Source organism: Gordionus sp. m RMFG-2023, chromosome 2 (assembly GCF_954871325.1).
Source record: "Gordionus sp. m RMFG-2023 chromosome 2, tfGorSpeb1-WG-v2, whole genome shotgun sequence".
In the NCBI taxonomy this organism is placed as follows: Eukaryota; Metazoa; Nematomorpha; class Gordioida; order Chordodea; family Parachordodidae; genus Gordionus; species Gordionus sp. m RMFG-2023.
Window position 1 is genome coordinate 24200514 of NC_088776.1, and position 72089 is coordinate 24272602.

The following is a 72089-nucleotide window of genomic DNA, read 5'->3' on the forward strand; positions in this document are numbered from 1 at the left end:
CCACAGCATTTATTTGAGATCTGTCCTGGACTGTGAGGTATCCGAATCCATTAATTATCATTTTGGACATTTATTTACTTTTTCATTTGGGTTATTGTGATTTTTGGTTATTTCCTTGCTTAGATAAGGCTTTTCAATTATGAATTTTATTGTAGTACCAATTTCGATTTTGACTTTTTATTAAACTGATAAATTTTGCCAATCCCTATTTGAGCTTCCCCAAAATTACTCGATTTAATCGGAGCTCTTCTAAAATTCAGTGCAAGGTTAATCATTTTATTAAACTTCATTGGTGTATTCTAAATATTTTCATCCGTACAATAAGTTCTCACATTATCTAAAGCAGGTGAATTAATTCCTTAGCCTAACATTTATGATAGCTTCCTCAAAATATAGACACCAACTCAACGTTTTAATTCATTCTCCAATTGGAATACTCCTGCTTTCGGCTGCATCTGGTAAAATTTATCAAATAAAAAAATTTGGAAATCTAAGATTTATAAGGAAAATTTTCGGGAGCAATTTCATCCATATGCTAGGTGGTCTTTTTAATATTCGATAATTTTTTGGTAAAAAATACATTCATTTTTATTCTTTCTATATAATTATAGAAGGGCTAAAATTAACCTATTATGAAATTTATAATAATATTTTAATAAAACAAACAATTTAATTATTTCTCATTTAAAAGTAAATCACTCAGAAACTATAATCAAATGCTTACATACCTTTATCTCCTGAGTTGAGATAAAAATTTGTTTTAATTAAATTTTTTTATTATCTCGACAAATTGCTCCGTAAGCCCAAGTCCTCCATATTCATTACAACTTATTTTATGGTATATAGAATAGGTCATTACATCTAAGATAAAATAAAGATTCTTCTACAATATGAGAATAGTTTCAGTTTTTAAAACCATATATTTAAAATTCTATTAAAGAAAATGTAATTAAATACTTTTAAGAAATGAAGGTGAGTGGAGGGGGAGGGGGTTTACATTTTGCCTTTTACAAATTTTATATTCTAAAATTAAATTTTTTTATAGACCAATAGATAGTTCTAAACGACATATTTGAAAATATTTTCAACATCTAAGTTAATTTTGAATTTTGTATCATATTATGTATGCTTCGTTTTGAACCCTATTAATGGCATCTTAATGACGACTTTAATTATATTTCCATTAAAAGTTTTATTAAGAAATGTAGTCTATCTCATTACTTAAATTTATCCATTCACACATTATTTATTTATATTTAATTTTGAAATAATATAATTTAGTCATTGTGCTCGATAGAAACAGATCATTCTAGAAACCTGATAGAGATAGAAGGAAGAAGCCCCCCAGCTGATGTAGCGCTGCATACATTAGACTCATATAAAGAATTCAATATTGCTTTCAATTGTACAAAATTGTAAAACTTCCATATTACATTATTTTAAAATCATTTATCCAAATAAATTTTTTTATCTTTTGATAATTGAATTGAATAAAATAAATTATATTGTTTTATAATTCTAATAATAATTAAATAACGATATATTTTTTGAAATTTAATAAATTTGTTATAAAACGTTTCCGATTCATTAAAAGAAAAATTTTCAGTCAGCGATTGACTTCTAAAGGAAAAGTTTTTAAAATTAAAGACAGTTCAAAAGAATTTTATTTTTTTACTTTATCCTTCTATTGTTATTTTCTATTTTATCTGAATTTATTACTGCGCTTAATTTTATTTATTAAATAAGTTTAAAAAAATGAAATAAAAAATACTCTTTTTATTTCCCTTGTAAAACATGTATTAAAATTACTAATGTTGAAATTTTTATAATATATATTACATTTAATCTAAGAAGTTCCAAACTCATTCATTGTATGTGCGAAAATAACGCGACATTGCATCCTATGCTTAGATTACAAAATAAAGAATAATATAATAAACTATGCTATCGTTTAAAAATGATCATCGCTTCGCTTACCCACCTATTTTTTTTATACCAATTTTCCTAATAATATTATTCGTAAAATGTGTTATTTACCTAATAAATGACATTATCTTTCGGACATCTTTAAATCTTGAAACTTTAATTTTAAGCTAAATTTTTTCTATTTTCTTTAGACTTTACATTCATTGATGAAACTTATATTTATCAAAATAAATAGGGACTAAGCATTATAAAAATTATAATTATAAAGTATTATATTATTAACACATATAAAAATGTAACTGTTTAATAACTCACATTTAAATGTTTTTGTTTAATTATGTAAGTTTTCCGTTAGTTTCTTCTGGAAATTATGCACCATACATTAGGCAAGCTATCATATTAAGCTGGCACTGTTTGATATTATAACGTTTCATTTCTTTTTCATAAAGTCTTTTCACCAATAACTTAGTTTTAAACCCCATATCGTCACCCTGGTCGTATATATCTGTTAAAATCTTTGAATATCCTCTTGATGGAATTGAGTCTCCGACCAATTGCTAAATAAAAAATATTATTAAATTATAGTCGCATAAGTTTCAAATTATAGCTGGTTTATTAAGCAAACTTAAAACTTTTTGATTGATAAGGACAAATTTAGTTAATATATATATATATATATATACTACAAAATATAATTTGTTTTAAAATCTGTTTTAAACGAAATGAATACAAATTTCATTTGGATACCAACATAATAATAGGGGAGATTTGGGTTAGTCGGCACAATAACAGAGATTCGACGTTACCTCGCCAATAATAGAAACTTTTTAAAATATATATATAAGTGAATATTATTCACTTTTTATATTAAAATATAAATTATACATAATTTGACAAATACTTTAATCAAATATTTTGTAAACCCCGAGTGTTAAAAAAAATAAACGTTAATCTTACTTCTTTTTTTTACATAACATGATTTTCTTGATAAAAAAGGAGTTTAGCGACCCCCACATCTTTCTTAGAATGATAGCATACTACCCCTTTTCGCTTCCCCATCCTCCACCCTTTATTTTTTATGGAAATACATTTTAAATGATAATCATAAATGTTTGAGTTTTGTGAAGAAAATATTCCATTAAAAAAAATAATGGGTCAAATATAAAAGGTAATCTTCGATGTTCATCTAATAAAAATGATATACTTTAAAATCGATATTTGGGGAGCAAGTAATAATATTATTTTATTATTATTTTATTTTATGTCATGTTAATTATTGAAAGTTGTAATTGATGTACCTATCAAAATCCTATTATATGTAAATTTAGATTTAATGAATTAAGGCAGATAGGATTATTGTTATGACTACAAGAAATGCAGATAATTTACATCATTCATCCCAATTAAAATTTATGAAGGCTTAGGAGATATTTTTGTGATTATGTATAATATCCTTTCTATTATAACTCAATCAAGCTAATGGATTTAGATGGCATTAGGTTTATAATAATTATGTCAAATGTTTAAAAATACGGGAAGAAAATTTATCAGTTAATAAATTTTATATAAAAATGTAGTTTTTATTATTAATCAAGTAATGGAGTTTTAAAAAATATTCTCTTGGATAACAGAAAATAAAATATTCTTTAAGTATATTAGAATTAATTATTTTTATTGTATTATTAATGTGGATTTCCAAACAAATTAAATAAAAATTATACGTCATCTCTTTTTAAAAAAATATTTAATCCAAGGAAGAGATTCAAATTAATTCAATATAAATTAATAAAGTATTAATTCTAAAAACTTAATAATTTCTAGAACAGTTAAGAAGATGATTGATGTGTACAAAGATATAAATGGATGAAGAAAATTTTTTTTAAAAAAATTTCAAATGAAAAGTTATTTTATAAAAAATATAATAATACAATAACCCCTTTATCTTATCATGTTTAAGATTTTATACTAATTGATCCTAACAATTTTGATGTAAAACTAATTTAGATCTCAGGATAGATTATTATATCAAATTTAACTAAAGTATATTTTTAAATTTTGACATTTATGTTTTTATCTTAAATAATTGTTTCTTAAATTAAAATCATTTGACTTAAAAATTGAGATAAATCTATAAATAATTTGAAGTAAAAAAATTAAATATAATATCGTTTTAATTTTATTTTTTAATTTATTTGATCGTTTTTACGACTTGTATAATATCTAGAAGAGAAGTATTAATAAATTACATATTTTTCTAACTTTGGGTGACGGCTAGAGGACAGTTTATATTTCACTTTTAGGTCCAAAAAATGATAACTTTGCTTTAGGAATTCTCATGGATGGCACAAAGGTTTGAACACCTATTCACAAAATCTCAAGACTTAAGCAATATTTTTTTGGCTAAAATATCAAATTTATCGTTTTTAAAAATTGGCTCAAATCGAGCTGTTTATAGCAACACTATGTTTTACTAAATAATTTAATTGTAAATATCGTTGGCGTACGCAGTGGGGGTGGGGCAGGGGGACAAATCCCCCCCCCCCCCCAAGCCAAAAAATGCAGATGCCGGATATATTTTTCAAAAATATTTTTGTTTAGAGTGTTGTACAGATTTAATTAAAAACATTTCCATATTTTTTAATTCGTTTGTAAATAAAAATTTTAACTAGTAAAAATTGATAAGAATATATAAATATGTTATTTTAACAACTTTTTACAAGTCAAATAATTTTATTTTCAAATAAATTAATAAATATGGTAATGTTTTGAATTAAATTTACACACTATATTAATTTATATTTGTTAATATTTATTCCTATCTCATATTAAATATATATTTAATTACATTTATTATCACATTCATCACTAAGTTTATCAATTAATTTCAATTTCAAATTTTCCGGCGTAATATTATCTTATTATTTTCAAATTTTTAGTGGCGTAATATTTAACTACCATTTTTTAAATTTCTAGTCAAATAATAATTATTCTGAAATTGTCCAACAGGGAGAAAGAAATTGCAATCTTGTCCTACGAGATAGAGTCTCCGCCATCAAGCAGTAACAGCTTTTATGGAGTTAGAACAGCCGATTATTTGCTATTACTGACATATCACAATGGCCTGAAAGAAATTTTTCCTTAGAAGCAATAAAATTATTGGATTCAATGCTTATTCCAAATTTTTTTTCTCATTAGAATGTACAACTATTTTATGTATTACTTTTCAAAAACATGATGACTTGATTAAGAAGATGAGAATAGCGGAGAGCATTTTATAGAATTTCATATTTTATAGGTTATTGTTAAGTCAAAAGCAGAGCTATACGTGTTTAATATTTGTCTCACTCGACTTGCAGCAAGGCAAGCTCATAGTTAAAACATTAATATAGGATCAGTAGAAGGGTATATCTTAGATACAAATACATTTATAAGTCAAATAAATGAATGGTTTTTAATTCATTACAACACTTATCAATCTGCAAATATTATTTCCATAAAAGCCTTCCCAACCTTTTTCAGATGGTGAAAGAAAAAAAAATATTTGTTGGATTTTTATCATGAAGATGTTAAAGTATCTTATGATGCCTTATTAGCTGAATGACTATGTTTATAAGATTAAATATGGTTGATACAGTCCCAAAAAATGCTATGGATGCTCTGCATTATTTCAAACACATTTTAGATTATATTCCCAATGTATTAAAAGGGTTTATATATATTAGCAACTCTTCCCAATAGTAAACCAATGAGAGAACATTCTCTTTTTTAAGAAGAATAACAGAGCCCTGCAGAGGTACCATTTGCAGGGCATGACCCGATTTTTTTAAAGATTTTTACGGCTAAGCTCAATTTTCAGGCACGGCCCGGCCTTTTTTAAAATAAAATTTTCAGGCCCGACCCGGATTTTTTTAAAATAAATTATATTTATTTTTGATTTTTATAGCTAATAATAACGATTTCAAATATAGGCTGTTTTAAAATATACAGTCCGGCCCGGATATTTTTTTAAAAAAAATTTTCAGGCCCCTAGATGTTTTTTAAAAATATTCATGCTCAGCCCGGGTGTTTTTTTTTTAAAATTTCGGGCCAGGCCATACGGTCTGTCCCGGAGGCCGGGCCTGCAGGTCTCTGAAAAACATACCAAGAAGTACAACTTTTGAAAGTAGCTTGAAAGGTTTGGATCTTTTGAATATTCATATACATTTGATAACAAGCAAGGATGAGATAATTGAAAAATTAGCTCAATCCCAACGAAGATTGGATTTTACATTGTTATAACATACAAAATACAATTATTCCCTAAGATTTTTGTGTATTAATTTATATTTCTAAAATTTAAATTTTTTATACTTTATATATAAATTTTAAAGCTCAAAAAATTCAAATTTCTATTTTGGGTCATTTAAGTGATTCTTAACATATAATTTTTTTATAATTCACATTAATTTAAAATTGTGGATTAGAAATAGTTATTAGTCCTAATAAATCTATGCTTGATATTTTTAAAAAACAATAATATTTCTTAAAAAATTTTATTATCCCCCCCCCCCCCCGACCAAATTCCCGCGTACGCGCCTGATAAATATAATCATTAATTTCTTTTTTTATAAAATTTATGATTAAATTTCTTTTTAATCTAGATTTATTTGTCATTCATTTAAGAATGGTCAGAACTCATTCGAATTCTTTTTCTTCCTTTACTTATTTCTATATCCTCTTTGAGTAAGTCCTTCATATTTTTTTTTACCAATTACTTAATTTCCACATTTCACCCAACACCTGATAATATCCACATTCCTTTTGTCCAAAAAACCTTAATATGCTCTTCCATTACTAATTTTATTGTCACTTATTTATGCGTCTATTTTGATTTTATCAATGTTCATCTCAGAATTCTCATTTGTGTCACCCCTCTTACTTTTTTTGTCACCCTTCTTAATAGTCGAACATGATCCGTTTGCAATCTTTTATTTCCTTTGTCTAAATTTTAATTTAAGAAACACTATTTTATCCGGCAAACCTCCATTTGTCTCAATCCATTTTATTTAATACAACCTTCCTCCTCTCCTAATCTTAATAAAGTTATAAACTAAAAACTTAGCTGATAAACTTAATGAAATTAGTTTGAAAATAAATAAAAAATCTCATATTTGTCAATTAATTGTAACCAAAAAATAATCTATCTCACTATTGACGTCTTGTGTATGTTTTGTTATATGAAAGCCAATTTAATTTAGAAAAGATTACTCAAATATTGAATATAAGAATAAAAAAATATCTAAAAATTTAATGATATTAATGAAATTTTTTTTTCCATATTGAATAATGAAATTATAACCAAAACCATTTTTAAAGATTTGGTGAATGTTTCAAAAATTTAACATAATTCCTTAAACTTTTTTGGAATTTGTTAAAGTTTTAAAATTTTTCGTGCTGGACTATTAAAAGTTTTGAAAACATCTCATAAAGACTTGAAAATATCAGAATGACATACAGATAATTTATAAAAAATATGTTGCCATAATAATTTTTTAAAATTAAATTTGAAAATAAATATGACTATGAAGTTATGATTTCAGTTTTTGCCCAAAATTATCCAAGATAAAAAAATTGCCAGCCATAACCAATTCTAACTCCACAATAATAACTTTTTTATTCAGTCATTGAAAAAGTTATATGATTATAAAATAAATATATAAACTTCCCTATTTATTGAAGAAAAAATTTGGAAATATTAGCCCTTAGCCCTTAGTCCTATACAAAATACACTATAACCAAAAAGTATTCACTATAAACTCTAAGCAATTATAATAAACTATATAATAGTAAAATATATGAGGGCTAAAGTTAATAAAGTGGAGATAGCAGGCGACTATTTGTTGATAAATTTAAATTGAATAATATTATGTTTGATAAGAGATAGGTTTAAAAAATAAGTAGACAATTTACAATTTTTTTAAAATAATTTCTTTTATTATTTATTTTTATATTAATTATGAATATTTTTCTCTAAAAATTCATCTTAACAAATTAAATTTTTAAAGTTTGCAGAGTTTTTCATCGAACTTGGGTTTAGGATAATTTTCCGAACTCGTAATAAATCTGGACCTAAAAATATTTAATACTCCAGACCCATTTTTCCCGAACCAGGGTCAAGACCTAGTAAATTGTGCAATATTTAAATAAATGATAAGGAATAAAAAAATACTAGAAAATGATGTTTAAAAATCATCCTGCAGGCTCGGATCGTAAAATTTAAAAAATCCAGATTGGGTCTAGGAAATAAAAAACCGGACTGGTCAATTAATTTTTTTACAAAAGTGTCGCCCGGACGATTTCAAGAAAATAAACTCGAATGACATTTATTTTAACAGATATAATAATAATATCCAATTTCCAGAGTTTTTTATTTTTAAGGTTTTTGCTTGCTTTTTATCATAGTTTCTTATTCCACAAGTTTTTTCCCTATGACATTTTTTTAAAATATTTTTTCCATATTTTTTACTTCTAAGTTATTTTCCTCATTTTTTTTCCTTAAGAATTTTTCCCCATTATTCTATTTAAAATTTATTTTACTATAATATACAAATCAATGATTTAATTTTTGAATAGAAGAATCTGAATATTTAAAAAAATGATTCCCTATATTAATCATTGAAATAGATTAAGAAAATAATTAAGAAGAAAAGAATGAAATTGTTTTAAATTAAAGATACAGATGTTAAGTTAGTTTCAATATTCTAGATTATGTAGTAATTATTTTAGTTTAACCCATTTCCAGTAAAAATAGGATTTTTAATTACAACCTTCAGACCATTACATTGAGTATTTCTATAAAAAATTGGAATGTTATTATATAATTCTGATTGATAATAAATCTATAATTAAATTTAAAGTATAATATTTTTTGAATATTTCAACTCATGAGTTAAACAAAAATTGTGTGTCATTAGTAAGTTTTAATAATTATCGAATTTAAAAAAATATTTTATCAGGTTATTATAGCAATTTGACATAAAATATAAATAAATATTTCTACTACGATAGAAGGATAAGTAGCAGGATCGCCAATAAAACTTAAAGGGAGTAAGGAGTTATCAAAACATGATAGTCATTTTAAAAAAAATGGAAGTAAATAATTTAATTTGGATTTCTTTTTTTGTTAATTTATATTCCATCTTTGCTAAATTTTGATTTTGGTAGTATGAGAGGGGTAGAAGATCATCACTGACTTAGGGGTGTGGAAGTCCCTGATGTAAGTTGACAACATTTAGATGTAAGTTGTGTGTGTATATATATTACTCAATCGTCTTATTTTAGTCAATTTGCATATTGCCAATATATATTAAAGATGACTCAAATGTATTAGATTATATTGTATTAAATTTATAGGAGAGATTTTCTTCACATACTGAAATTCATATTCTATAATAAAATTTTTCAAGTTAAAGCTCCTCGAATTATTGTTCTATTTCTCAACCGTAAATAATGTATTTATAATGTATTTTTGAAATTCTAATCCATCTATTCCAGCTAGGCTCGTAACCAAAGGATAAAAGGGCCCACCCCCACCTATCGCATTTTTTTTGTTTTCATAAATATCATTTTAAGCTTAAAAAGAATTTCCCCAAAATATATAAAATATATCACTATATAGAAGAATGTGAAAGAAAAATTAGTAAAAGTTGCTACCTTTAAATAACAATTATATTCAAAATTTTTAGAAAAAATAGCATTCTTATAAAAATAAGTGAATACCCAAAATTATTTTAATAAAAATCTAATATAGGGCTTGCAATAGCTGGACTAAAGGCCTAGAATAAATTTTCCCCCCTCAAAATTCTGGATAGGTCTGTGCTTCCAGCATACAATCATAAGCGTAATGAATGATTACACTAATTAATATATGTATACCTAAATATTTTTCTTCTAAAATTTTATTATAATTGCAGCGTTAATATTGTACAATTTAAATTTTTTTATAAGTTAATCGAGTTCACAAATATTTTATAGTAATAAATGATAACGCTTTATTTAGAGATTGCTAACCTGATATATTATAAGAGAATTAATTTCCCTATAATTCATTTATGTTATGATAATGGATTAACCAATTAGCTCCTAATTGCAGTATTATCCTATTATAAAATCATCTTACGGCTTTATTTATTTATCTAACTATCGGGAACAGTTTAATATTTTTGCTCTCTCTTTTAATTTAAGCGTAGATATTAAAAATATCATTTAGGACAACTTTTTATCATCTAATCAAAACTATGAATAAATAATTTATTTCCTTAATAACATTTATCTTATATTAGGGTCCATTTGATTTGGCTGATTTTATTTTGGTTCAGTTCAGACTTCACTTTTTTAAACTCCATTTCAATCAATTTAATTTTAACACACCCGTAGTAGACCCTAAGGAATTAATAAAGGGTTTTAAATTTTTTTAAAGAAAACCAAACTTAAATAGATTGGGGATTGGTAATTACAAGTCGATAATTATTTTAAAAAAATAGGAACTTTTATTTTCTAGCCATTTTTAAAATATCAAAATGGATTGAATGTAATTTTAGAATCAAAACAAAATTTTTAATTAATATATCCAAGATAAGTAATAAAGTGGATAAATGAATAAACGAGTAAGATTAAGTTATTTAAATCGTAATTTAAGAAATTTTTTTAAATATTAACTAATAGACTAATTTTAATTAATATTATATTATATATAAATAAATCGAAAGCGTCTAGATTAATTGAAAAATGGCTTTACACAGTGATTAGATCTCTTTAATATCATGCATTCTTTTATTTTTTTTAAAAAAGTCAACATTTGTTCGACAAATACTATACTACTAAAAATATACTATATAGGGGACAGGGTTAGTTTTGTTTGCTTGCAATAAATTTTATCTTCAATTTATCATAGAATAGCTTCATCATTAAAATAGAAATAGCAAAAATCCGGGGCTTCTACCTTTTATACTGTGGGCATTTTTTACGATTAAGTAAAAGTCGTGCTTTTTACTATTTACCAACGACCCTGGGCAAGATGGCTCTGCCATTCGGGGTAAGATGGCAAATATCAAATTTAATTCAAAAAATAAAAAGGTTATTATAATTAACACATAATGTAATCCAAACAAATTATAAATATTTTTTAAAAAATATAGTCTTCAACAATAAAAAACAACAATAAATAGATAATTCTTGGCACAAATAGGATATACCCATTCAGAAATATTAGTGATTGTATCTATTCCTCGCACTTTTTACTGAAAACAATATTACATATAGTGGCCTAGTTAAAATTTATCCAAAAGGGAGGGTAGTTAAAATTTTATTTTGGAAGTTATGCCCCCAAACCTCTATTTCCACGCCGTTCGGCCGGATCACATCACTGGAAAATTTTGATAAGGTATTTTTGACTTTCACGTGATTATTTTCATTTTATTTATAAAATATGTAATATCTTTTTAGTAGTAGCCAGTATAAAGGGAAAAATTTAGCAAATAAAATTTTTGCCAACCATAACATAAAAAAGCTATTGAAAGCATTTATTTTAAAAATTTATAATGCTTATTGCTTAATTTTATTTTAATCAGTTTGATAGACATAAGGAAAAAACCTTTTAGAAAAAATTACTTGCCATTATGTCAGATTCCTCAATGAGTTTTTTCGAAACACAAAAAATAAACCTAATAAAAATAATGAAAACTATGATATTAGCTTAAATATGAAATGAGTCAAGCTTATGGAAACACCATTTCTAAAATTATACAAACAATTAAAGAGTGTTTAATTAGTACATTTTACTGCTTTAATCTGTTTGGTAGATTATTTAAAGGAGAAAAAAATTATTGCTAAAAAATTGTCAAAATTGACATCATGTCAAAAATAAAGAGCTAAGTATCTGGTTTAGGCTAATATTCAGTAATTATTACATATTTTTTAATAAATTTCGCCAACCACAGTAACCGAACTATAAGCAAATAAAAACGATGATATCACACCTTAATCATGAAACTCTGATATATCAATAAGTAGGGCGTGTTTAGTACATTTTTGTTTCAACCCATTTGGTAGCTATTTTAAATGGAACCCATTATTGGCAAAATAGGAAAAAATTGCCAAGATTGGTACAGCTTTTTTGACCATTCCATTTTTGCTACTTTGAACATCGGTTCAGGTCATAAATTTTTGACGTCAATTCCTTCTAAGAACCCAGACATTGAGATCATTGATCAAGAAATCAGTTTTGTGTACCTTAAACATCAACTTGATAATCCCATACAAATGTGCTAGATGTCACAAACAGGGGAATTCAGGCAGATATTATTTTCAATGCACCAAAATAACGGGCGAACTACCCGGAAATCTCTAAGCAATTTTCTTATCAAACGTAAAATTCAACTAGAATTCCTTCCACGATGAATCCCATCGGGTTATTTGCTAAAAAGAGAAATCAGAATGGAACCAGTCGGTTACCTTAGAAGGATGGCAAGTTCCCAGCTTAGGATTTTTTCTACATCGACCCTTTGGCTTTATCAAACCTAAACAAAGATTTAGTAGCTAAAGAAAAATTGAAATGTGATGAATACATGGACATATCTGATCAATACCATTTTGTACCAGTCATCATGACCACTTTTACCACTTTTGGTGTTCAACATCTATTCAAAAAATTGGGCAGACAAATTTCAGTCAAAAAAGAGGATCCAAAGGAGGATTTTAATTTCATCAAAGACTTGCAATCCAGGTCATTAAATAAAATTTCCATTGCCTTATTAACTCATTCCCCTCTTGATTTTGTTTAATTTGTAATATAATGTCACTTAATTTGTTATCAGAAATCTCAAGGCCCGACTCGGCCTTTTTCGGCCCGTTAAGAATTTTTGCATAAGTAGCCCTGCCTGCTAAATTTTTTGTTCCATCCAGTTCGCTATTTTTAAAAAACTTACCCGAAGCTCGGCTTGATTTTTTATGTACGACTTGCCCGGCCCGCCCCAGCCTAATATAATTTTCCGTTTTAATTTATTTTAAAAGTTTCCCAGCTCGCAGGCCGAGCTTTGCAGATTATTTTGTATAAGTTTATGTATACATAAATAACTCATGATTTCGATGAATTGATAGAAATAAAAACAAAATAATATGATTAAAAAAATAAAAATAATAAATTTAAAATATGAAATATGAAAAATTACTTTTATCATTATAAAAATCGTATTTCAAAACATGAGACTCCATGTCTCTAGCTGAAACTTTGATGCCTTAATAATTTATTAGCGGTAATATAAAATCACCTATGACATTAGAAAATGTGTACCAAAACTAGATGGTTGGATACGGTGAATTGGAAAATGATTGCTATAGATATTTCCTAACCTAAAGTGCTTAAGTTAAGTAATTGTTTAGTAAAATAATATTAAAACCAAGTGCGTTTTTTAGACATATAAATCATAGCGTTATTGGAAAGCGTCTTGTTTTTCTGTTTTTTTTAATATAATTTATAACAAAAATTATGTAAAATTTTGATTAAAAAATGAAATATTTCTATAGTAGTATATCGTTTATTTATAGATTTTTATGTTTTTAATGCACTTTTTTTTAAAGAAGAACTGATATATTTTCTAGAAATAAAAAATTAAGGAAAGAATTTTATCAACTTAAAAGAAGTAAAAATTTTCCTTTTAGATTATTAATACTAGTCCAATGGGGGAGCAGTTTCCAAACAACTCTCTTGTATACGCCACTGATAAATCTAGAGGATGTTAACCCCCTTTCCAAATCTTAAATATTTTTTGCAAATGAGAAAACCAATAAAACCAACAAATCCGTCAAAACTATAGAAAAACCAAACCTACTACCCTTCCTCCAATAATCCCTTCCACTCTTATTATATTATAAAGAATCTTGTGCCATATACTTCCACTCCCTTGTGTTAAAATGGGATCACTATCATGATTAGATAGTGAGTCGACTATAGACTTATCAGCTGTTCCCAGCCAAACTTAGATAAGCGTTTTGGGTTACACTAGGAATAACTTCATCCAAATGATTTCATCTATAGAATGATCATCACAAATGCAATCTGTAAAAATATTAGGGTTTATTACAGGTAATCCTACTTTAAATATTTTGAGGAGTTGTTTCCTGGAATTTTTGCCTCAAAAATTTACCCTTTTACCCCTTCCTGAATAACCTTAGTGGTGAGTAAGTTTACTAGCAATTATTCCAGATAAGCTAAAAACACTGGTTCAAGTTTATTCGGTAGCTAAGACATTTGGAATATATCCAATAAATTTTATAATTCAAAAAGCTTTTGCCTTAAAAAAAATTTCTAAATAAAAAGGTTGGTTAAAAAATGTTATATAATTGTTTTTGATAAATTCCTGAATGTGGACCCACTATTAAATGAATATATGGTTAGATAGTAGTGGATACCGGGTTTCGTTCTGACCTGAATAAATTCAATAACATTTCATTTATCTGAATAAATAAAACATCTTCGCAGTAGTGTTGTTAAACGACTCATTTTAAGCCGATTTTTAAAAACGGCTAACTCAATATTTTAGCTAAAAAAATATTGCCTAAGCCATGAGATTTCGCTATATGTCGAAACCTTTGTTCCTTCTACAAGCAAAATCTTCAGGCTTGCATAATAATATTCTGGATGAAATATTGATTTAGTCGTTTTTAAAAATCGGCTAACTACTTCGCAGTCCTCAATGTTTAGGTATTTAAAATAGTTAATATATATTTTATGGAAACTATACACTTTTAGAAGAAAATTTCTGAAAAGAAGTTATTTTTGGCCCAACTCTGCCGTATTCTGGGTATATTGGTCCAACAATAGGTAATAGTAGAATTATGGGTCTAAATTTAAAATTAATTTTTTTTGATATTATGTTAATATTAGTGACTTTAAAGTATATTAATTCATTGATAATATCATATATATACTCAATAATTAAGTAAATTAAATTAAATTGAATTGAATTGAGAGATATTAAGAAATCTTAAGAATTATATTAAAAAAGATTAAAATAAAATATTAATATGTATTATATTAAAAATTAATATTTTAGAATGATAAATATTTATTGAAAATTATTTGCTAGGTTTAAATCAAAATAAAAAATAAATATGCAATAATTAATAAGACCAACTATCCTATGACCAACCATAACCTAGCCCACTAACTTTCAAATATCATTCAGAATCGTGTTAACCAATATTTTATGTTTCTAAAAAATTGTCAGATTAAAGAATAGGGTTTACTTTCCTAATATTTATTTATTAAAATTATAAAATTATTTATAAATCTATACGATAAAGTTTGCAATTATTTTTTATTTTGGTATGGTAAAATACATTTTCCTCTGTAAAAATTAATATACAAAATATTTTTCTGATCTTTATTAACCAGACATGTTTAAGTAATTATCTATATTATGCTTAAGTTTCCAGTCTTATTAAATAATAGTTTAATTGATAACTAAACCACGGTCTCCCCAAAATACATTTTTTGACCAAATTTGAAACAATTAGCCTTATAGATGAAGTTATAGACTTTTGACTTTTTACCTATCCTCCCGTAAAGCAATGGTCTCCCCTATATATACATTTAAACCTTTTATTAATTATAATAACTAATTTTGAAAAGTTTAACTGTTTCTCCATTTTTCATTAACGGTATTCCATTGATAATATCTCTTTTTTTGATAGAAAATGTGAGTGCTTGATACAAGATCGAGTTATATATTACAAACGCCAGAAACAACGAACAAATCATTTTTGGCTTCAAAATTATTCCCATGACCATTTTTCCGCTGTTTTATTATATTTTAAATAATTATATATTGTTTGAAAATGAATTTATAACCTAAAAAGTGACCAGGGCAATTTACCTAGGGCCACTCAGTGATCTACAAGAACAGTTTTGTAATTTATGGATGGAGGTGGTAACTAATATAAGAAGGGCGCCTTTTGGAGATTTTACTGAATTTAATGATTTTGTCAAAATTGAATCCTATATTAAAAACTATAGATGAGGCGTAACAATACTCTTGAAGCCTTTCCGCATAAATTATTAATATAAGATCACACACATGATTATAAATGTTTTGACACCATGCTGGGACTGAAGGGCTTTTTCATTATGCCTTTGGATCTTCCAAATAAGGTAGAATAAGAGATAAAATTAAATCAATTAAGTAAAATAATTATAAAAATTTATTAATCCTAAATCAGTAAAATCTAAATTTTATTTTTTTTTACCTTTTCGAGTTTAGATTTCTCTGTAATGAAAGAATTTAGCTAGAATTTTTTTTTTTCAAAATTAAAAAATTGATTATTTGTAATATAAAAAATTATTTCTTTAATTAGTAGATATATAATTATATATAGTTATTAAATAAAATAATATTATATTTATTAATAAAAAATAATAATTTGATAAAAAAATTAATAAAAATGGAGATAGTAACGGAGCCGGTGTCTAACTAATTTTTGATAATACGGTCATATTTGTACTATACTGAACTCATGTATATACTAAAATTACTTAAAAATTAAAAGAATTTAAAAATGTTAATTTATAGAAGAAAAAAAAATTCTGTGCTGCACAATCGAGGAAATAATTTCGATTTTGGTTTAGAATGCCTTATCTGCCAAATGGATAAGAAATTCCTGTATTAAAAAAAATAACTCAATAAAAAATAACATTTTGTCAATGAAAATATACGAGTTAGGGCACTATTTTTGAAAAAATCACCATAGTTTATTAGAAATGATCATCTATGATGAAAAGTTTAATCATTCGATGGCGTCTCTAGGAAGAAGTAAAAGTAACGAAAGTCAACCGGTCGGAATACCAGTTTAAATCTGTTTGACCTTCGAATCAATGGGTCAGAACTGGACTGTTGGATAAGTTAAAATATATCCTTTAGCAAAAAAATGTTGGCGCCTCTTAAATAGTAAAAATTGGATATGATCAACAACAGTATCATTGGATTGTGGTCGTTTAGACATAGATCTATTTTATAGATCCTTTTTCTAAATCAGTTTTTTGATAATTAAATCATATAATCATAAATAATAATATCATTATTAATTAAAATATAAATAAACATTGAAAAAAAAACATTATCATGACTCAATCTATGCAATTTAATTAGTTTAAATCGTTAAATTTATGATTGTAATATCAGAAGCCAAAACCAATTAATAGTTAAGGTTTTAATAAGTATAAGTTTAAACTTTTTTGAAATATTGATAAATGATTTAATATTTTATTACTTCGTGAAAAATGATCGTTGATTATAAATAATATGTCTAATACATTTTACGAATTTTCGATTTTTCGTAACAAAGCCCCGAAAACATTATTTGAAGGCTAAAAATTAATTAAAATTTATTATTCGAATCCAGAATGATTTAAAAATAATTTAGCACTCATTATTTCCTGAAAAATTGCTTCACAAAAGATTTTTGCTAAATAATTGTAAAATTAAAATGTTTACTACTATATAGTTTGCTATTTATCATCTGAAAAATTTTGAACTTTTTTACTTATTCGGACAAATTAAAGGGGGTGTGGAATATGTATATGATGGCAGAGAATATCCCCTTTATCCAAAATGAGCTAGGAGTCACTAATTTAATTTTTTTATAATTAACAATAATAAATAATGTTGATATCGAATGATAATTGGGCAAAAAATAATTACAAGCGATCAATGTTTTATAAAAATCGATAGTTTATATAAAAACTAGAATATAGATTAAAGGAAATATTAAAATTTTGATTAATGAGGGTTTGGTGTCCTTTTTACTTTTTAATTATCAATCATAGTTTTGAATCCAAATGATAACTCAATAACCAAGCAAGGGGTTTGAGAGGAAGAAATATAACCGTACACATATTTTTTAAAATTTTTATATATTTATTCAATAAATTTGGGTAACATATTTGCTACAAAAGTCCTGGAAACTAATAGTTCTTTAAGATATCAATTTTTTAAACATGAAATGAAGATTTCCTCTTACACCTTCCTCCCACTCCCAGCCCCCTCTTTCCAAAAATGTATATTATTTAAAAAAAGTAGAGCTATCCCGATCCACAAATTTTTCACTATCAATATTGCTACAAAACTGATCTGATATTTAAATTGATTTTATCTACCACCTATCTTTGAATAAATGTCATAAAAAAATTATTATTTTCTAAACTTTAACTAATTATTAAGTATATTTCTTTTATTTTCAAAAAGTTAATTATTTCATTTAAAATTTGGGCAATTTTTATGGGTGAATGTAGTGTTATTAAACGGCTCAATTTAGCCCTTTTTAGCTATCAAGTTTTAACTAAAATATTATTACCTAAGCCTTGAAATTTCAACAATACCAAATCTTTCTTCCAACTGTGGACAAAATCTGCAAACTTGTATTTACTTTGGGACAAAATTGAGTTAACCATTTTAAAAATTGACTAAATTGACACGTTTAACAAAACTAGTTAATATGACTTGTTAGATATTTCAAATCCCTTTCTTTTCAGATATAACAAAAAAACGAAATTTTATCTACTCTATCTTTTAAAATAATTCTCTTTTTTAGACTAAATAAATTGAATTTTAATTTCTTTAAGAATATATTGTTATTATGAAATTATATATAAAATAGAAGATATCCATTATACCATTATATATATAATAAAATCATAATATAACAATAAATTTATCGGATCGGATCAATTTTTTTAAAATATAGGCCTGATCCGATATTTTTTAATTAAATATCGGTCCCCGATCTGATATTTAATATCTAAAAAAAGCGAAAAACCAAAATTATTTTTATAAAAATATAACATAGCCAAAGACTTACTAGAACTTAAAGACCTCCAACAAAATTTATGAAGGAAAACCACCTAATAATGCTATCCCACCCTCCATAATCCTGGATATGTCTAGGTCTTGAGATATCTCCATTACTCAAGAAGGCGTTTAATTTTGGGTTACTTTTTTAATAGTAACATAGTTTACGCCGCCTTGTGTACTAATATTGATTTACACTCTTATTATTTTAATAATTTTGAATATAATTACAGTAAAAAAATATAGATTATTTATTATTAAATTAAATATAATATAATTGATAATTTATAATACTCTATATTAAATATATTCAGTAAATTTATATTAATGACCCATGTATTATAAGAAAAGAAATCAAACCTAATTAATAAAGTGTACAAATAATCTATATGCAGGCACGTCAGAACTAGGTTTGTCAGGTCTACCACATTGACTAGTAGACTACCATATATTTTTTCAAAGTCAAAATTTCCACTCAACTCATCTACAACAATTCTGCCATATTTTATAAAATTTCTAATATAAATATACCCCAAAATCTCCCATATTTTAATTTTTTTAAAAATAATATTTTTGAAATTATTTTATATATGTAGTATGGGGTTTCGGACTGCATGGGGATTCTGAATCTCTCAATTTTAAATCATTTACTAAGGGCGATTTTTGGATTTTAAAAATCTGATTTTACAGGAATTGTATCAGCATGAGAGTATTTACCCTATAAATTTCAGCCAATTTCAACGATAGACATTTTAGTATTTTTTAATTTATATGTAAAATCCATGTAAAAATTAATATAAATTAGAGGTAGTTCTAAATTTCATGGCAAAATTGTTTGAAATTTACAGTTTGGGTACTCTAGCCATGCTAGAATACATTTTCGGTTAAGTCAAACTTTAAAATTTTTTAAATCGCTCTCGATAAAGGATTTAAAATCAAAAGATTGAATCCCCACGGGCGAATCCCAATACGACATATATATATAATAAATTCTGGTATTATTATTCATCCTAACTACCTTCTTTCATTTTTGGGTTGATTATATTTATTGCAGAACTTAGAAAGATTTGATTTAGTTTCACAAAGTAAGCTCCTTTTTTTGAATTCTACTATTTTATATCGATTTGTGGGAGTGTTGAAAACGAGATTTTCAAGCTAAAATTCTGGCAAATTATTTGTTATTGGCAAAAATCTTTATCATTTTGTTATATGATAAACCTTATAAATATTTGGACTGTTGGTAATAATCACAAAAAACCTAAGGGACAGTAAAGTCCATTACCATTTTGACCTGACTTTGTAAGTTTTTTTCTATACTTCAATGTCCCGTCCCGTTTCAGAAAATATTCGCGCAATACTTATAATTGAAAGACAATTTATGAAAGAATGTAGAAAAGCAAATGACATTATGGAGTTTCCATTTTTCAACGCATTTTATCACAAAAAATTTTATTTAATATGAGGAAGATCTTGAAGAATTAATTTTAAATATTCAAGCAGAGGCGTGTTTCTGCTGCATATGGATATTTCTACCGACCAACAATAAACTGGCTAGGTCACTGGCTGAGTAAATAGTATATATAATGAATGGACCATATAATATATTATTTATTAAAGGATAACTTTAATCAGTATAACAATTAGGAAAACTTGGAATTGCGTTAATTTTCTTTCACTTATATTATATAATATAAGGTAATAATAGAAAAAAATGTTGTATTGTTTTATATATTATTATTATATTACATTCATATGTAGTACAGTAAATGATTTATAATATTAATCATAGCTATGCTATAATGGGATTATGTTTGTTTTTTAAATAGCATAAAATGGCATGCAGATTATTTACATTTTTTTTGTGCAAATGATAAATTAAAGGCTTATTTAAATAATATATTAGATATTTTAAATTTTTTATTTTGTCAATTTCATTTTTTTTAAGGTTGGCTCTTTTCCCTGGCATCTTCAAAAATTTTATTTAATATAAAAAAAATCTATATATTTAAAAATGAACTCGTTATTTTTTGATAGCAGGGAGTCCGGAAGGTCATAAGTTCGAACCCAATTTTAGGAATTTTTTCTCTAATTTGATATAAACGCAATATTTATCCGGCAAAATTAAAAATCAGAAACTTTTGTTTGATTCCGGTGGGGGGGGGGGGGGCTTAGCATCTAATATAATATTTGTGTTAGAAAAAGCTAAATTCTCGACGTTCCTGATCTTAACAGTTTCCTTCCACCATGATAAATATATGGGATGAACAAAATTAGCTACCTATCAAATGTATTTTCTAAAAATTTCTTTAAAAGTGACTATGTGCTTATAGGTTGATCTTTATTTATTTTAAATTAATCACTTATTTCAATAAAACTAATATGGAGGGAAAAATATCTATATAAAATGAATCCCTAGAAAACCACAAGAAGAAACTCCCAAAAACCCTCATCGAAATCCTTACCTCGTAAAAGATCTTGGAGAACTCTCCTGAGGAAAGGATATCAGGATCAATCCAGCAAATACCACCGAAATTTTTTTGATAAATATATATCTAGCATTAGACACTAACTCGAAACCACTTTATTTTAGAAACACCTAGCTTAGGTGAAATCAAGAAAAAATTATTTATTTAATTAAAGAAAGAAAATTAGGATTGCAAATAATTATTCCACAACAAAGTTACTAAGGCATATGACTAGTTAATGCCTAAGACTTAATATTTTAATTTGGTGGGCAATTATTCGTTTCCAACACATACTCAAATATGTTACTCAAAATATGTTATATATTGAATATAAGATAAAAATTTAATAGGGTTGCAATATTTTAGAATTGATGTTGGAATTGTATTTATCCTACTATATTAACAAATGTTGATATAATTATAAAAACACTAATAAATAGTCAACACAATAATATAGTTCTCTATTTTCACATTTATACACCTAACAAAAATATGGAAAAAGATTAGAGTTAAAAATATTTTAAAAAAGTGAGTGGAAATAATTTTTTAGTAAATGGCCATTTGCGACAAAGATAGTTCTTTTTATCTAAATCATAAAAATATTAATGATAATTAATTCAGTTAGTTATTTTCTAAATTCTCTTACAATTTAAAAACTCTACAAAACTAAGATAATTGGAAAAGAATATATAATTTTTATATTTATAAACGTATGCCTCATTATCAAAATATAGTTTTATATTAAACTAATACTACGTTTCTAAAAACATAATAAATACCATTTGCAACTAAACAAATAGCGTAAGATCAAAATATTAAATATAAGTTATGTATATACAATATTTATATACTACCTACTTTTTAGTAATTAATTTGATATTATGTCCTCAAAAAACTATATAAAGTTTATTATTAATTCTACAAGAGTTTGTATTAATTGTAAAAAAAACTTTATAAAATACATTTTATCATCCCAAATTCACGATAATATAATTATTCGATAATAAAAATAGTATATATATTTTTTATTTTTATAGAAAGGCTCTTATTAGTTTTATTTTTATATTATTAGCAAGAAATAGTCCATAAATTAAATATTAAAACGAAAATATATTAGAGATAAAAAGTTATCCCGAAATTACAATTTAAATGAAAATTAATTTTGATTCTTTATCATCATATTTTTAGTATGAATGAATTATTTCATTTTAATAGTGTTTTGTTTGTTATATAAAATAGCTTTTGTTGAGATATAAATTATATTAGCTCAGAAATGATAAAACTATTTATTTCAGATATTTCGTTATTGCCAAATTTTTACATTTTAAGATATTAATTAGGAGTTAAAGCTCCGAATTTAAAACGATTAGAAGATAAAATTAAACAGGATTTAAGCTTAAATAGAGCTCTATAAAAAATTAATTTATTGTAGTTATTTTATCACATCTTACAGAGTTGCATAAGCGTAATAAAATTTTGCTAAAGCGGGCAGGTGAAATTCCCCTTATAAATTTTATTGGTGGGCTAAACCTATTGTTCGCCTTTGGGCGGATTACATTTTTTTTAAAGAATTTTGATTTTTTCCCTTTTATTGGTTTTTTGAAAATTTTGATAAACTTTAATTTCTTTTTCTTTAAAATTAGTGATTAAACATGTCATACCTTTTTTAAGGGGGGGGCGGTATTTCTACAGTCTAAAAATGACGAAAAAAGGGAAGTTATTGGAATGGAGGTGTCTCCAAATATCCTCTCCTTGATTACGCTTATTTGTTAAAATATCATGATGCAGTATTGAAGATATTATATTTGATTCTTATTTTTGTATTTTGGTGTTATTTTGAAATTTCGATATATCTTAGTTTTCTCGCGATAAATTTTTTATATATCGATATAAAAAAATAGATTCTTTTCCAATTTCCTTAACTAAAAATGGTTTAATCCCATTTTAATGCAAATTTAGAAGTATATTGAAAAATATATACTATTTATTTATATAAATTAAACATTATAAAAACATATTTACTTTTATATAAATAATAAATATTTTGATAAATTAAATTAATTAATCCTTTTTTACAATCATCATCGTTTTTTATTTTCAATTAATTTTTCCATTTGATTTAATAAGGGATTTTAAAAATTTCCAATTTCAATAAACTATTCTATTCAAAGTTTTTACATAAGGATGATTTATATACAATGAGGTATCTACCCTATTCATTTTTCAATCTTGATTAGATTTGAATTCAAAGAGCACAGAAAAAGGAGCTTATACAAGTAATAGTTAAAGAATTATCAACTTATTCAAATCAAATTGAAGCTACTGAAAAAAAATCAAAAAATACATTGATCATTTTTTGATCAGCCTTTACTACATATGATAAAAAAAAATCAATTAATATAAAATAAAACCTTGGCAATTATTTTTAAAAATAATTTTCGAAATATTAAACAATTATTTATAAAATTAACAAGTGTTTATGTAATTTTGCATATATTTTAAATAAAATAATATGCATTTTTAATATATATGTCGTATTGGGATATGAAATTCGTTGGAATTCAGAATCCTTATATTTTATTCCGAATATTTTACAAATATTTTTATATCTTCCTTTTTTAAATTATTTTTAGTCTAGTTGGAGCCATTTTATAAATATATATATTTTTTAACTAAAATAGATCAAACCATTAGATTTTCAATAGCTTAGTCTATAGAAAGGATTTGTACCGCTTTAATTGTAAGAGATCATTGTTTGGGGATATTCAAAGAATAAAAGGATGGGGCCAATTTTTCCACATTATATCAGAATTTAGAAATTAAAAGCACAGGTATAGGCTAAAATGCTATGATTTGTATCATTTTCTGATTGATTTGTACTATTACCGTTTTGGGATATGCACGGTTAAATAATGGCGCCAAAAATTAAATTAAATCAATTTTTAAACAGAAAACCATAGAGATCTGTTTCTTCTTCTTAATGATGCTTTCAAATTAATTTTAACTTTATTAGTTTTTCTGAAAATCCTTTTAACTTAAAAAAATGGGTGAAGTTGGCCTCATCTTTTACAATTTTGTCTTTTTTTGGGTTCAAAATTTTCTCAAGGGTAGTTTTTAATTGCCATACACCCACCATTCCTGCTTAATTTTCATATTTCTTCATTATTTTTATAATTTGCTCTTTCAATATTTATAAGGATATATAATATTTAATTAAATCCAAACTATGCCAAAGCAAAATACATTATATTGTCATGATAAATCTTTATTATCTTTATCATGACATATTTGATTCGACAGTAACGGTATTACTTTATTCATGAATATTAAAAACTTTACTTAATAATGGCCCTAATCAATTTTAACCACATAGAAAATATTTATAAAGGGTTCGAAAACGTTTTTTAAAAAGCATGTGTTTCCTCTTCATTCTAATTAATGTTGAGATAGGGTACTATTTTTTAAGAATAATATATTTTCTTAAAAAATACACTATACTTAAAAGCTATATTCGAATTAATTCTGATTACTTTAATCAAATTTAATATTTTTTTAAATTAATTATATGAATATTTTATTATTTATGAAATGAAATCTATTTGATTTAAGCGATAAGGTTTTTTTAAAATATATTTTACAACTTTTTTAGTCCTATCTATTCTATATTGTATTTTAAAAAATTTTTAATTTATTAAGTATCACAGAAACTTTTATATTTGTTGAATATACATAACTTGAAAAAAATATCACCTAAAAGAGGCGCTGAATGATTTATTAAATATAACCAACAAATAAATAATCTATTTGTAATGTAAGTTTTGAAATGAATTATATAATTTTCAAATTTTATTAATTTGAATTACTGCCTTTATTGTAAGATAACATTTTAAATCAGAAATATTAGATGATAGGAAATAAAACTTAAACTATTTTATTCTTAGAATATAATAATCATTTTAATTTTTAACCATGATAATATAAAATTAGGGGTTCAAACCTAGAGATCTGCAAAGTTAGGCCCGGCCCGTACCCGATCCGAGTCCGGCCCGGCCCAAACGGGCTTCGGGCCGGGCTCGGGCCTATTTCTATTTAAAATAATTGGGTTCGGGTCGGGCCAGGCCTAATATTTTTAAAAAAATTTTGGGCCTGGGTCGGGTCGGACCTTGGAAATTTTATTAAATATATCTAAATTTATCAATTTTATATTGAATTTTTTATGTAAAATAAAAATTTTTGATTTAATTTATTGAAACTAAACGCTATATAACATATGTCTTTTACTTTAAGTAATTATAAAAATTAATTTCTATATTTAAATAAATTCGGGCCTGGCCGGTAAATTTTTTTAAAATAAATTTCGGGTTCAAGCCGGGCCAGCAAAACTTTTTAAAAAAATTTCGAGTTCGGGCCGGGGTAAAACTTTTTTAAAAAAAATTTCGGGCCGGGCCTGGCTTGAAAAATTAGGCCCGATGCAGATCACTCAAATCCGGAGCTTTTAATTAGATGTCTGCATTGGGCGGGTTTTTAGCCCACCCGCCCATGCCCCCCCCCCTTCCATCTAAGTGGGCCAAAGAACGGGCTGGCGGTCGGGCTGGTTAAGAAAAATATTTAAACTATGGACGGGTGGGGGGGCGGGTTAAAAATTTGCAACTTTTATTATTTAAAATCATTTATGTAAGTATTTTAAAAAAATGCTTGGAATTTCAACATTTTTAATACCAATTGATATCTGAGGATATATTGATATCGAAAACATGTATTTGCATGGAAGAATATAACATCAACGTGATAATAAGATTTTACCCGTTTCTCCAAAAGCAAAGAGATTCAATTTAAGGTATTAAATTATAAATGCAATGTTTGAAATAGATAGTATCCACGTCAAAATTAAACAACAGATGGGAAGATGTGGCTGTTACAGAGAAGAGCACCACCTAATGGCATAACAAAATTTTAAATCTTAAAGTAACGAGTTTTTGTATAATTTAGCAAGATCTTAGGCTACTAAGTTTAGTTTAAGTTTACCATTTATAAAAAATTAATTTAAAAAAATTTTTTAACTTAAAACTTTATTTTAAAATAGGATATATGCACTGTTGAATTTAAAATATATGATATAAATTAAAAAATTAAATTAAAAAAAAAATATATATGTAAAAATCTATGAAGAAAGATATAAAAAGAGAGAAAAAAAATATTTAAAAAAAGGGAGCATATCACCCTAGAGAAGAGTGAATACTTAAAAAATTAAATTACTTTTTTATATTTATTATTAATGGTTTTTTTATTTATATATCTCACTTAAGTGGAGGATATACTTCAAATAGATATCCTACTTTGATGGAAACGACAAGAAAAAGATTTATCGAATCTATCAAGATTAACCAGTGCTTCTTCTGAACGAGGAATTAATATTGATGGAAGGTCTATAGAACAGCGTGAATCCAGAAAATGTGGATTCATTATTATTTTTGCATTATAATTAGAAATAATATCAATAAATATTAATTTTATATTTATATTTTTTACATAAATATTTTATAAAATCAAATAAATTCATTATCCGTAATATAACTTGAATATATTTTTTTGCTTAATCTAACAATTTCCTAAATTATAAAACTTTTTTGTAGGGGTGTAGCGCTGAAACTGTATCATTTTTTTTAAATTGTATTTTTAAAAAATTGAAAGAATGAGTTTATTTAACTTTTAAGAGCAGCATAGGGTTAAAAAAAATTTTATATAATGGGCAGACGGATTTTCAAAAAAATAAGTATAAGTTAATACAGGGTTTCTCATTCAAAAAAGGAAAAGTCCCAATCAAAAAAGGAAAAGTTTCAATCGTAAAGGGAAAAGGTCCGATCAAAAAAGGAAAAGGTTAAAACAAAAAAGGAAAGTGTCAATCAAAAAAGGAAAAATCCCAAAGGTTTAGGAAAAAGTCCGATCAAAAATGAAAAAGTGTCAAACAAAAAAGGAAAAGGTTCAATCAAAAAAGGAAAAGTGTCAAACAAAAAAGGAAAAGGTCCAATCAAAAAGGGAAAAGTGTCAATCGAAAGAAAATTCTCAAAAGGAAAAGTGTCAATCCAAAAAGGAAAATCGTAATTTTTTTAAATTTCTTGACAATTTTTCTTAAATTTTTTTTTATTTTTGTTATTAAAAATAACATATTTTATATTCTTAACCTAATTTGCAAATAAATTAAAAATTATGGAAATGTTTGCAGTCGAATCTATCCAAAACTGTAAGTTTCAGAAAATTCCATATTAAAAAAAATAATAAATATTTTTATAATTACTCAAAATAATAAGCATATATAAAAATAGACGAAAAGAAAATAATAATACATATTTCAAAAAAAATATAATATATATTATATTATAGTTGCGATGCAAAATATATATAAAATTAACAATGACTATATTTGATAAACTAGGAGGGAAATGGGAGTGTTTCGAAGAAACATTTGTAGTTCCCCTTTAGGATTTCAAATTGGACTTTTTGTTTAAGAGATAGGGACTCGTTTTTGACCCCTGTCCTTAACGAAATTCTTCTACCCAATTGATTTAAGAACTTTAGGGATTGGGGACCGGGGTTTCCAAGGACGCTAAAAATAAGGGGAATAAATAAAAAAGAGTTAGGGAGGAATCTATATTTATTAAACTTATTGGTTTCTTGTAGTTCCAAGGAGTCGGTATTTCCGTTAGCCGGAAAGGAGGTAACACAAGAGACGTCCCAGACAAGTCTTTTGCCGCCGTGCCAAGACGTTAAAGACATGCCGTCAGGGCGCTTACCGTCAGCATTTAGGAGACCCAATGGCTCCAAGCTATTGGGGAAACCGGCCGAAATCAAGGCTTTGCCGATTAACCTATTAAGGTTGTCGTGCCTCAGGAAACGGCCACTGACTTTGAGGCACGAGAAACAATGTCTAGAGAAAGGATCAACCTGTTTGTGACAGGCGGCACAGGTGTCCACAGAAGGGATAAGGCAACCAAGCCTATGGCCAATGGCAGTTTGAAACTCATCGTCTGTGAGTAACGTTTCCTTTTTACCACTCGGAATCGCGTCTAGCCATTCATGGCCGTTAGAGTTTTTTTTTGCGTTTCTGAGCAGTTGAAGGTTAGTTAGCTCAGGATACATACAAAGTTTTTCAAACGAGCATTGGAGCATAGGGACCAGGAAGCTCTTTAGATGGCAGGAAATTGGCTGCTCGGAGCCTTGGGTGATTAGAGTAAGCCACTCTTGTTTAGCTGAAGATAGAAGGGGATCGTCCAACTCGATAAGCGAGGAAATGGAATCGGCGAAGGATATTCGAGATGAAAGAAAACACGCAATTGCCATAAGGAAGGGGGGTAACAATCCCAGTCCACCCTGGTAAGCGGGCATAGAGGCGAGGGACCAATTGAAATCGGAAAAATTTAAGCCTAAAAGGGATTCGATAAAATGTTTAAATTTTAATTCGAAGACCTTAAGGAGAGTATTGTACTGGAAAACGGGGGAAGATTTAAATAAATGTAAGAATTTAGGTAGAAAAAGACATTTTTTGGTGAGAAAGAAGAACTGATGCTTGGGGAGATGAGGAAGATTCTTGAGTGAATTGGAAAGGGAATGGATCAAATCGTCAAAAGTTTTTTGACAAAAGGAGGTTGAAAAACCAATAGGGGAACCCAAAAGACAGAGTTCCTCGTGCGGAATGATTGTAAAATCTAAGGGAGGAATAAAATCCTTATTGTTGAGGGAGGAAATTTCACACTTTTTCCTATTTAGGGAAAGACCAATTTTCGAAGCTTCCATTTCAACGTACTCTATGGCCGACATAACATTGGATAAAGAACCGCCAAAAGAGCCATCGTCGAGATACCATAAATTAAGGTCTAATTGGAAATTAGTCTTTAAATTTTTGATCAAATCATGAATCCCTATAGTAAAGAGCAGAGGGCCTAGAGGATCACCTTGCTGTATCCCCTCTTCGGAGGATATGGAAAATTCCCCGAATTTGAGTAACGAAGGGAATCCATAACAGGAATTAAGGAAATTCCCATATTTTGGGAAATGGTGTAAAAAAGATGGTAAGAATGCCCTCCTATGGATGGTGTTGAAGGCATTTCTGAAGTCTAACTTGCAGAAAACCTTATCGGCCTCAGTATTTATAAAAATACGCGCAACATGTGAGGCCACTTCACACCCACCTCTCACTCCAAATCCTAACTGTGAAGGAAATAAGAAGGAACTAGCCTTAGGCCGAATCCTATTTACGATAGCCTTGGCGACTAAGCGACGAAAGAATGACCCTATGGCTATGGGTCTAACGCCGCCATCCGGTTTGGTCAGGGAGACAAGACGGGCGCCAAAAATAATAGGACGAATGCAAAGGGGAACTTCGCGTACGAGGATATTATTGCACAGTTCGGTTAATGCTTTCAACAAAGGGTCAATGAAGCCACTATCAGGGCATTGAATTAACTCCACAAAGAAACCAGGTCTGAAGCCGTCCAACCCCCCTGTCGTCCCTTTTTTAAAGGACTTTAAGCACTTAAGTACTTCGTCACAGGTAAAGGGAATAGGGGAGGAGGCATGCGGGTGGATGTTAAAAGGGGACGCTCGTGGATGTTTTTCAAGTAGTTGTTTAAATATGGTAACGTTGATAGGTGAAATAGAGTCATCGGAAGACAATATTCGGGCCGCACCGCTAATATCTCCAAGATCTAATTTTTCAGAGATCAATTTGTGACGGAAGGAGTTGGGGTTTAAAGCGTACGAAGGAGAAAATTCATCGATAATTGTATTTCCAAAATTGGAAACTTTTTCCTTAATTAAGGCAGATAAGTTATTTATTTTATTTTTGGGTTTAACTAGGACTCGAAAACAAAAACTAACCAGGTCTAACCATAATGGTAGTGAGGAGAAATCCGAATTCAAATTATTTATAAGTGACATGAGGAACCTAGAGATAGACTCTCGGGCGGCTATAGGGATCCTAGAAAGAACAGGGGGCTTATGCGAATTAAGGAATAAATCAACAGAGCTTGAGGAACATGGTGGAATGGGGTCATACGAGTGAGGAGCGTTAATTAAAGGATCTGGGCCGTAAGAGAGGGGAAATTTTCCAGAATTGTGGCACGCGGGTGAACCATGTTTCCTAAACACGCCATTTAAATTAAGCGAAACTATTTTTAAGCATACTTGACAACAAGAGTTAACCATGAGATGGCTTTGAAAGGGAGAAAACACAAAAAAAAAATATATATATTAACGGATATAATTTTGATTGGAAGAAAAAAAAAAAGATGAAATGGGGAAAAAAAAAATCAAAATTTGGATGAGAGGAAAACCTGATCTATCCTTTCAGAAGTATTATCGAGATTAGAGGGGTTGGTAAATTTGAAAAAAAAAATAATAATAAATAAACAATAATATTTATAAAATAAGACTAGGTACATAAAGTATAAAAAGTATTATTACAAACAAAAAAAAAAAAGGGGGGGGGGGGTATAAACAAGAAAAAAGGGGGAAAGAAAAAATCAAAAATTGAAAGAAAAAAGAAAGATTATGAACAATCGAAATTAGGAGGGTTGGTAAATTTAAAATAATAATAAATTAGATGCATTGGCAAATAAAAAAAAATAATCGAAAATACTGGTAAACCAAGAAATGCAAAAAAAAAATTAAACTTTGTCGGGGAAATCTTTAGGGTGTGGAGATGTAAAACGAATTCAAACTTAAGGAAATTTTTCTACGGCCGCAAAATAGGGAAATCTTAAGGTTGTCTTAGAACTATTCGTTACACAAAAGAAGTTAAGCGCTTCTACTATTTGAAAAAGAAAGTTTTGATAGGACAAGCCTCCCTCAATAGTGCTTTAAGCGAATGTTGATATGTAGTTGGAAGAGCGATAATTGATTATTTAGAATATGTCGGCATAATATTATATCATCTTTGAAGAGTGTAGATTATTATATTTTAGAAATCGACATTTTAATTGGACAAGATGTCTTTTTTTTGGGAGAATTGAAAAGGGACGATATTTTCCGTGAATGGAGAGAACATTATCTACGACCTTATATAAGAAATTGTTGGAGAAAATCATCGTAGGAAAGAATAGTCAATTTCGATAACTATGACCGGGCATTAGTAGAGGCTCAGGGAATAAGAAAATCCAGAAAATATAAAAACCGGAAGATGAGATATGCTCAAAAATAAATAAAATATTGTTTTTTATTTTTTTTTATTGCTCGAAAATTGTGCTTTCCGCGAATGTTGATAAGTAGTTGGAAGAGCAATAATTGATTATTTCGAATATGTTGGTATAATATTATATAATCTTTGAAGAGTGTAGATTATTATATTTTAGAAATCGACATTTTAATTGGACAAGATGTCTTCTTTTTTCTTTTTTTGGAGAATTGAAAAGGGACGATATTTTCCGTGAATGGAGAGGACATTATCTACGACCTTATATAAGAAATTGTTGGAGAAAATCATCGTAGGAAAGAATAGTCAATTTCGATAACTATGATCGGGCATTAGTAGAGGCTCAGGGAATAAGAAAATCCAGAAAATATAAAAACCGGAAGTCTATTTATTATCTTTATACATGTTATCAAGACTGTGATCATCTAGAATATTCTTTTGCCACCAATAAGAAATTTTATAAGGAATATAGTATTTTGCCTTGAATCTTTAAGAAAGTTTTCAATCAAAAAATTAATTTTTAAAAAAAAAAAAATTCCTTCTTATTTTATTTTATTTCTAACTTTTTGCTATTTCTTTACGTTATTTTTCTTACTGTATCTTTTATCAATTCAGGCGCGTACGCAGGAATTTGGTCTGTGGGGGGGGTGGGTGACATTAAAATTTTTACGAAATATCATTGAGCATAAATTTATTAGGATTAATAACTTTTCTAATGCACAATTATAAATTAATGTGAATTATAAAAAAATTATATATATAAACCGGCATATAAAAAAACTATGAAATAAATGTAAATTAAAAAATATTAAACGGATATAACTGGCGGCATCGAAAAACTATAAAATAAAGGTTAATTTTAAAATATAAAGTGAATATAACCACCATATGAATCGCTTAAATGACCCAAAATAGAAATTTGAATTTTTTGAGCCTTTAAAATTTATATATAAAGTATAAAAAATTTAAATGTTGGAAATATAAATTAATACACAAAATGTTTCTTAGGAATAATTGTATTTTTTATGTTATGAGCTAATTTTTCAATTATCTCATCCTTGCTTGGCGTTAAATGCCTTTGAATATTCAAAAGATCCAAACCATTCAATCTACTTTCAGAAGTTTGCCGGACAGTATTTTAATTTTTTTAAATATACCCGAGCCGGGCCCGAAATTATTTTTTAAAAAACATCCGGGCTGGGCTATATATTTTAAAACCAAATATTTGAAATCGCCATTATTAGCTATAAAAATCAAAAAATAAATATAATTTATTTTAGAAAAATTTGGACCGGGCCTGAATTCAAAAAACCGGGCCGAAAAAAATTTAAAAAAAAATCCGGCCCGTGCTCTGCAAATGGTACTTCTGCAGGGCTCTGTTATTCTTCTAAAAATAAAATGTTCTCCCATTAGTTTACTAATGGGAAAAGTTGCTAATATATATACAACCATTTTAATACATTGGGTTTGAAATAATGCAAAGCATCCATATCATTTTTTGGTACTATATCAATCATAGTTAATTTTTTAATCATAGTTATTCAGCTAATAAGGCATCATAAGATTTAACATCTTCATGATAAAAATTTAACAAATATTTTTTTTTGTCACCATCTGAAAAAGGGGAGGCTTTTGTGGAAGTTCTGCAGATTGGTAAGTGATGCATGATGAATTAAAAACCATTCATTTATTTGGGTTATAAATGTATCTAAGAGATGGGACATTTGTTTTATAATGCTCTTCTACTTATCCTATATTAATGTTTTGACGATGAGTTTGCTTGCTGCAAGTCGAGGGGGACAAATATTAAACACGTATAGCTCTGCTTTTGACTCAACAATAACATATAAAATATGAAATTTCATCAACATTAGCTCTAATTTTTTTGAGTTCCAATAGCTCTCCGCTATTCTCATCTTCTTAATCAAGTAAATGTCATGTTTTTGAAAAGTATTATATAAAATAGTTGTATAATCAAATAATACATTCTAATGAGAAAAAAATTTTTGAATAAGTATTGAATCCAATAATTTTCCTGCTTCTAAGGAAATATTCCTTTTAACCATTATGATATTTCAGTAATAGCATTAATAATCGGCTTTTCTAACTCCATAAAAGCTGTTACTGCTTGATGGTGGAGACTCGATCTCGTTGGATAAGCTTGCTATTTCTTTCTCCCTGTTAGACAAGGAGTTTCAGAGATAATTATTATTTAACTAGAAATTTAGATAAATATTACGCCAAGGAAAACTTGAAATCAAAATTAATTGATAAAATAACTTAGTAAATGAATGTGATATAAATGTAATTAAATATATATATATGAGATAGGAATAAATATTAACAAATATAATTAAATATTAACAAATATAATTAATATTAACAAATATAAATTAATATTAACAATAATATTTTTAAAAAATAGTATCCGGCATCTGCATTTTTTGGCTTTAGGGGGGGGGGGGATTAATTCCCCTGCCCCTCCCCGCTACGTACGCGCCTGTCTCAATTTATTTCTAACTTTTTGCGATTTTCTTTACTTTTATTTTTCTTACTGTATCTTCTCTCAATTTATTTTCTTCTCATTTTTGATAATTCTTTTGTATTTTTAAAAATAATTAAATTTAGGTCCATTTTTTGAACAATTCTTTACGTTTTTTTTCATCATACATACAATATTCTTTTTATGATTTTTTCATTGTAATCTTTTACATAAATTTCTAACCTTTTCACAATCTCTTTAAGTCATTTTTAATCTCTATTTTTTTGAGCTTTTCTCAAATTTTTCTTCTTCTCATTTTTGATAATTTTAAAAATAAGAATTTAAAAATGATTATATTTTATTAATTTACATATCGTTTGGTACTACAGTTCAAACTTATTTAATTTTAAAAAGGTACATTATAACCAAACGATTAATTTAATTTAGCAATTATAATTATAAATAATTTGATATTTGTCTGCCAAAAAAAATAAATAAAATTTAAAAAAATAATTATCTAAAATGAGAAGAAAAAAAATTGATCAATAAAATTTAGTGAAAAGTACTTTAAAGCCCTTTTCCCTTACGAAAAGCCTAGTAAAACCTATGTTGAACATGTAAATTATTATAAGAATAATAGTCATTCATTTATGATAAAATATATTTTTAATTAATAAAAAAATTAAAATATTTGATTGACATCATAGACATTTAGAAAAATTATATTGACATTTTAAAATTTTTAATTATTTTATAAATTTGATTGTTGTTCTTGAACTTGAACCAAACCTGAAACCACCATTTTTGCTTAACACCTAACCGAACTGAGTTCACGATTTTGATAATGTTTTGAACCCGAACTGAACCTCGGCAAGTAAAATTATATAGAAAATGATTTTAATTGGAATAATCTTAATTTGATGCCCCTTACGGACTAAAAATAAAATCTGTTAAATTTATAGGAAATGGAAATATTATACATTTTAATTTGACTTAGATAAATAAATATGTCATATTTTGGCATATATTTTTGTAGTATATTGTAAAACCGTAAATTATATACCCAGGGGCAAACTGAAAGAGAAAAGGCCCTTGAAAGTTCAAAGGGCACTAAATAAAATTTGTGTTTCTCTTTTTTTTTTACTTGCAAATTTTTATCTTGTTTATTGAGTCTTATACGGTATCCTATAATTTTATTTAAATACCTTTTTACATACATAATAAAATGTTAAATCGAATATAAAAAAACTAATTTGATAATATTCTCCTTTGGCTTAGCTTATTGCAGAAAATTTATTCAAATTTCATTATTTGTTCTACCTATTCACGTTCGACAGCCATCATTAAAAAGGTTACCTAGAATATTCCGATCAATACTGGCTAGTAATCTATTTTTAATATTTTAGTTTACCGAAAGTTCGTCATAAATCTTTCGTGTGTAAAAGATAATATAATAAAATATTCGTATACAATATATAAGTTGATTTGTGCAGAAGTATGCTGGCTTGCACTTTGCTTTGCATTTGGCTAGCAATTTTTCACTGCAACTTTCTTTCATGTGACCTTGAATTCCTTTTTATCCTCACTCTTTGTTTCTGATATGTCATAAATACTATAAACAATCAAATAAATTGTTATAAATTCTATGAATAATAAAGTCAATTGTCATAAATTCTCGAAGATGTAATTAATTATTTTCATAGTTATTTTTAACAAAAATCTTCAGTTATATCTTCCTTATTTATTTCAACAAACCATCTAAGGTATAAATATTGTGGGCATCCGTTATAAGATTTTGATTTTTTTTAAAGGATTTAGGTAAAACTGGTTACTATAGATCAATAATATCACTGAATACCTCAATTTGATAGATTGGAAGTCCAACATTAGGCGTATATCTAGGAATTTCTCGGGGCATTTTTACAACTCTACAGAATGATATTTCCGTTTCCATAAAAATATGTTTGAATATCATCAAATAAGCCAAGTTTTTATTGATAATTGCAATATTTATAGCTTTTATATATATATTAAAAGGAAGTCCATAGAACTCACGGAAAATTTCCGGCCTGTTAAGATGTCTAAATTCCTTGTTTGTAAATATTTTAACCTTAGGAAAATTAAATTAAAGTCAAATTATATTCATATTGTGAAAATTTTTCAATTTACATTATATAAAAATTAAAATTTTTTAGAAAATAAAATTTTGTCTTCAATAAAATTATAATCAACTGATTTGTATTTTGGAATTATTTTTATGAGTAGAAAAATTAAATTCCACAAATAAATTAACCCCCCCCCCCCCTCTCAAATACTTTTCTATAACATAATAGCTTTTGACTAATATTACAGTTATTGTTTAATATCAAATATTTACTAAAAATATTTGCAATAGACTAAAATATAATATCATATCTTCTAAATCTGTGCTCGACCGAACTTAAAATTTGGCATATATATATTAATTAATCCTATAGTTATACTTGAAAAAAATTTGGAGGAAAAAACAATTGATTTTATGATTATTTTGGATTTTTGATTTAAATTTTTAAACAATATCTAACATTATGTTTCTTTAAATATCTAACATTAAGCTATATAAAAAAATTTTAATGAAGCTCTTAGCTTATCTATATCTAAAATTAAAGGTAGTGCATTTTGTCCAATACCCCATTTCTTCGAAATCAGCCGCTGTTTGGAGTTGGGACTGAATTTTATTTTTTCTTAGTTATAATATAAGCACTCTTGTAAAATAGAAAAACCTGAGTAGGTAATGTTGAAAATCGTGTTTTTTTGTTGAAATGTCATGAAATTCACCATATATATAAAATTACAAAACATAAAGCAAAAGGACACAACTTAGGGGCATCAAATTCATAAAAGATAAAAATAAGAAAAAAATATCAAGTATAATGCTATTTCGTATAAATTACGCTGGTACAAGAAAATATAATTGAAAACTAACAGACAGAAATTCCTACTTACTTTGATTTTGTTCAATACTAAATCCAAGGAAGACGTGGTAAACGATATTAATATAAAATTAGAAACGCAAAAATATTGATGAGCTATTTAGGAAAATTGTAGAAAAGATATTGTGATAGATAATATAAGTGTAGCACAATTTAGATTACATTTCATAGATAAAAAGCTGATTTATGACAAATCATACAATAATTGACAATGATCAACTTGTCTAATGCTGTAAAAATTTGAACGCGTTCACGTTCATCTCCAAAAAACGGGAACGCTTTTGTGAACAGCTCAAAACTTTATGAATAAATTTTTTAAAAAAATTTTATTTAATATTTAATTTAGTATAAATAAATACTGTTTAAAAATAATAGAAGTGAATAAAAAAATATCATTTATTTTAAAAAAAATATTTATTTTTAAAAAAATTTCTTCTTAATTTTTAATATAGAAAAACTTTTATACATCATATGAAATTTAATTATTTATAAAATATATAAATTTAATACTTTAAATTGGATTCAACTATTAAAATATTAAATCCTTGATAAAATAAAAATAATAGCGAAATTATAAATAATCACACTAAAAATAAATAAATTCTAAAAATTACAATACAATAATAAAATAAATTATTAACATAGTTATATTATATAAAAATAAATATTACAATCAAATTTCTTTAAATTAGAAAATTTTGAACTGATATTATACTTTTTGGACACATTTTATATTTGGTAAGTTTAGACTGTTCCTTGAATATAAAATTTTACTGTAAAATATTTATTATCTTTGGGCCGTGGTAATGTTAATTCATCTAATTCTGAATTTTCCGTTTATGTGTTAAAAGGAAACAGTTTACTAAAAATAACCATTTATTTTGAGAAAATTCGGATTATTACATAAATATTTTCAAATGAATAAAAATAAGATTTTTTAAAATTGAACGAACGTAAAACACGAACGCGTTTGGTAAAAAAAAAGGAACGCATTCTCGTTCAGAGTTCGTTAAAAATAAAATAATTCTTGCGAAGGCGTTCATTTACAACATTTCTTTTTATATATGGCATTCTAGATCATATTTAACAAGAACTAATATGACAGAATATACAAAGAGTATAGTTGTGGAGGGGAACTTATCCCAGTACGGGATTGATCAGGGTATGTAAGAAATATTACATTTAAAACGTATTTTCAAACAGGGAGTTATTGATTTACATTCAATTGTGGTTCATCAATGTCCAACATTATTCCCTTGATAGAAGATACTTTCCACATTTATTTGGATATTGATACCTATAAGGTCTAAAGATAAAGATACCAATACAATCTTTAAAATGAATAATTTTATAATACATTTGAAATCGATGGTTAAATTCGCTAATTTTGTTTTATAAAAATTTGATTCATATACTTCTTTGGAAAATTCTACCAATCAATCGATAAATGATTTTTTGTTGGTAATATGTGGAATTCTGAACTATTAAAAATAGTTCAACTTCGTTTATAATAAAATCAATCATTAAATCATCTAGTCTAGTTGGAAATATATTGAAGTATTTTTTTTAAAAAAATCTCTAAGTTTATGAAGGGCAGGCATAGTTGACCATTTTCTTTATTTGAACCTTTTCGTTTTGTATTTATCAAAATAGTCCTGAGAAACGCATAAATCATGCTTACTTCTTTGAAAGATGCGATTTTAAATAAATTGAATACAAAAAAATAGTATAACATATTTGTTGTAGCTGTTGAAAAAAAGAAGAAATAAATTTAATATAATACATAAAATGTCAGTTATTTTCTGACAGGGGAATTAGTCTATCCTGGTGGAGGGGAAGAAAACTAGAAGATCACGGTTGATTGTCAATAAAAGTCCTTTGTTGGAGATTTGGAGTGAAGATAGTGGATTAATTGGAGAAGATGTCAGCTGGGAAGAACAAAGAATGGACCTATGGGGATGAAGAATATAAGAAGCTGGATAATTATTATTTATAATCTTTATATTTTTTTTAATGGATAGATAAATATAATTATGAATAAATATGGATCGTCGTTAATTATGGATTTGTTTTATTGTTGCCGTCGACAGGATCTACTTAGGGATTAATGCGGTTTTAAAGGTAAAACAAAATTTTTGTTGATATATATTTTATCTGATAAATTTTTGGCAGCGCAGTAATACTAACCACGATACAGGGGGTCAGGAAAAGGTGAGATTAAGAGGTGAGTTTATAATTTAATATTAAATATTTAACTTAAAAGGCTTAAGATAGAAAGTATGTAATGAGTATTAGGCAGGAATATGAAAATAAGATCAGGAATTTAAGACAGTAATATTTAGTATATTATATGTCTAGATGTATATTGTACATCCAATTTTGATTATTATTTGATACGCCTTAAGACTCATTGAATGGTGCTATAGGTATTCCGTCATAGGAAGCTAAGACCTCAAGATCAGCAGGACAGAAAGGATTGCTAAATATTTGAAATTTAGGAAAATATATATGGAAATAGACTTTTGTAATAAAGTGTGTATTATATAATCATGCATTTTGGGTTTTTAAAGGGATGGACATGTGTGGGATCATTTATTATTAATTAATGTTAATATATTGTATTTGTAATTTAGTTTCAATTAAGGTTGATATGTTATTAAGGGATATCATTTATTATTAATTAAGGTTAATATATTTTATTTGTAATTTAGTTTCAATTAAAGTTGATATATCATTAAGTGATCCATTGAGGGTGAGTTAATGTGGTTTATTTTGAAGTAATTAACCATTTTTATGAAATAGAATGTAATGTGAATTACATATATGATATGTTTAATTATGTATGATAATTTAAAGGAATTGAAGTATGATGAAGTCAGAATAATATCTATAATGTTAGATGTGGATAGTTATTTTGATTTAGTGTCTGCATTTGGTATATATATAAATTGGGTAGGAATTTATATGATATATTAGATGATGTATAATATTTTTTTCCAAATTATGAAATCTTTATATTTAATATATATATATTTTTTTTAAATTATAAAATTTTATAAAAAGTTATATTTGCAATTATTATATTATTTTTATGGTATGCAATGATGTGAAGGGAAAATATTTTTACAGATAAGGTCAGCCCGTGTTGATGGGTATGCCTTGAGGTGGGAATATTGTTTAGTTTGCATACTGGAGAAGGTTTCTTTTTGTGTAAATTTTTTTTGTAAATTTATGCTACATATTACATTTTTTTATCTTTGTAATAATTGTATAGTACATTTATGCTACATATGACATTTTTTTATCTTTGTAATAATTTTATAGTACATCACATTTTACTATTTATTTTATGAACATTTTTTTTTAATAAAAAAGACTCAAATTATTTTATATTGTGAAGGTATATTAAAAATTCTTTACATATATACCATATAGCCCATTATATTCTCAATTTTTGTTACTTTGCATTCTACATTTTTGTGAATTTGTGCTAATTGTGATGGCAGAGTTAGGTAGAAATAGGATATTTTTCTTAGGATACTGAGTAATTCCTAGATGGAAAATATTTTATTTTCTACATATTATATATTTTTCCGCCCTATAAAATATGAAATTTATTTCTTTACATATGTCTTGTAATTTTATTTAAAATCTTTGTTCGGCAAATTGTCACAATTATTTTTAATACCTAAAAATGGATTTTTATATCTATTTTAGGGGATATTTATAAAGATGTAGCTTTGATTTTGTTTACATGACAGAAGGACAATTACATGTGTTGAAATTGCATTTCACACATAGACAATGTGTTCACATTACAGTATTATATGTAAAATCATTATTTCCTAATTACCATTAATCATACCAAAATAATGAATATTATAGCTCATATTTCCCAAATGTCTTAAAATGAATGAATTATTATGTTTTGCTGATATTACATTGTCCATATTAATGTTCCATAGATTATAAATTCAGATACCCCAATGCACATGTCATTATTGATAATATGTGTTTTCGCATAAACATCATAAGGGAAGACGATTCGACAAATTCCCTGAACGTCTTCAAGGCTTCCCGATACAATTCAAAGGGGCGATTCGATACAGTTCAAAGTCGATACAATTCAAAGTTGATACAATTCAAAGGGGCGATTCGATACAACACCACCACAGAGAGAGGGACGCTGGGCTTGTGAAGGGTGGGCGTGTTGTAGCTGTTGAAAAAAAGAAGAAATAAATTTAATATAATACATAAAATGTCAGTTATTTTCTGACAGGGGAATTAGTCTTTCCTGGTGGAGGGGAAGAAAACGAGAAGATCACATGGTTGATTATCAATAAAAGTCCTTTGTTGGAGATTTGGAGTGAAGATAGTGGATTAATTGGAGACAGTGGCGTAGCTACGGGGGTGGTTTTCGGGTTTGGACCCCTCCCAGAGCAAAATTTTTTTTTAGATTATACGTTCAAAAGACTTAAAAGTTACTTTATATCAAATACCATTAATATATATATATTTTTTGGTTTTGATGTTTGTGAAAGGATATTATATTACTATTGAAATTATTCTGGGTAGTATTATTATAAAGTCATTGAGAATAATCTACGATGCATTTAAAAAATATATTTATTATATATTATCGAAGATATGGTTATTGATTTTTAAGATAAACCCGGCCGAAAGCCGGGCAAAAGTGCCGAAGCCCCAGTTAAAGGGGTCTGAGGGGCTTCGCCCCCCAGGCTTTTATATGTATGGACCCCCTCTAAGGAAAATTTTTAGCTACGCCACTGATTGGAGAAGATGTCAGCTGGGAAGAACAAAGAATGGACCTATGGGGATGAAGAATATATGAAGCTGGATAATTATTATTTATAATCTTTATATTTTTTTTAATGGATAGATAAATATAATTATGAATAAATATGGATCGTCGTTAATTATGGATTTATTTTAATATTTTTAACATGAAAGCCGTAAAATAAAATTGTATCGATTATGCGACTCCAATAGTTAGAAATATATCTAAATAACGAATAACTTCATCAACATATATAATATATATGGATATGCTCGTGCACTACTTTGGAAAAATAATCTTTTGTTTGATAATCTTGTATATGTAAGCAAATGCGATCGAGTTTGGTGAAAATAAATTTCGGTTATATCAATTTAGGTGTAATTTTTATGAAAAATCTTTGTATAATTAGGAGCAAGGTAATATAATGTTTTAAATATTAACGCCGAGGATGTAAAAATGCGATCCTAGAGGGTCAGAAATATTTCATAGTGAATCGAGATAAGTTTAGGAAAAGTTTAATCTTTAAAAATTCTATTTGTGGAGCATAAATTAAACTGTCTCGCAATAAGATTTACAGATTCATGGTGATGGAAAGACTACCTAAACCCTTTAATGGACATTTGGAAAAAATTTATGTTTAAATTATCTCTAAATTGTAAATAATTATGAACCTAATTTATAGTCAACACATTTTAGCGAAAGATCTAACAATTGTAAAATATATTTTTAAAGACAATCTGAAGTGATTCGGAGATAAATTCTTTGAATTTATAGAAGGATCTAATTTTTTAATTAAATATAATACATTATATATTTTTTTAAAGCGAACATAATATTCTAACAAATTAAACACAATGATTTTTGTTCAGATATAAATGCATGTTATAATTAAATGAATTTCGAATAATTATATTTTCCAAAGCTTTTCCAAAGATTCTGAATCTGATATCACATTCTTTTTTGAATTCGCATCAAAATTATTTTGAATTTTATCGCTATTTTTAATAACATTTACATTTTCATTATAGTTGATTTGACGAGATCTAACTATAAAAAAATTCATTAATATGAAAATCATAATTTTAATTTTATAAAATGAATAAATATTCCATGGATTATATAAAGATGTTAGATTATATCTATATACCTTCTGAAGAAACGATTATATTTTTATTGGTCGACATATTATGATCGGACTGAGAATTTTTTAGAGTATCACAATCGGCCTTGTTGTTGACTTGATATATGTCATAAATTTTATGATCCATATCAGAATGTGTACCTTTATTTTCGTCTAACAAATCCATGATAAGAGCTTCCTTTTGCGCCAAGTTAAACTTTAAATTTGTAATTCTAAAAAATTGAAATAATCATAGTTGTTGCATATATAGCTTCATTTTATTAGTCACAGTGTATCCTTTTTCAAAGAAATAACTGCCTTTTGCAATTTCAGTGTCCTTTTTAATATTAATTAAATTCGGTTAGGTCATTAAGTTTTTGAAAAAGGATACCATGTGATCAAAAAAAATTTTATGATAATTATGTGCATAATATTTTTAAATTTAAAAGACGGATGTTATTAAACTACATATTAAATGATTACTAAAAAATAATAATAACCGCTCTATGAGTTCGTTATTGTCCCGGGTGGCTGAAGCCACTAATGCGGCGGGAGATTCTTTAATATAAGGAATATTTTTGGTATGACTAAGGATATTCTTGAGTGTAGATTCGTGGTCGGCAGGGGCAATGAGTTTAACCGATTGTTTAAACAATGAGCACAGCTCGGGATGAGAATCGGAGGCAATAGATGTTGAAGAAAACAAAGGTATATTCCTATCGCTAGCAGACAAATGGGAAAAATTGTCTTGAACTAATTTTTGCGCCGAAATTTCGTTGAGGGAATGAGAAGAGGATGTCAACGCTATAGAAAGTTGGTCTTTAAGGAGTTTGCGTATGAAGGGAGGAAAATGGTCAGCGAGTGATGATACCTATAGGAATTGTATTTATAACTCATAAAGTTTATTATTGATATCTATATCTAAAAAATCAATTCATTCTTCCTTTTATAGCTTTTTTATCTATAAGTTCATAACTTATAATTATTAACTCCATTAATAATTCTTTAATATTATGTTAAGTTCGTTTGGCACAAAGAATTGAATAAAAAATGAATATTAATAATACTATAAAATATAATTTATAAAATAAGGTGTAAAACCAAATTGTGCTGCTAAACCGGAATAAACCGTTATAATTTTCTGAACCATAATCGAACCATTAAAAAAATCAAAAAAGACTACTGAAATTTTATAAATACATTCGAACCAGTTCCTGGTTTATGACGGTTTTATAAATTAAATTTATTTATTTTAAATGGTTAACATGAAATATTTTTATTTTTTTAATTAATTCGTTCTAACATAAAATTTATATATGTTTTTAAATATATAGCATTTTTAAAAAATCAACTTCATTTCTTTAATTTTTGTTTGGTTTTTATTATCAAAAATTTTTAATACACTTTTATTAAAGATTACTAGATCAATTAAAAAATATGTATTATGATTAATTAAAAAATCCAAAACTTATAAAAATGAGAACAAAAAAATCGAAATGAATTTCTAAAGCGAAATACTTAACAGTTCGACACCCTACTTACAAAAGGCTTAAGAAAGTTTAAATAATAAAATTACAGTGACAATTTTTATTACTATTTCTTCCAATCTTAGAACGTTAGTCTGAGCTTGTAACAATGCTTTTTGCAAAACTTCTAATTGAGACATCTGTTCAACGAAAGTCTTTTTTTGCGCAAGAATTTCCATTTCTTTTTTCTCATTAATAGCTATCAATTCCTTATCTATTTATTATGAAAAAACATATACATTGCAACAAATATAATAATTATCAATTCTAACAAAATAGTATTTTTTGTAAAAATTAAACATTTTAATAAATTCATTTTACTAACTTTGACTAATCATTTGGCCGATTATGACATCTTTTTTGTTAAGTTCGCTCGTAATATTTTCCAAAGAATTAGTTTTATAATATTTTACATTTGCTGATTGATCGTTGCCAATATCTTTCAATAACTTTTTTTCTAGATTAGGTTCTTGTTTATCGCGATCCGCGGCAGTGCAGAGCAAGCGATTGCGGCTATCAAATATATGTATGTTTTCTATTTTAAAAAGAGTACATGAATAATTAAATCATCCATTAGTTATACTAGTGTTAATTTAAGCTAATACTTAGTTTCTTACCTAATAATTGTTGATTTTGTTCCTTCAATTTTTTTATTTCCGTTTCAAGTTTCATTCTTACCATCTTTTCCAAGTTTTCTCTTTTCTCGTTTGCCTGTATAAGAATGTCGTGACCTCTTTGAGTATTTTCAAGGGCTATTTCTAACTAAATGTAGGTATAAAATATATATTTTCCATTTTATTGATTTTTTCTATATAATTCAAGTATTAAATTTAAAAAAATATATATTTAAGATAACTTTTGGCAATGGTAAATGAATTTAAATTTCTTTCTTTGTATAATATTTGGGGAAAGATAAAATATCATCTTATTTATTTAAAATTCAAGATTTAAAAAAAGGGATGTGGTATCTAAACGTTAAATTACTTTATAAACGTTAAATTACTTTAAAAATATATATATTATACACATAATAAAAATAATTTGCATTAAATTTCTGTTTAATCGCGATTATAAAATAAAAAATGAAAGATAAAAAGTTCCTATTTTTATTTAATTTCTATTGACTGATAAGACAACTTAGTAATATCCTAGTAATAGTTATGATCGTATATAATATTATGGGAAGGGGGCAACTAATTCTTTTCATTGAGGAAAGAGAGTAATTAATCAAATTACTTTTTGAATTTGACATATCTTTTTTTCGTGTTGCTCCAAAGTCTTTCGCAATGAGTCATTTTCCCTAGCCAGCATATCTACCATCTTGGCTGCTCGAACAGCAATGGCAGCCTCCGTCTCGTACATAGAAGTAGGGTTAACCTTGGCACTCAATTGGCAATAATTAATGTAGTTATTGATTGGATACCCGAAGTTTTGAAAATTTATATTTTGATTATCATAATCTTTCTTGGCGCAAAACGATTTTGGGTTTGAAAACGAATCTTGGTGTGTTATGGACACCACATTGTTTGAATGGATCGAAGGAGATTGATGTATTGTCGAAGCATAAGGTAATAGTAACACATTATCTGACTGAGGAAGATATTCTCTGTAAAAGTTATTTTCATTTTATTTTAAGCATCTACAAAATTAAATTCGTAATTAGCAGAGCTAAACACCTCTTTTGTTTCAATATTATATTATTTTGTTAAAAAAATAATTCATTCGGACTAAAAAGAAATCCGCAGAAAGAAGGCAAAATTTCCCATATAAGATACTTTTTATGTAACATTTATATGGTATAATAAACCCTTCTAAAATGTTAATTTTATTAATAATGATCAATTATATATTATAAGTAGTAATTAGATTAAATGAACGCCATTGACTAATGACGGCAGATATTTTATTAAATTTGAATCGAAACGTTACACAGACCATTTCATCTTAGGTCTGCTAAAAAAATTTGGTCGATTTTGATGCATGATAGGCAAAGGGCATTGTTTTGTTGAAAAACAAATCCCCATGCGGAAACAATACATTTGTCAAATCATGAGCTTTTTCGATTAAATATCTTGATACGAGTTTATAATGCTTTCAAAAAAGCACATATTACTTACAAGTCCATAACATAATTCTTGTTGGTAAATTGAGGGCCCTTTAAGACAGTCTGCTTCTGTAAGCCTGTTAACATAAGCCTTTTCTTTGTCTCAAAAATAGCAGAAATTAAATATATATATTTTTTTAAATAAAAGTCTCATATAGTTGATACTTCTATTGCAAAAGGGATCCTTTTTAAACAGTGAATTCCAATCAGATGTATATTGGTACATAAAATGAATGCTAATTTTACATGAATAAATTTTTTAAATATCTCGAATCTTTGGATTGTAACATTTATTAGCCCTTTTCGAAAAGAACTGTTAACTTGAATTTTTAGATCTATATATGATGTCACAAATAGTTTTACGACATCATTAATATTTCCAAAAAAAAATTTAAATATGGATCCTATCTTAATGAAATAGAAAATTTAATTTTTTGATTCAAAGGAATTTGATAATCTTACTATTTAATTAAAGTGCAACTTTAATATTTAAAACATACAACAATAGCACACGAAAGTGTCAAACATGAAAAGAGATTATACAAACATTTAATTTATATGTAAACCGTGCAAATTTAAGAAGTGTCGATCAATTTGATTTATGATATTAGATTGATTTGTATACTATTTAAGTTACAAAATTATATATATGTTTAATAATTATTTTGCATAGTATATAGAGCATGTTAACTTTTATAAAATTTATAGATTATATTATCCCATTATTATCTATACAAAATTGTATGTTAAAATAAAATATAATAGTTATAAAAAATGTATCGCTATCTAATTTGATTAGAGTCATATATAATTAATACCCATTGATGTAATTTTCACATTTCCCTATAATAATAAAAAGACTATGAAAATAATATTTCATCATGTTAGTGTTTATTTTTACTTAGACATTTCTGAAGTAAGGGAAATTAATTTTAAAAAATTACGACTGAATTTAATGGAAAACAGCCACAAATTTTTGAATAGTCTAAAATTTGTGCATAGCGGTGGTTATGAATAACTTTTAATAAATGTAGTTAGAATTTCAAAAAAAAAATATTAAAGAATACCAACTCTGAAATATATTGTTAATTTTTATTTAAAAATATATTATATTAAAAAAAGATTGATTTAAACCAGGGATTCAAACCGAACCTGAACCAAAACTTTAAACTGGTATTTTTATTGAACCTGATAAGTAAAATAATTTTTTATCCGAGTAACCGAACAGCTAAAAATACTTGTGTACCGGTTTGAGCTTCATGACTTCATGCTTAAAAAACAATGTGAAAGTTATATTGCTAAAATTCTCATTTAAATCCAAATTGTTTTAGAGATTATTATTGTCAATTTTGATTCATAAGTTTCGGTAAATTTTTTATATTGCTATTTTACAACATTTAATAAATATTTTAAACTTCCTTTTTTATATTTAAATTTAAAAAGCACTTATTAATACACAGGGATAAATTAAATTCAACATATAAATTGCTTACATAGTATTATTATACATCTAAATGAACATGGAATTAAATTGTTATAATTATAAGAGCGGAAGTTTCTTGTGAAAATGAATCAATATCAATGACTGGATCTTCATCTAAAGAAGATTTATTATAAAGTTATCTTTAAACAAAAAAAAGATGGTATGAACAAAATTTAGACTTAGTGTTGTTAAACGACTTGATTCTTAAAAACAGTTAACTCAATATTTTAGTCAAAAAATGTTATGCAAGTCTCGAGATTTCGTTAATAGATGTCCAAACCTTTCATTTATGAGCTAAATCTCCAGGCCTGTGTAATATTTTTGGCTAAAATTATGGGTTACCTGTTTTTAAAAATCGAGCCATTTAACAACACTAATTTAGATTGATCAGAGAATATTAGAAATATTTTAGTTAATTAATGAATATATTCTATTGGAAAAATCAGAGTAATCGATTCCCTGAATTATATAAATTGTCTAATGTTATAAAGTGTCGGTTACTCAAGTTAGCAGAGAGATAAAATTTATAGTTTCTATATATAAATATAATTTGAATGATGTGAATCAAGAAAATATTTTAATTATACAGCTCAATAATATTTTTTTTAAGTAATAATGTTGAATATTGCAGTGAATATATTATGTTTATTTGTTATAATTTATAAATTAGGCATTATAATTAATTAAAAGTTTTATTATTATTGATAAAATTTAAAAAAAATGTGATTATCTATATATAATTCGAATGTAAGTTTGAGTTCAATTCGGTTTTTAGAGGTTCGAACCAGACCGATTTATTTAAGAACCGAACCTAAATCCTGAGCCGTTATTTTTATTTGAATAGCACTGAACCAATATTTGGTTTTGATTCGGATCCCTGAATTAAACAATAAAATTTGTTCGTTTGTCAAAAGAATAAAATTTAATATTTTGGGTTTTATTTTCATTGTTTACTCAAATATTTATATTAAGGATACAAGGCCTAGGCATAATATAATAGTTTCACCAAGGAAACTAATCCTTTATACTGGTAAAGTTAATGAAATAACATTATAGGAATGCTATTAAATTTCAGATTTTATATATTAATTATTGAAAAATTTTAAAACTTGACTGCAATTAATTCATATATTTTTTAGAAATGAGCGTCGATGTCTTATTTTTTTAAACTTTAAATCGTTTTTTGAGAACGTTATTTCAAATTTCAAATTTTGATTTTACAGTAAATGTATTCCAACATGTTTAGAATTAGATATTAACTTTTGAGTCATTTATATGAAAAATCTATGGAAAAACAAAATTATATTATGTTAATTAGTTCAAATGTTCATGGCAAAAATAAAGGGTATGTTTTCTAAACATGCTGTAATACATTTCCAGTAAAATCCGATTTTTAAATTTAAAAAGGGCTCAGAAAAATAATATGTTGACTGAAAAAATACATTTGATACTATATACATATAAATTTAATTTTAATCTGTTATTTTAAATATAGATTTTTTTAAAAGTAAATTATACTTTTGTAAATTTTGCTTGATAACAAAAAAACGAAAATATATAAATAAATTTCAATAGTATATTTTACTAAAAAAATATCTCTTTAAATTACAGAATTAATATTATATTTATATAAACTAAATCTTCTCGTATATTTATAAGATAGAGAAAAAAAAAGTTTATATCAAATTTTAACTTAAATAATATTTAATAATCAAAAGATAAATAATTAAAAAAATTATTCAATAATATTAAAAAAACACAAAGATTAATATAATATTCCTAGAGTTTGGAACCTGGACTGAAAAGGATTTTGGTTCCATTCCTATATAAATTTTAAAAAGTGGTTCAGGTTCAAAATTTTAAAAGTCAGGTTTCTGTTTCTTAAATTTGATATGGTCTTAGGGGTTCCAGGTTCTGATTTTGATTCCAAACTCTGTTAAATTATTTTAAAAAAATCAAAATTTAAAAAATCAATAAACCCTATAAAATGAATATACAACATTTTAAACAATATACATGCCATATTGGGATATAGAATCCCTCAATTTTAAATCAATTATTTGGGGTGATTTCAAAATTTCAGCCTTTTGAATTGTATTCCAGCATGTGGAGAGAACACTCTGTGAATTACAATTTTGCTGTCAACATTTGTGTATTTATTTATTTATATGAAAAATCTATAGAAAATTAGTTCAAAAGTTCATGTTCTGCTTTTGCTAGAACACATTTTCAGTTAAATTTTTTATATAAATTTAAAAATACTTAGTGAAGATATAAAATTAAGAAATTCTGAATCCCCATGAATTCCATATTCCAGTAAACATATATATTAATATAAATTACTTGCAATATTATTAGAACAGATCTCGTTCCTGAAAATCTTATCTAAAAAATTATTAATAAGGGGTTTTAGGTTCTGGTTCCTAGATTTGTCCCAGTTTTAAGGGTTCTTGAATTTGGTTCCAAAGTCTGAATATGTCACAAAAGTACAGTTTTAATAATAATAAAAATACTAAATTTAGTTGTTGTAATGGAAAATTTAAATAAAAGTATAAATTTAACTCACACTTCATTACCAACAGAATTTGGGTTCAATGAGTTTAATGTATTTCTTGAGATTGATTGATGAGATACAAAATCTTATGAATCAAATTTTTAATAAATAAAGTAAAAATATGAATACCTTTAATCATTCTTTGGTTATATTCAGGACATTCATTAGTTGATGCAATTGTATAACAGAGTACTCCTTTTTCATTACCTGGAATTTAGAGAAATAAAAAAGAATTTTCTAATAAAACTTTACAGTTTGGATTATATGGTGGAGGAGGTTTTAAATTTGAGGATTTCATTATATTTGTAATATCAAATGTCTATAGATGATGAATCGATTTCAGGTATATAACGGCAAGACATCTGAAAACAAGAGTATCAAGTTAACAGTGCAAGGAATTTTATGACGTCATATCATATCTAACATATGAGGGGAATGATGAAAAAAAACATATGATATCGATAGTATTTAGAATTGATTAGAAAAGGTAACTCCGCTATTGAAAATTAAAAGAGCTGGAATCAAATTTAGATAATATGGAACATTAAATAGATATAATATCATAAAAGAAGAAATTATTTTAAAAACAATAAATTAGCAGGAAATTTTATAATTTCTCACAATTATTTGAAGAATTTATATTGTAATCTTTTCTAAGCCATTTATTAATTCTTCCAAATAAATTTGAATCCTTTCAAAATTTAAATAAGAGAATGCCTCTTCACAAGAAGACACAAATAAATGATAAGTATGTTAAACAGAATAACTAATAATTTATTGTTGATGAATTTACAATTGTACAAGGTTTTAAGTAATTTAAACATGCTAAATGTTAATATAATCGATTTTTGTTGTTTAATTTAAGCAGTTCAATTTATTATTTCTAATTTTTAATGTCTTAAATCTTTGTTATACATATATCCAAAGATATATTTTCGCATTCATTTACTCTTAAATTAAAGCCTTAAAATTTTTGATATATAGTTTTAAAAAAGCTGATATAAAGCATTAAAATATAATATAAAATTTAAAATAAAATTGCAACAAATATAAAAATTAAATATATTTAAAGAAATATTTCAAAAAATGAAATTGGTATTATTTACTAATAAAACTCTTCGTATAATTATTCTAACAAAATCGCTAAGATTCAAATTTGATGTACATTTTTAGCATGATAGCCAAGCTTCCGGCACTTGTTCCTTATCGTTATCAATAAACATTCCATTTAATAATTCTATTAGTGGAATCGTTATTATAAATATAAAACAAAATTCAAAACGTTTCTATTTAAAATTACTTTATTCCTACATACCGAAAAGAAAATTATAATACCGATATATTGTCAAAGGTATCGAATAATGTGAAGAAAAATGCTGTGGCGTCAAATAATTATTTTAAAAAAATATTGCGAAAAATAATTTAAAAATAGTTTTAGATGAAATCAATAATGATAAACCAGAAGTGGTTAGAAATTTAAAGGATAATCTATATAATCGTCCGGAATGTTTGGAGAGATCGGTGGTTATCCTCCAAGAATTAAAAGAAATGAAAGATATAATCAAAGTTAATGTATAAAAATTGATGAATATGAATAATAATATGATAAAGGCCAGATATGTGACAAAAATGTTCCAAATGAAAAAATGGTTTTTCAAATTCTAATGTGAGAAAAATTTTGGGTATTATAAGACAAATAAATTTGATGTGTTACAATTAGAATATGATGATTCTCTGGAAAAAACGGAACATGTGGCCATGAATTGTGCCAAAATGTCAAATAATTTAATCTGACTATAAGATTGCAGGTGTAATCATATAAAAGTGTAGAGACCTAGGAATTATAAAATTTTTTTTAATAAAATATATAATAATAGTAAAATGAGATATAATTCTTATAAAAGGAATGATTATGATAGAAATTTCTATTATTATGGTTTATAAAATTAAAAATGGTAATAACATAATCCGAATAAAAGGGATTATAATAATTTTAAATAGGAAAAATATCCTATGAGTATTGTAAAAAACCAATCAATATTGTTAAAAAGCCTCTAAATTCCGAGTTGAATTTATGCAAGAATTTAGATTCTAATGAAATTGATATTTCATATTTTTTTTTTCTCTTTAGCTTTCACCTTTTCTGGTGGTAAGCTCCTTCAACATCTCTCTCCACTTTATGTTATTCATACAATCTCTTTTATCTATTTTATACTTTTTTATATTGGCTCTAACTTTATGGCCCCATTGAAGTTTTGGCCTTCCTCTTTTACGTTTGCCCATCACTTCCAAACTTTCAACTTTATTTCCTATGTAGTTCATAGGCCTTCTCATTGTGTGCCCATACCACCTAAGTCTGTTTACCATTAACTTAGTCTTAATGGGCACTACCTTTAAACTATTTAGTATTCTTGTACTGCGCACCTTATCCTTTCTTGTTACCTCAGCAATCATCCTCAGCATTCTCATCTCCATAGTTTGTAGACTTCTCTCGTCTGATTCTTTGGTTGGCCATGTTTCCGAACTATATAGAATAGTTGGTTGTACTATGGAACTGTAGATTTTTCCCTTTAATTTGTGTGGGATTCTTTTGTCAAATAGCACTCCAGATAAAGATCTCCACTTTAACCACCCTTGATTAATTTTACTCTTTATCTCTTTTTCTATTGTGCCGTTTGTTTGTATAGTGGAGCCCAAATATTTGCAGCTTTCAATTGCGGATATCTGCCAATCATTTATATCAATACTCTCCGTTTCATCTCCTCCTATCACCATATACTCCGTCTTTTCTCTATTTACTTTTAATCCGTGCGTTTCTAGGATATTTATCCAATTCACTAACCTTTCTTTCATTTCATCCTTGGATTCGGCAAGTATCACAATATCATCTGCAAATATCATATTCCACGGGACTGTTTGAGGTATAGACTGTGCTAATACATCTATTACTGTAATGAAGAGAAGTGGGCTGAGAGCCGACCCTTGATGAACTCCTTCGGCTATTGTGAAGCCTGCTGAAGTACCTGTTGTGCTACGGACCATTGTTGTATGTCCCATATACATATCCTGTATTATTCTTATATATTTTTCGGGAACTTTTTTGTGGCGTAGCGCCCACCAGATAAGTTTTCTTGGGATTCTATCGAAGGCCTTTTCTAGATCGAGAAAGACCATGTGTAGCTTTTTGTTCTTTTCCCTGTATTTTTCACTCATTTGCCTAATTGCATGGATAGCATCGGTTGTTGATCTTCCAGGCATAAAGCCAAACTGTGTCTCTCCTATTTCGATTATATCTCTTAATCTTTTTCCTATTATTTTTTCGTATAGTTTTAGACAGTGTGACATTAGTTTTATGCCCCTGTAATTTTGACAATTGTGTGGATCCCCTTTATTTTTGAAGATAGGAACTAGATAGCTCTGCCTCCATTTTTGGGGAACCTCTTCATTTCCAAGTATTTTATTGTACAGATTTGTGAGGAGATGTATTCCATCATCTCCTAGTGCTTTAAGGCTTTCTATTGGAATATCGTCTGGACCCCTAGCTTTGTTGTTTTTCATATGCTTGAGGCATGGGATTATTTCTTGTTCTGTTATAGGTTGTACAAGGTTTTGACAAGGGGAGTGTTCATCGAGATGCAATATGTGAGAATTAAAGTTGAGAAGCTCCTGAAAATATTCTTTCCATCTATTCATTATTTCTTTTTCCTTTATTATCAATTTCCCATCTTTATTTTTGATTACTTTCGGAGCTCCGTTTATATCCCTAGAGTTCTTTTCTCGCTGTTTGGCTAATCTGTATATTTTATTTTGCCCTTCTTTGGTATGTAGATCTTCGTACATGTCATCGTATGCCATAGATTTGGCCCTAGCCACCGCCTTTGTAGCTAATCTCTTGGATTTTTTGTATCTTGACTTGTCATCTGCATTTTTGGATTTGTACCATATTTTATAAAGGGCTTTTTTCTCCTGTATAGTGGTTTGTACCTCTTGATTCCACCACCATAGTTCTTTGTGTGATTTGTTGCCTCCTCTTGTCAAGCCTAGCGTCGATTTTGCAGTGTCTATTAATCTGGATGAAAGGTCTGTCCAGATTTTTTCACTGACTTGTGAGCAATTTATTGTTTCAATGTTTGCATTGATTGCAAAGGCATCTGTCATTGTTTTTAATTTGCCCCATTTGATGCATGGTTCCAGTTTTATCTTATTTTGAGTGGATTTATTTGAGATTTGTAAATCCATGATTAGTAGCTTGTGTTGCGCGGCGATATCTTCTCCTGGGATGACTTTGCAGTCTATTACATCTTTTAATCTTCTGCGAGAGATTAGCATGTAATCTATCTGTGTTTTCCTAGTACCACTTTCATATGTTATTAAATGACTGTCTTTTTTCCTATAGTAGGTGTTGGTTAAGGCAAGGTCAAAGGCTTGCGCAAATTTCAGTACGTGCTCTCCTTCATCATTTCTTTCTCCGTATCCAAAACCACCATGATGCCTTTTGTAGCTATCTCTTGCTTTCCCCACATGCGCATTTAAGTCACCACCAATTATGACTAGGTCATCCTAAGGGATTTCCATTACAGCTTCATCAAGGATAGCTCTAAAGTCATCTTTCTCTTCTTCCTTGCAACCCGTTTGAGGAGCATATACTGATAGGATGTGTAGTATTGATTGACCAATGCAGAGTTTTATCTTCATTAGTCTATCAGAGATCCTGTTGACTTCTACTACTGAAGAGGTTAGGTCTTGGCTGAGGATGATGCCGACACCGTTCCTATTGCTAACAAGTCCATTAAAGTACAATTTATACCCATCTCCAATCATCAAAGTTTTCTGTCCTTTCCATTTCGTCTCTTGTATGCACGCTATATCAACTTTTCTCTTGTTCAACATTGATTCCAATTCTCTCGTCTTACCTTTAAGCGTCCCAATATTCAAACTTGCCAGTCTTGTCTTCTTTGCTTTGACCTTTACTTTATTTTTCACAGGATGGAGGTCTACACCCTGCGCGTCGCATGGAGGGAACGCCCTAGCTTTCATATTCATATTTTCATTTGTGTCCTTCATTTTCATATAATAAATATTAATCAGTCCATTAAGACATGTGAAATTTTAATGACTGAAAAATTAAATGAACAAGGTCCTTGTCCTCGGTTTAAATTGAGGATGAATCATATATACATTGATATGTTATTTGATAAGGGGGCTAGCATTTCAATGATATCTAAGGTAAATTATTACAAATAATGGTCTGAGGGTGGACTCAAAAAAGAGTCTATGAGTGTCAGACAATTTGATGGGTCTGAAATTAAGGTTTTGGATAAAACCAAATTGGGAGTGGTTCTCAATGATATAACCTTTTTTCTTAATTTGTGGGTGGTAAAAAAATGTTGAAACTATTATGGGGTGGGATTGTATTACCAAACTTGGTCCTCCTAATAATAATAGGAATCTTTTTACAATAAATAGTGATTTGACAGTAAATAATGCTGAACAAAAAGGAATGGCGGATTGCATCCTAAATAAAATTCAAGAAAAAGAAATGTCTAATTTATTGAACGAAGGAAAGAAGCCTGCTACTCTTCTCTTGAAATATATTCTTAAATATCCCGAAAAATTAATAATAGAGTCGAATAACTCTAAAGTAAATAGTGAAATTGATAAAATGATAAATTTTGAAAGTAATGAATTAAACATAGTTAATAATGCCATACCTATTTTAGTTAAAAAATATGATATGATTTTTGAAGGAAGGTTAGGACGTCTAAATGATTATCAAGTAGACGTTAAGCTTAAAGTAGGTTTTCCTCCTTTTTTGGCATGTCGAAGAGTTCCTTTTGAATAGAAAGAAGACGAATTAGACCGATGGGTCAAGGATGGCATTATTATTCCGATTGAATATAGTTATAGTGAATGTTCCACACCATTGGTTCCAATAAAAAAATCTAATGGAAAGTTGAGGCTATGTGCTGATTTCCGTTTTACTTTAAATTTAGAGGTTGTGGAAGTAAATTATCCATTACCTAAAATTGAAGAAAGTTTGGCCAATTTATAGGGTGCAAAATATTTTTCCAAAGTTGATTTTTCTTCAGCATATTTACAGTTACCTTTAAAGGAAGAAATTCATAAATTGCTTACGATAACGACTCCTCAGGGATTATTTGCCTTTTGTAGGTTACCTTTTGGATTAAGTGTGTCAGCGTCGATTTTTCAGCCTACTATGGCATCAGTTTTCCAGGGCCTACCAGGAGTTTTTTTATTATATGGATGATGTGCTAATTACCGGTGTAACACCGGATCAACATAATCAACGTTTGGAAGAAGTTTTCAAAAGAATTCGTGATAAAGGTCTGAGGGCCAGCAGAGAAAAAAATGTTCTTGGGGTAGCAGAAGTTATTTATTAGTACATCAAATTAATGGGATGTGGGCAGTGGCCCCTACAACGGGGGAGGAGGAAGGGGCGTCCGAAGCAATTGCTTCTAAAAATTTGTTTGGGGGTACATATTTAAAAAAAAAATTTTTTTTAATTTAATTCTTTTATTGTTTTGCTACATCCATCCATAATCAAGTTATCCCTAGTTTATGAATATAATAATAAGACCCCCCCCCCCCCTCAACCACACTTATTATTTAATTTAATATGTATTAACGGAAATTTTGGTAGATTTTTAGTAAATTAGTTATCCGAGATTTCATATCATAAAATTATTTTTCCAATTTCAAAATATGCCCAAAAATATTAACCAAAAAAATACAAATGCTTAATTAAAAATTACACATTTCATAATATAAGATATGATAAATGGACAGACCACTAACGATATAAAGAAAAGCTTTAAAATAGTAGCTTTTTTCCATATTACAATTTATAATACCCTAGAAAGAATTTGTGGACAATAACCGTTCTATTATAAGAATAATAATACGATGTCTAGGTTATTTAATATCCCGTAACCAAGCCTTCTGGGGGAATAGGCAACAAGAAGGCAATATGATGGGCCTTAATAAACTCATTGCAGATTCCGAACCTGTACTCAAAATGTATTTAACAAAATGAAGAAAGATGAAAATAATAAGGGATTAAAATCGAAATTATATTCAAATCTATTATCATATAATAACATAAATATTCTCATTGAAACCATGAAAAATATATTTAAAAAATTCAAAAGGAGATTGAATTTAACAGGTGCTTTTCATTCATAGTTGATGGCACATTTCGAAATCAAGAGCAATAGCTTTGTTAGTAACAGTGGCGTAGCTACGGGGGTGGTCTTAGGGTTTGGACCCCTCCCAGAGCAAATTTTTTTTTAGATTATACGTTCAAAAGACTTAAAAGTGACTTTATATCAAATAAATACCATTAATATTTATATTTTTCTGGTTTTGATGTTTGTGGAAGGATATTATATTACTATTGAAATTATTCTGGGTAGTATTATTATAAAGTCATTGAGAATAATCTACTAAATTATAATAACATATTGTTCATGCATTTATTTATTATATATTGTCGAAGATGTGGTTATGATTTTTAATAAACCCGGCCGAAGGCCCGTCAAAGGGAGTCTGGGGGCGAAGCCCCCAGGATTTTATATGTATGGACCCCCTCTAAGAAAAATTCCTAGCTACGCCACTGGTTAGTAAGATTTATTGAAAATTATGAGACGCCTAACCCTGTTGAAAGACTGATAGACATATATTGTACAGGAAATACAACTGGTCTCAATATTAAAAATAATATAATATCCAAACTTGGCTCCATGAATCTACCCCTCGAATTCCTAGTTGGGTAAAGCTATGATGGTGCCTCAAACATGAGTGGAAGAATCAATGGGGTGCAGGCTTTAATTAGCGCGGAGGCGCCAAAGGCAACTTTTATCTGGTGCTATTGTCATCGATTAAATTTAATCATTATTCAATTATACCAATTAATAAAAGAACTCAGAAATGTTTTAGGAATATTAAATGAGATTTTTGTATATTTTAATTTAAAAGATATGAGGTCCCGAAAGCATGTCAGAGTAATGTACTGACAAAATAGCAACGATTTCTAAGGATCAAAAATACCACTTAGTAATATTATCCTATTTGTTTAGATTTATAATGTTTATTTTATATTTATAGAAGCTGGCTATCATCATATAAAGCAATTGTAAATTCTTTCCTACTTTATGATGCCTTGAGTGCCGCTTTGACAAATTTAAAGGGTTCTGAAAATCCTGCCACTTCCACTATGGCTAGTGAAGAATAGAAAAATTTGATTTGATTTTATCACTTTGTGTTGTGGATAAAATATTGCTGATACCAAGCTTGGATTGTACAAAATTGCAAACCATTTCGAAGGATATATGGTTTGCAATAAATGAAATTCAAATGGCAAAAGATTGCCTGATTAATTTGAGAAGTATATTATTGTCTTTTATTATTTTTTAATCCTGATTGACAATAACACAGAATTTTTGGATGTTTTTTCGAAAGCACAAGATTTTATGAAGGAGAAATCTATCTTTTGATTTTGAAAGTTCTAGACTTCATACATTATAATCCAAAAAGGAGAGGTATATACCTTCACCATTATATATAATATCTTATTTTAGCTTTAAAACCAGTGTTTTATGCTGCACTTGATTTATGATTTGATTATTATGCAGTAATGAAAGATTTAATGATGAATCAATGAAATTTTTAAATCAAACATCATTTTTTATACCAAAGGGAATGGCGGAAAAGTCATTTGTTAAAGATGATATCGAGGTTATATGTGAATATTATCATTTAAATTCAAGTCAAATTTTTGCAGAAATGTTGAAGTTTCAAAATATTTATGAGATGGCTAAAACAGGGGAGTAATTATTACTCGTGACCTAGAGGTTAAAGAATCTAAAGTAGATTATGAGAATTGTGAATTTATTTAATTAAAATATTTATACTAATACATTAGCTTCTTTTTCTTCTGATGATGATAATTCTGAGACTTATGATTCAGACTGCACAAACTATTAATTTATTTTACTTTATCGTCTACTTTAAAATTTTTCGGCTTTCCCTAATTTAACAATTTTATATAAATATTTATTACATTCCTACTACCTCATGTAGGGGAGACTGGGGTTAGGTAAACCCCGGGGTTTGACAAACCACATAATCTCATTTTAAAATTAAATACACCAGAAGGTTAAAATTTTATCCTAATATAGTTTTCATTAGTATACATCTATGGACAAAAAATATTTTGAAATAATTAATTACTAAAAATTTTATTTAAGAAATAAAATTTTGATGAAATTTTCAAAAGATTTTTACATGACGGAATTAATTTTTATTAAAATATATAATCATTTATATGTAAATTAAATTTTATTGCAAAGTTTAAACACTCTTCTATAATTTGGGTAAGTTTTATGAGTATTTATCAAATCTAGATATTTTTCAATCATGATTTGTCAATTTAGAATTAGCGGGGTTTGCTAAACCATACACGTCAATTATGGCAGTTGATAATGAAAAAAATTTTAAAAAGGCAATTTCATGGCTGTTTATGATTGGTATTTAGGATTTATGTTAAGAAATCTTAATCTCTCCTTAAAATTCATATATTTTTATGTCCAAAATGTTTATTAAATTAGCCAAAATTAAGTTTCAATTTTTATATTAAATTAGCTTCAATTTATAAGTATTATGATATTTTGAACAATAAAATTATTCTATACATATCATTATTAATAAATAAAAATGCATTTCAATTTATTATGGCCTAAAAAACCAATAGTTTAGGAACTTGAAGTGGTTTGCCTTACCCCGCTCGGGGCTTGTTAAACAAAATTTTTTCTTTTATAAAAAATAAAATTTAAGAAAAATGATTAAATTCTTAAGATTTTTTATAAGGCACCTATATAGAGTATAGTTTTAGGTATCCAAATATATATTATTTTTTATATTATCTATAAGAAAACAGGAGCTATAGCCAATTTTGTAAAAAGTGGTTCGACTAACCCCAGTCTCCCCTACTGCCGAAAGGGTCATGAATAAAATTAAATTAATAAAGATCCATTTCTCAATAATTTAACCATTTTATCAATGGGAAAAGATTTATTTAAACAATTAAATATTGATGAAATTATAAATTCTTTCGCTTTCGCTTCCCCTAATTTATCTAAATTATTAATAAAATAATATTTTTAAGTATATATATTTTTACATTTTATTTATATTATATATTAAAGATTGATGCAATAAAAATTATTTTTGATTATGGGTGTAACCAATTTTTCGAGGGGGTGGGGGGCGTACTTTTCAGGGGGTATTCTGCTTCCATCCTTTAGAAAGTGTAGGGGCCACTGGGTGGAGGTGAAACCTCTGGATAAAAATTGAAAAATATATCTAATATGAAGCCGCCAACCAATAAAGGGGAGGTTCAGTTATTCTTGGGTATGGTAAATTATTATCATAGATTTTTGGATGATTTTGCAAGGATTGCAATACCTTTATATAAATTATTACAAAATGTAGTTCATTTTTAATGGGCAAGTGAACAACGAATTGCATAACGTTAAAACAGGAAATTGGGAAAGAACCAATTTTGGTGTGTTTTAACAAGGATTTAGAAATAATATTAACGGTTGATGCATCTAACAAGGGTGTTGGAGGTGCATTATTGCATTTAATTGATGGTTTGGTTTTTTCAAGAGTTTTCCGAGAAGTGGAAACGCGATATTCCATTATTGAACAGAAAGTGTTGGCAGTCATTTTTGGTATAACCAAATATCGAATATTTAATCGGAAAAAAATTTGCAATTGACACCGATCATAGACCATTAATTCAAAAAGGAATATTGAGAATTAATGTTATCTCCACGATTACAACGTTGGTTGTTATTATTAGGAAGTTTCAATGTGGAAATTAGATATCGTCGATGCAAAGAAAATTGTGTACCTGATAATGCCAGGTTGGGATCGGGTGAAGAAGATCTCGACTTTAATAAAACTAAAGTAATCGAATACAGAGAGCATTAGTTTTACTCTTTCGCATAATGCCAAAAGGTTGGTCCGATCGAGTTGAAGAAGATCTTAAATTAAATACCTTAAAAGATAAAGAATTGAGTCAAATAAAATTATTCTTAACGAGGAAAAATAATTGTAAAATTTATAAAAAAATTGAAAAAGAATTTACATAGTGGATGATTGTATTATTAATTCCTTTTAAATTACAAAGTAAAATTGTTGATCTATTACATGTAGGACATCAGGGTCGAGATAAAATGAAATCTTGGGCTCGTGAATATGTATGTATAAATTAAGAGAAAATGTGTTCCATGCAATACCTGCGCCTCTATGCCCCGTAAAGAAACGGGAAATGGGTGGCCAAGGTCTAGTGCCGTGGGAAAGGGTTCACGTTGATATCTTCGAGTTGGATAAAAAAACCTATTTTTTTAATTGTGGAATCATATTCCAAGTGGGTTGAATATGAGGAAGTTGATGGATTAACAATCAAGGTTGTTATTAAAATATTAAAATTGTGGGCTAAATTTGGGATTCCAAAAACAATTGTATCTGATGGAGGTCCGACGTTCATCAGTGAAAATTATAGACATTTTTGTACTTTGTTGGCTATACCATATCATCCTAGCTTTAGCACAAGCTGAGAGAATGGTAGCCATAGTGAAAAATTGGAAAAGGCCAAATATGAAAAAATGAGATTTGGATGCCCCAGTTATATTACAAAAACTCCAAAATTAGGAAGATTTTACCCCGGTTAAATTGTTATTGGGTAGGAGAACCCAAGGGCCATTAGATTTTTAAAACTAAAGGGCAGTGCTATTATATTACTATGTGAAAAAATAAATATAAAGTTTTCGGTAGGGCAATATATGGGCTCGTTTATTCGATAATATAAATAAAAAATGGGCACAAGTTAATATAATAGAAAATTTGGGGGCAAGATTAAATAGTATAAAGTTTGAAGATGGGGTCACCGTTACACGACATAACGATCATATAAGATCAATAGCATAATAAAAAATGGGGGAAAGAAGAATGTTTTTGTGTGATCCATTGAAGGATATTTTTGTGATTTGGTGAGTTCGTTGATTCGAAAGGGAAAATTCGGATGTTAATAACATTTGTTAAAATAAATTTGTTTTGTAATGTCGGTGATTAACCAATAATGATGGTAATTCAGTGAATCTTAATACCATCAGAAGAAAGATTTTTCTCCCCTCCATTTCTTTGTATTTTTTTTGTAAATTAAGCCGAAAAAGAAAAAACGGAAGTTTCGTTTTAAATGTTTAATTATTTAATTAATTCAAGGGAGGAAGAATAATTGAACATTGTGATGCACGTGCCTAGTGTTGTTAATTTGCTTGGTCGTAAAATTTACGACCCAATTTTGTTCTCATGCCTGCTCTGAGCACGAACCCTGAGCACAGACCCGGGGACCCGGCACAAAAACCCATTTATTTTTAACTTTTTTTTTTGAACTTAGTAGAAAAGTATATATGAGATTTATTCATTAAAAGAACAAGCGTTCCCTCTCGGTCTCGATAGGCTAATAGGGCTAGGTGTGTTAATTATATACTGTAGTCTACTAGTAATCATAATTATTATTCTAGATGGGTGGGTCCAAGAGGTTATGAATATTTTTAACAACATGATGATATTGATATTATGGGCGTCAAATAAAAGGTGTTTTAATTAAATTTTGACTTTAATACTTATTATTAATATTCTAATTAGGCGGGTCTACTAGGTCTTATGAGGTCAGAAATATTTTTAACAATGGAAAATATTGATATGGGCGTCAAATAAAAGGGAATTTAATTATATCTTGATTGTAATCTAAATTATTATTCAAAGTGGGCGGGTCTAGGAGGGCACAGGAATATTTTTAACAATGCACTATTTATCCGGAATTTGAAAATTTTGACCTGGAAACCCTGTTCACATTATTTAATAAATATATAATTTATTATATCATATTTGATATTCCTAGCACAAAAACCCATTTATTTTTTTCCCCAAAATTATATATAAGATTTATTCATTAGGAGATCAGGCGTTCCCTCTCTACTCTGTACAGTAGGTTAATGTATAGGGCTTAGAAGGGGCAGGAATATTTTTATCCAAAATAATAATATAGGTAGTCCTGAGGAGTCAGGAATATTATTATCAAAGCAAAATATTGACTAACAAAACTGATTATGACTTACGATAAACTCTATTGTGTTTATGAATATATTTTAACATTTTATTTTTAGTAAATTTACCAACCAAGGGCATCCTACTATAAATAGTAGGATTTTTTTGATTTCCTTTTAAAAAGACCTGTTGTTGTAAATTTAACTAGAATATAATTTAAATAATTATAAACAATTAATTCTTTAAAATAATTATTGTTTAAAAAATAAGAATATATTTTTAATATTTCTACTATTAATAACTTTCTTTCACATACGTTTTTTTGATTTATAAATATTTATCCTTATTAAAAAATAAAAACTATATTACAATAATGTATATTCTTTATTTTTTAGTTAAAAATAGATTTACTTTTTGATATTTTTTAAAAATCACTAAAAAATAAAATGTTAAGCTATAAAAAATTATTTTCCCAGATGGAATTCAAAAAATAATAATATATTTATAATATTTTTACTATAAATAACTTTATTTTACCGTGCCCGTGTTTAGTGTTTTTTTACGTCGTCATACGTCATAAAGCGCATACGCCCTGCCCTCTAAACGTTGTATGTACAAGAGAGCTACGCTAGGTATTTCTCATTTCCATCTAATTGGATTAAATAAAATTTGGGAAAAAGATGAGAAGCCCTTTACACGTTTATGGGCAAGCCGTACGTACTTGTAGGCACAACATTTCGAAAAATGTTGCTTACCTCTATAGGCTTTAATTTAAAAGGAGTGGGACAAAGAAAAAGCCTATACCCGAGAACTACAGTATAATTTAATTACTTTAAAGGTGGGTGATGGCTAATTTTAAGCTTAATTTCTTTAATGTAAGTTATATCTGTAAATAAATATGATTAAAATAAAATAATATTTACCACCGGATGAACCGAACCCAAAAAAATCTGCTAGAATTTTAAAAATTCTTTTACTTTGTATGTTATGTTTATTTTTCTCCAACAGAAAAAGTATAATTTTATTTTTTTAATCTCGGATTTATATTTTTTTTTTAAAAAAAAAAGTACCATAAAACTTTTATAATTTTATTTTTTCTAAAAAAAAGGAAAAATTTTTTATAATTCAAATTTGTTTTTTCAACGAAATATAATTCGCGGCTCGTAGATTTTGGTGATCACTATCTTCAGGTGACACTCATCCCAAAAAATACAAGATTGATTACTGGTCCGCAAAAGGAAAATATTAGCCAATCTTAAAGTGCGAGAAAAGATGTTGTTTTAATTGCCACGCAGAAGATCATTTAATGGGACAATGTGGGTTGCCATCTCGAAAGGGGAAAACATCTTTGGGAGACCGAAAGGATAACTATATCGTGAGCTCCAGCTCGATTACAAAAAGATTAACTCGAGAATTCACAGATGACAGCGTACGACTAACCATGCTCCGGAACTGGCAGCATTCACGTCGGGATCCTTTGCAATTCCGAAAAACGTAAGACTGAATATTGCAGATGTTTTGGCTCAGGATATCCTACGTATGGCTATGTCCACGACGAATATGCCAAGTACATCGGCAGTATTATTAGGGTCTGGGAGAAGTACTGCTGAAGAGTTTTGGGAAAATTTTATGTTAATGTAAGAAAATTGTGATATCTATTTAGTGCCAATATTTTTTTAGTGACATAGTTATATAGGTATCTTTCGTAGCACATAATCAAACTGTGTATATTTTAGTTTTTAATATCTATAGTGTTATATGTTTTAATATAGTTTTTTTGATACTTATGATTTATTTTTTTTAGGGGGGGGGGGGGGTTGAATGCTTCTGGCCCATAAAGGGGTGGCATAAAATAGCCTCGCATAATTAATAAATAATTATATATATAGAAAACGTCAATCAACAATATGGTAAAAAAAATAATATTATTAAAAAGAAAACAGAATTTTTTTTTCGATATATTTTTTTTCGATGAATACATGATCATTTTTTTTTAATGTTACAATATCTTATCCATTTTTTTTGTTGTAATTAATATTTCATTTTATAGAGTTAAATATTAATAAAACTATTTGAAAAATTGGGTTACATTTTATATAAGATAAGAAAGATATTTTATAAGTGAGGTTTAAGAAATTATAAGTTGACATTAAGTTTATGTATGTCAAAGATATAGTTTTGACGGAGGATAAAACCAGAGCTACCTTTAGTAGCGCGTATCGCTACTCTTATTTCACAAAAAAGTAGAACGCTATCGCTACCGCTATTTTTTCAAAAATGTAGCGTGTTATTAGCTACTTTTTACGCTATATTAGAAAAAAATTTTAAATATTTTTTACTATCTCCTTTTCCACGAATAAAAAATATGACTAAAATTTCAAATATATATAATTTATTTTTTATTGCATCTCAATGATAAATAGTATTAGTTAGAATAAAAATCATGAAGAGGATAAGTGGAATAAATGGCCATGTTGGTGACTGGCCATACCATCCTTTAACTTTTTATCTATTGAATCAATTCCTTTCAAAATTGATTAAAAATGTGAAAGGATTTAAATAATTATTTTTTAGCAAGTTTTGATAAAATTACTAGTTAATTTTAAGCACGATTCAGAAAATAATTTATAAAATAATATCATTAAATAGAGTCTGATAACAAAATAAAAATTTAATATTTATATATTGTAATTTTTAATTTATACTTGAATAATATCGGGCCATAAAATAAACTTTCACATAAACTCATCAAGCTCAAAAACTATTATAGATAAAGTTTTGATTCAAATTTTATTTTAGAGATTAAGAATTGGGCTACACATAGGTATTAAATTTGTTTGATATATTAACTTTAAATATTTTCTCGAATTTAAGCTACTAGTCTTGTTTGAGGGTATAACCTTCTGGCACACCCTATAACGAAATTTGTACCCAGTGTTATTTTTTTATAGAGAAAAATATTTTGCGGAAGAGGAAATTCTATATTGTAATCATTTTCCAGGAAATTATTTCGTCGATATAATCTGTACGAAAATTATTTTAAAAATTAGATTTATAATGCAGATCTTTAGATATAAATTTAAAAATTAAAATATAATAAAAAAATTATGTTTCTACAATTATAAATATATTTTATAATTTTCGTGTATTTATTTTTAAAATTGAAAGTAGAAAAGTAGTGCGCTACTTCGTTACTTTCTAAATTAGTATCTAGCTACCACTATATTTTTAAAGTAGCGCGCTACTTTAGCAACACTACAAATAATGTTGGAGCTTGTTTCTTGTAAAAAATATATCAATTTAATCCACAAATTATTCTCAATCTCAACCTATTGAAGTATACTTTTTTTTGTAGCAAATGAAATGATATTGAATATAAACTAAATATCATTATAAATGTGATTTTTAATTAAAATATATAATATATTTTTAGATCCTTAGCGAAATCAGATGACGAATCTGCAGAACCACTTATAAATTTGTGGCATTCTTTATATTCTGCAGTGCTTTTATTATTGGTATAACATGTTGAACGACTTCAAAAAATTCCCCATTTAATATGCTTAATTTATATTTGTATTCTCCAAGGGTAGCATCATTGTTTTCACTTTAATTCTATAATTATATCTTCGATAACTTGGTTATTTTGTGGGTAATAATGGACGTATGGCAATTTTAATAAAATATGGTAGTTGTTTCGCATATTATTATATGAAAACCAAAGTCATATATCATTTCCCTATCTTAAAATATCTAAACTCGGATTAAATTTTAAAATAATTTTTAATTAATATTAAAATCAACTTATATAATTGAAAGTAGTGATCTGCATCGGGCCTAATTTTTCGAGCCCGGCCCGAAATTTTTTTATAAATATTTGCTCGGCCCCGCCCCAACCCGAAATTTTTTATAAAAAATTTTGCCGGCCCGCCCCGTATTTATTTAAATATAGAAATTAATTTTATAATTACTCAAAATAAACGATATATGTTATATGGCGTCTACTTTCTATAAATAAAATCACACATTTTTATTTTACATAAAAAATTCAATATAAAATTGATAAATTTAGACATATTTTAAGAAATTTCTAAGGCCCGACCCGACCCAGCTCGAATTTTCTTTAAAATATTAGGCCTCGGCCAGGGCCTACTTTTGCAGATCTCTAATTGAAAGTATCTGTATCTTTTTGAATGCAAAATAGATTATCCGCTATTATTTTTATTATTATAACATACAGTTCTAAAAATTACACATTTTATATAACAAATTTGTCCATTTTCTTCCCTAAATTTTTATATAACTCATTTATATTATAAAAATAAAATAAAGTTTGATATATTTTGATTTTCACTATACAATTTTTTTTAAAAAAATAAGATAGTAACTTGTTTTTTGGAAATTTTCCCAACCTGAGAAAAACACAATAAAAAAATTGGAGAAATTATAAGGTAAAATTCGTAAAAATTACCTTACTTTACATGTCTAATAAGGAGCCAGTTTGATATATATATATTTTATTTTATAGACAGTTTACGGATAACCAAAATTACAGATGAATTAAATTATTAATGTAAACACTAACATTTATAAAATAATAAAATTCATATAATTGTTATTACTGAGTAACAAACACTACCTTTTTAAACATTATTTACAAAAGGGATTGCTATGTTTTAACCCACTTGGTTTAAATCGAAGTAATATATATAATATAATTTATTTTTAAATATTGAACATTTTATCCCAAACTTAAACTTTGATGAATGTGAACCGTATGATGATAGAGGATAAAACATTTTTTCAATATAGGAGCACGTCAATAACTAATTTTCATTTATGTTTTGATTTAAATTCTTTTCTGTTATTCAAATTCGAGAAAGTGGATGTAGATGGGGGTAATTGCGATGGCTGATGATAAGAATTATGCTTTATTCCAGCCGCTAATGCAGAACTAGTTGCTAGAGCAGATTTATGTTTATTATTGTTATTGGAAGTGCCACTGGTTATAGAACTGAAAGCACTTGTCATCATTTCAGATAAATCTGGAACGTCATATTTAGCCAATTGATTATTAGTTTGTTGAAATTCCTATAATGTAAAGATTTTAAAAAAACGTATATTTAAATTTCAAAATCACGTTTTTTATAAAAGGTTTTTGAAGTTTTATAGTATTAAAACTTTTTTTAATCTTTCAATCAAATTATTACTATATAATAAGAAGGAAATATAAATATGATAAAAAAAATTAATATCATATATAAAACTTTAGTTTTTAATAATTTTATTAATACATAAAATTGTTTAAAAAATAACCTTTTGAGCATCTATATCCATTGAATTCATTAATTTTGGGATGACCATTATAACTAAAAGTGGCAAAACCATCATCAGAACCTTATATAATATACAATTCATTATTTATTTTCTTTTTGAATTGATATGTAATTAAAAATATATCTAAAATCAAAGGTTTGATTTAGAACATTGCATTGGGCAGCATATTCTTTCATGTAGACTGAAAATTATTATTACCCAATCAACCCAACTATTTTTCCTATAAATCAGAAGTCTGATTCTATCTGTAAAAAATTAAGGAAAAATTTTAGACCAAAGAAAAGGTATTTTTCAAGGAAAGCAAATAAAATTGTGCCAGAGAAAAAATTAAAATTTTTCTTGGAAAAGACCTATAATAAAGTTATTAGAAAAACAAAATAATCTAGAATTCGTTCTAATGAAAATGATTTAATTAAGCTCTGGCTTGAACAATTGTGAGAAAAAATTTTGATTTAATTTTATCTCAAATGTGATGAAAAAATTAAATTTTAGGCCACTCCCCATCAATTTTGTTAAAATTTGATAAGCAAAGTAAGGTTATCATCATTTAATCTACTAATAAAATATTATTGGACCCACTCCAAGCCTAGTTTCCACAAATTCTGAACTTATTTTATTACCTAAAATTAAAATTGATTTAGATCCCCGTATAAAATATTATAAATTATTATTTAAATATGTAAGATTTTAAATTAAATTTTTATAAATTTAAATATCATTTTATAATAAAAATTTAATGTCTAACCATTGGGTTTAACAGAAAATCTGTCATCCTCATTTTTTCCCTCATCTGAAAATATTGAGTCAAAAATAATGATTTAATTTTTAATGGATAAGGTAGGGATGCCACAAGATTAGGCTGTAGATTATTGACCTATATTGATTTTTAAAATAAATTTAAAGATGTGTATTAAACAATATTGTGACTTATTTAGAAAACATTATGTAAACTTATTTTAGTAATTACCAGATGCATCGATACAGATACTTCATACCAGGGGATCATTATATTAATCAGCATTTGTCAGCCAATACTTTCAATTTAATCAGAGCTGTCAATGTTACTCAAAAAAAGTAGCTTACATTTAGCATTACTCATGAAAAATAGAAATGTCATTAAATAATATTATGTAAGCCTCAAGATTTGGCAAACAGAGGTCCAAGCCTTTCTGGCATCTATGAATAAAATCTCCAGGTTTACTTAATATTTCTTTGTCTAAAATCTTAATAAAGTTGTTTTTAAAAATCAACCCAAATCAGGCCATAACATTAACATTAGTCATTATGTTAATGCTATTTTTTTTTAAAGTATTGGAAACTGTTACTAAAAAAAGTAGTCTTATCAAAAGTTAATTTTGAATAGGAACTGGTTATAGGAACATCATTTAAAAGGTAATGAGTTATTGTTATTAGTTATTTTATTGTACAAAATAATTTTGAGATTTAAAAATAAATGAGATTTTTAAAAAGTTGCTGAAAAAAATATTGTACTACAATTACACCAAAAATATAAATAAAAGAAAATATATATTTATTTTTATTAAAATTTCTAACTTTTTTTATGTCTAAAAAAAATTCAAAATTGGCATATAAAGGTGGGCAAAATTTCAAAAAAAATATACCTGCCTAGACAAACAATGTTCAATGCAAAAGTTGTTAAAGATATGTTATATTTATTTAACAGTTATTTTAGATTTTGGAAATCATCATATAAAGATAATATGTGATACATGAATCAAAGACCTGCAGACGTGCCATTTGCATAACTTGAGTAATGTTACTTTTTTTCAGTAGCTAGAACTAAAATTATTTTTAAAAGTAGCTTTATATAAGAGTGTTTAATAAATATTGTATAAGTGCATCACTGGTAATTACCATGAGATATATTTATAAATCAAGTATTTTATTTATATACAATCATAAATTTGTAAAATGAATATATTATTTTTACTCTTCTAGCACGAACTTTCCCATTTTTACTAATATCAACTCTAACTTGTTCAAATGTAATATCTGGATGTATTACTTCAATAACATAAGATCCAGGACTTAAATTATTAATAACAAACAAGCCATCTTCCCTATAAAGCGTGTTCAATTTAATTATAAACTGGAGTAATATAATTATATTACTTGATAAATCCTAAATGATCTTTATCAATATACATTTTAACATATTTCAGCCAATTTTTTGGAGGATTATCTAGCGTCATAACAATTTTTCCTTCAATGGAATATATATCTTCATTTTGATTCTGAATTGCATTGACAGAGAAAATAAAAAATATATAATATAAAAATAAATTTATCATGAACATATTTTGAATGCCCAAATGGCAAATATATCACATTATAAATTAGATGTATCTGATTATGTATGAGCTAAACCCTGGACGATATTAAAACAGCCTAATTATTAATTAACACTATATTCTGCAGTTAGAATTGTCAAAGTACGTTAGTAGTGCGCGAAAATTTTGAAGGTAAAAAGGTATCGTTGCTATTTTTAAACTTTGTAGTGGTAGTTAGATCATTATTTTTTTTAGATTCCTTATTCATTAGACCAATTATTAAGACATGTCTCAACCCAAATGTCAAAGTCAAATAAAAGCCCCCTAAAACTGGGGCGAAAGAAGGGGAGATCACAAGGTATTACTTCGTTTAATTCTTTATTTAGTATATTATTATATAGTAGATAACAATATATTTATACCAATTGTGAAACAAGCTGCTCATTTGGCAAAGATGTCAAATCCCTAATCAAACTAACTAAACAAAAGAGCCATAAACAACAATCTCGAAGGCCCTTTTGATTAAGAACAAATTAGCTTATAAATATTGCATTACAATGATTATTTTTAACCACTTAAAAAATATTTTTTATATGTATTTTAAATTATATTTATAATTATGTTTTCTTATATAACATAATTACATGTTATTTTTTATTACTTTATATAATATGGATTATTAAATTAATAAAACGTAAATATTAAAAAAATATATATATGTATAATAATTGATTATTTTTTATAATTACATATAGAATATAATTAATTAATAGGATTATAAGTTAATTAATGTAATATTATTTTTTCTTGATATAAAAATTTGTATTACTT

At 26.9% G+C, this 72089-nt stretch overlaps 3 protein-coding genes and 1 long non-coding RNA gene across 7 annotated transcripts; all 4 read right to left on the minus strand.

The window, feature by feature from the left end:
- Positions 1-2166: 2166 nt before the first annotated feature.
- LOC135924931 (uncharacterized) lies at positions 2167-16302 on the minus strand. 2 transcript variants are annotated; one of them, XR_010571450.1, is made up of 3 exons: positions 16210-16302; positions 15602-15761; positions 2167-2483 (listed from the first exon to the last, which is right to left on the minus strand). It is a non-coding gene; the product is annotated as an uncharacterized LOC135924931 (long non-coding RNA). The 2 variants fall into 2 exon arrangements; XR_010571451.1 differs by lacking the exon at positions 16210-16302 and adding an exon at positions 15815-15939.
- Positions 16303-27700: 11398 nt separating this feature from the next.
- Positions 27701-30472, minus strand: LOC135924202 (uncharacterized). The gene has a single exon (XM_065459249.1). It carries the CDS (start codon positions 30470-30472, stop codon positions 27701-27703), a length of 2772 nt encoding a protein of 923 aa, XP_065315321.1.
- Positions 30473-42601: 12129 nt separating this feature from the next.
- On the minus strand, positions 42602-50901 carry LOC135923954 (uncharacterized). 3 transcript variants are annotated; one of them, XM_065458982.1, is made up of 10 exons: positions 50749-50901; positions 50626-50703; positions 50509-50581; positions 45592-45961; positions 44973-45117; positions 44681-44890; positions 44424-44569; positions 43330-43700; positions 42857-43062; positions 42602-42756 (listed from the first exon to the last, which is right to left on the minus strand). In XM_065458982.1, exons 1-10 carry the CDS (start codon positions 50792-50794, stop codon positions 42617-42619), a joined length of 1785 nt encoding a protein of 594 aa, XP_065315054.1. In that variant the 5' UTR covers positions 50795-50901; the 3' UTR covers positions 42602-42616. The 3 variants fall into 3 exon arrangements, with proteins under 3 accessions (XP_065315054.1, XP_065315055.1, XP_065315056.1); XM_065458984.1 differs by lacking the exon at positions 42602-42756 and having other exon boundaries at positions 42937-43062; positions 43313-43700; XM_065458983.1 differs by lacking the exons at positions 50509-50581; positions 50626-50703; positions 50749-50901 and adding an exon at positions 46473-46651.
- Positions 50902-68238: 17337 nt separating this feature from the next.
- LOC135924610 (endoplasmic reticulum membrane protein complex subunit 7-like) lies at positions 68239-71295 on the minus strand. Its single transcript, XM_065459701.1, has 5 exons — positions 71101-71295; positions 70919-71048; positions 69713-69841; positions 68947-69027; positions 68239-68721 (listed from the first exon to the last, which is right to left on the minus strand). Exons 1-5 carry the CDS (start codon positions 71283-71285, stop codon positions 68464-68466), a joined length of 783 nt encoding a protein of 260 aa, XP_065315773.1. The 5' UTR covers positions 71286-71295; the 3' UTR covers positions 68239-68463.
- Positions 71296-72089: the final 794 nt, after the last annotated feature.

Excerpts from the sequence above, each read along its gene's own strand:
- LOC135924202 (XM_065459249.1), bottom strand. The coding sequence starts at position 30,472 with ATGGTTAACTCTTGTTGTCAAGTATGCTTAAAAATAGTTTCGCTTAAT.
- LOC135923954 (XM_065458982.1), bottom strand. The coding sequence starts at position 50,794 with ATGAAATCCTCAAATTTAAAACCTCCTCCACCATATAATCCAAACT. Across the intron at positions 43,701-44,423 it reads TTCTAAGATTGGAAGAAATA|GTATCATCACTCGCTGACCA; the intron begins GTAATAAAAATT and ends CAATTCCTATAG. Across the intron at positions 42,757-42,856 it reads TATAATCGTTTCTTCAGAAG|TTAGATCTCGTCAAATCAAC; the intron begins GTATATAGATAT and ends ATTTTTTTATAG.
- LOC135924610 (XM_065459701.1), bottom strand. The coding sequence starts at position 71,285 with ATGTTCATGATAAATTTATTTTTATATTATATATTTTTTATTTTCTCT. Across the intron at positions 69,842-70,918 it reads GGAAAGTTCGTGCTAGAAGA|GTCAATAATCTACAGCCTAA; the intron begins GTAAAAATAATA and ends AAATCAATATAG. Across the intron at positions 68,722-68,946 it reads TGGATATAGATGCTCAAAAG|GAATTTCAACAAACTAATAA; the intron begins GTTATTTTTTAA and ends TTTACATTATAG.